The sequence below is a fragment of the Conger conger genome, chromosome 19 (genome assembly GCF_963514075.1).
Source record: "Conger conger chromosome 19, fConCon1.1, whole genome shotgun sequence".
Lineage (NCBI taxonomy): Eukaryota > Metazoa > Chordata > Actinopteri > Anguilliformes > Congridae > Conger > Conger conger.
Genome location: NC_083778.1, coordinates 13,570,687 through 13,642,775, shown reverse-complemented (window position 1 = coordinate 13,642,775; position 72,089 = coordinate 13,570,687). Strand labels below are relative to the sequence as shown.

Here is a 72,089-nt window from a genome sequence, read left to right as displayed (position 1 = left end):
AAAGCAACAACGATAAACTGGTGAAATGCCTTGCGTGCAATATTAAGCAATGAATGAAAATACGTAGCCTGCACTCACATGTCTCCTCACTGGGTAGTCCACATACGAACGTCTCCCAGCCCCGATGGAGTGCTGCCGTTTACTTGTTTTTTCAAACCCAAGTGTTTTGTTCTAAAACATGCATCCTTTGACTAAATTATGCAGTTAAAAAAATTAAAGTAAAATAAGGAACGTTGTTCTTTTTTTGTGAAACAGGAAATCATTTGGATTGAACGTGGAATACCGGTGGAACAAAGCGCCAGGTCCATCGTGGTGTTTGACTGCTTGGTGAAGACGTGACATATCCTCCTATTCAATCACATCCGCACAATGTGGCGCATACTGACCCTGTGGCTGGTGTGGTGGTCAGAGTCCAGTCAGTCAGTTTAGTAAATGGGGGCGACATGGCTTGGGCAGCAAGAGCAGTCGTCTGGCAGTCGGAGGGCTGTCGGTTTGATCCCCCGCCCGGGCTGTGTTGAAGTATCCCTGAGCAAGGCACCTAACCCCAAATGCTCCTGACGAGCTGGTCGGTGCCTTGCATGGCAGCCAATCGCTGTGAGTGTGTGTATGAATGGGTCAATGAGAAGCATCAATTGTACAGCGCTTGGGATAAAGGCGCTATATAAATGCCAACCATTTAGCTCAGTGTTCAATCACGTTCAATCCAAGTCGATGGGCATATTTTTGAGGAATTCCCTACAAAAAATAACAATGTTCCTAATTTTGCTTTTCTTTTTTTAACTGAATGATTTAGCCTGAAAAGTTTCAGAAAACTAGAACGGAATATTTTCGTTTTAAAGGCATCATGCCGAGGTTGACGGTTTGAGCCTCGCTCCTCCTCTTTTCTGGGGTGTTGGAGCACAGGAGGAGAGGGAAGTTGTGGGGGACGGGGGCGTTGGCGTTTGAGGGGAAGGGGCCTCGTCTCCTCCTTATATTTAAAAACATTCATTTTCATTTAAAGAAAATTCATAAAGAAATCCAGTGTGTTTTGCTATTTTATTCAGCCATTAAATGTCATACCTTTAAGGTGTGTAGTCATTGGTCAATAAAAACAATGAACAACAACAACGGGTTCAGCACATCTTTATTATTCCCAGAAGGTAAATGCTGCGCAACATTAAAAATCTACATACATTTGACAACCATACAAAAAATAGTTGACCGGAGAGTGCTGTTATTTTTTAACCCGACTTGCTCTGCTGTAAAGCCATGTTTGTCCAGCAGAGGGAGCGAAATCCCTCACCTGGAGCGCCTCTGCAATTATTGCCCCGATACGCTCCACCGCAAAGAACCAACTCATCTTAATCAAAGATGGTCACGGTTAAAACAAGAATTTAAGTAATTAAACCACGATATGTTAAGTCAGATGTATGAATATTGCATTTAGGTACAATCTGCGTATTAGGATATGTGTAAATTATTTTGCACATATCATACATACAGCAAGCCCAAATCGTGTCAATACGTATATACACAGCAACACCTCGATGATTGGTCAAAACTATTTTTCTACTACCTGGATTTTTCTCCAATAATCGATTTCATGAAGAGTTCCAAGTCTGTCCAAACAACTTCAACAGGTCCTCTGTTAACAGTCCAGTTGCAAACAAAAACTCCCACGTGTTTCCCAAAGATCTTTAAACGCCCAGCCTAAATGATCAATCTTAGGATCGATCATTTACGAAAACAACATCCAGTTCACTGCCTGCTGACTTTTCCAATGCGTACTTTTAAAAGGCCTACCAAATTTACTTGCATCAATTGTAAGACTAAACACCCCAAGAGGACTTGCTTGCAGCCATGTTCTCTGCAGAACTGAGTTTTGCATAGGTGGGGCAAGTGGGACGTATTCTCGGTAACACATCCTGCTTCCGCTTGCGTCAGGTCAAATGTTTACTTGATGACATGCTGACGTGCTTGGCACGGATTGTCATCTCCTACGCGTAGAGTAAGTGATTATTTTAGCTTGCAGTGTTGCAGAGAGAGGTGTGAATTGTATTATTCCATTGCTTTTTGGGAAACACGAGGAATATGCGTTTTTAAATATGAATCAAGTTATGGTGAAGGGACGATGTTTTCGCTTATCGTGGTGAAACTAAACTAAACTAAACTAAACTCTAGTAAGTTACCTAAGCAACGATGTTCTGTCGTTTATATAGACACGTGTGTTCTGGTTTGCGTTCTGATGATTTTGAAGGCTACCGAATTGTAACTTACATGGTCGTTATTTTTGGTTACACTCTGCATTGGCCTTTACGTGTTAGCCCTGCTTGTGTTTTTACATCATTTACATCACGTTATAGTCTTTTGCAGAACTGTTTATGTAAGCGTTGTTTATTTTTAATAGTTGTTGAATTGTCTATTGGCTTCAACACATTTCACATACCCCGCTTCAGTATCTTGTATTGTACATTTTTATTTATATTTTTACATTCCACTTTATTTTATATCCATGTTTCTATTTTTAGTATTATTCTTTATGTTGTCTGCATGCACCCACTAACCACTTCCTTGTATGTGAAAACTACTTGGCGAATAAAGTGATTCTGATTCTGATTCTGATTCTGATATGTTCACATACGGTGGGAACGAAGCCACTTGTAATATATGTCTTTGTGAACCTGAAATGTTTTGATTGATAGATTTAAACATGTTGCTAATATCTATGTTTTCATTTGCTTATGTTGTGCTCATATACAACAACAGTTTTGTTTTATTTCTCTTTATTGCTGGCAGGAAATGAATTTTTATTGAAAAGGTCAGTTTAAAAGCAACAATCACTTCGGTGCTAATAAACACCGTAACGAGTTTGAACGATATAAAAACGAAAAGGTCGCAAACTTCCGTACAACAAAAGTTCAGCTTGTATTTGCATCCCGATGTAAGCCGTGTCCGTTTGCAAAAGGGGTGAAACAATTCAGTCCGGGATATCTGCAGAGGGCACCATGAAAACTTCTATCTGTTCCTGTCCTTCCACTCATTCCTGTCCTTCTTCAAACGACGACCAATTTCCGGAGGGGACACTTATCCCACCCCTGACCCCCTCCTAGTTACTCCTCTCCTGACTAGTGTTATATCTCAATCGTAGACTGTAGATAAACAGATTTCAACAAGTTGAACTGTCACGTGCATGAATTGGAATTAATTGGTTTAAACTGTCCCGTAGTGTGCTCCTGCTGTTGCCCTTGGCCAAGGCGCTGTACTATGGCTGCCCACTGCTCCTAAGCAACTAGGATGGGTCAGATGTAGAGGATGCATTTCATGAAGTTGAATCTAATCTAAATCTCATCTCAGGCACGCCACACTCGCATAACCCATCTTTAAACGTTGGATTAACCGGCAGGGCCCCCGCCTATGCGATCGATCACAAACGATGACATCAAACAAACAGATAATCTCCCTGTGCGCTGACCGTTAGCGTGCATAGTTTTAAAGAGTCAAAAATACATTTATGTACATCAGTCTGGGTAAAATTACCCCTGATCATCCAGGCAGCCCAGGAAAGTATCCTCGAGGGCTCTGTCCGTGCTCCTAATGCAGTACAGACCTTTGACAGGGGCGTGGCCTTTGACAGGGGCGTGGCTTCTGTGTGGCGCGAAGGCACGGATGCTGTCTCGCTTGAGTTTCTGTGGTCATAGCTTCTTCGGTCTGCTGCAGCACTGTCCAATGTGTTAGGAATCTGATGGCACTGTGGTATTGTCTCTGCCTATCAACCAAGGGGACCTGAGTTCAAGTACCACTGTGGTGGATGTGTTTTCCTCCTTTGATGTTTCAGACTGTGTTTCAGACTTTACTATACCGAACGAGAGCTTCAGACTGTGGTCCCTGGAGTGGCGCGACGGGTAAGTGCTAGTGTCTTTGACGCTGTGTTTGTGGGTTCAATCCCCACTTGTGATGTCTGCCTATGTCTAACCTCTGCTTGTCGTTCACAGGTGCTGATGCGGTGGAGGTGGTCCTGGAGAAGAGGATGCAGCACCTGAGAGGTAAGTGGGGAGGGGGATCCCCCTGGAGGGGTTGGGGGTGGGGAGGGTAGATGGGGGGCCCTGGCCCCCCGGAGGTGGGGAGGAGGAAAGGTGGGGGTGTTGGAGCATGGGAGGAGAAAGAAGGGGGGATTGGAGCATGGGCAGAGGAGGACAAGGGGATTGGGGCAGGGTAGGAGGAGTGTGGGGGGGTTGCTGGAGGCCTGGACCCCCCAGGGTGGGAGGTGAACAGGGCAGGTGGCCCTTTTGGTGCCTGCTGGTCACTGGGCCCCTCTGCTGGGGTTTGGCCAGCACCAAAAGGGCCACCTGCCCTGTTCACCTCCCACCCTGGGGGGTCCAGGCCTCCAGCAACCCCCCACGCTCCTCCTACCCTGCCCCAATCCCCTTGTCCTCCTCTGCCCATGCTCCAATCCCCCCCCCCCCCCCCCCCTTCTTTCTCCTCCCATGCTCCAACACCCCCACCTTTCCTCCTCCCCACCTCCGGGGGGCCAGGGCCCCCCATCTACCCTCCCCACCCCCAACCCCCCCAGGGGGATCCCCCTCCCCACTTACCTCTCAGGTGCTGCATCCTCTTCTCCCACTGCACAGGAACCACTCAGGCATCAGCATCTGTGAATGAGAGACAGGGGTTAGACATGTACACAGTGGGAATTGAACTCACAATTTCTGAATTTGCTGGACCAGAACACTTACCCATTCAGCCACTGCCATCCTTGGGGACCACCTCTCCATCACCCTTCAAGACCTTCTCTCCCCCACCCTTGGGGACCACCAACGTTGCTCAGGTGCAGCGCTCAGGGATTCGAACCAGCAACCTCTACCTCCTGAGGTGCGGTCTTATCTCTTACGCCACAGAGTCCATCGCATTTGCACTTAATTTTTCTATGTACTTAAACAGCACAATGCTCAAAAGCAGTGCAAATTGAAAGGCAAACACTGGGTTCAAACCCCAGACCTTGCTGTTGCAAGGCAAGAGCCATTTCTGTGCACCACACTGACTTCTGGTTTTTGGGATGTCTTTTCTGCAGTGAAATGAAGAAGGTGAGACCTCGGAAATTGGGGAAAAACAAGAGGAGGAACTGAGGCTCGACCCCTCAAGATCAGCGTTCGGAGTCCACGATACTGCCTTGACGCCACCGTCGTGTTCGGTGCTCAGGAGCGTAGAAGAAGGTGAGATCACAGAAACCCAGTCAAAAAGTATTAGCCAGTATGAAACCTGGAAGCTTGGGGCCCAAGACAGTGACAGGCCTACATTACACAATTCTCTTTGGGTTTGTTTTGGGGCCACTGCACAGGGAGTGAGGGAGGAAATATAAGTCCACCACATAACAGGTCTTCTACTTTGTGAAAGCTTTTGTTTCAATGCTCTTGTGATTTGAACCGCAGGTTAAGTCCCATCCGATCCTAATTAACGGGGTAATCAGTTTACAGGTGTGCCTGAAGGGGATTAGTTGAACTTTTGGTGCCTTTCAATGTTTACTTTCACAATAACCAAAAATGAGATGGCCAACTTAACCACTTCAGAGAACACTTATCTCCTCTCTTCACTAAAAACATTATTTTCCATTTAAATCTGAAAAAAAAAAATTATAATTGTGTGCTTCGCCATTTTATTCAGTCATTAAATGTCATACCTGAAAGGTGTGTAGTCATTGGTCAATAAAAATAACAGACAACAAGAACGGTTTCAGTTGCAGTACATCTTTATTATTTCCAGAAGGTAAATGCTGCGCAACATTGAAAATCTACAAACATTTGACAACCATACAAAAAATACTTGACCAGAGTGCTGTTATTTTTTAACCCGACTTGCAAAAGCCATTTCTTGTCCAGCAGAGGGAGCGAAATCCCTCACCTGGAGCGCCCCTGCAATGATTCCCCCGATACCCTCCACCGCAAAGAACAGACTCCCCTTAATCAAAGATGGACACCGTTAAAACAAGGATTTAAATAATCTGACATGCAAAGTCAGATGTATGTGTACTATGTTTAGGTAAAATATTAGGTTGCGTGTATTTTATTTTGCATCATACATACAGCGACCCCAAATCGTGTCATTAAGTATATCCAATAGAGTATTAACTTGGTTGTAACAAAACTATTTCTATACGTGTTTTTTTTTTTAAATCCGAATTGACATAAGAACCCACTCTAGAAATGTGATGAAACACGAAGAGTTCCTTTTAGTCTGTCCAAACTGCAACACGCCGTTCTTCTCAGCAGGTCATCCGATAGCTCTGTTCACAGTCCAGTTGCAAACAAAAAATCCCACGTGTTTCCCAAACATCTTTAAACGCGCAGCCTAAACTATCAATCTTTGTATCGATAATTTACGAAAACAACATCCACTTCACTGCCCGCTGACTTTCCCAATGCGTAGTTTCAAAAGGTAAACCAAATTTACTTGCATCAGCTGAAAGACTGAACAACCCAAAAGGACTTGCCTGCAGCCATGTTCTCTGCAGAACTGAGTTTTGCATAGGTGGGGCAGGTGGGACGTATTCTCGGTAACACATCCTGCTTCCGTTTGCGTCAGGTCAACTGTTTACTTCATGACATGCTGACATGTGGTTGGCACAGATTCTCATCTCCTCCGCGTACAGTAAGTGATTATTTTTGCTTGCAGTGTTGCAGAGATAGGTGTGAATTGTATTATTTCATTGCAATTCACTGAAACACGAGGAATATGTTTTTAAATATGAATCAAGTTATGGTGAAGGGACGATGTTTTTGCTTATCGTGGTCAATTTAAACTTAACTCCGGTAAGTTACCGAAGCAACGATGTTCTGTTTACATCATATTTATATTGACACGTCTGTTCTTGTTCGCGTTCTGATGATTTGTTAAAGGCTACCGAAATGTAACTTACATGGTCGCTATTTTTGGTTAAACTCTGCATTGGCCTTTGCGTGTTAGCCCTGCTTGTGTTTTTACATCATTTTTAATCAGTCAGACGTTATAGTCTTTTGCAGAACAGTTTTTTGTAAGCTTTGTTTATTTTTAATAGTTGTTGAATTGTCTATTGACTTTAACATATGTTCATATATGGTAGGCCGAAGCCACTTGTAATATATGTCTTTGTGAACCCAAAATGTTTTGATTGACTGTTTTTCACAAGCAGAAACAAGCAATTGTGGCCCGGGCTATCTGTGCAGAAACCCAGGGCATACGTTCTGAAGTGCGACAGTGTCCCAGGCGCTGGGGTATGTACATTTTACCTCTCAGACTCAGGTACCAGGGCCTCGGTGTCACGACTCTGGGCTGGTGCATGTCCCAAGGCTTAGAATGTCTAGCATGAGAATCCATGTCATATGGACGAGGCCTGCTACAGGTCCCAAGACTTGTGAGGTCCACGGCAGATACAAGTCTTACGCCCTCTGACAGTGCAGCCACCGGCTGCAACAAGTCGTAAGACCGTCTGGAACCTGCCACAGGTGGATCCGAGTCCCAAGACCTCTGCAATGTGCCATGTCCTAAGACCTCTGTGTTTGTCATATGCTAGAGCTAAGTCCAAAGATATGTGACACGCAGCCCAGTGTGTGTACCAGTACCAGGTCCTGAAATCTGATTGGTAGGTATGCTGCCCAGCACCAAGGCGTACGCATGAGGGTAGCACTGTGGCCGTCTGGCAGATGAGCTGACCATGCGGAGGAGAAGCAGGAAGTCCCCAGATGGAGGAGCTATGTAAGTATGAGTTTTTGTTTGTACTATGCACCACATTTGGTGTAGATTAGTGTATTACTACAGACAATCTTACATACTTCTACCTTTATGCAATCAAATCGAGTTTGTTTTCCCAAACAGACTGATTTGATTGTGTAGGAGTATGGGGGACTGTCTGTAGTAATGCACTAATGGAGGGTGGGGCCTGGACCAATTTTCATTTTTATTATAATTTTTTTTTTTACCGCAAAAAATGTTTATCCTCAAAAAAATAGCATAACCCCTAGTTTGTGTTCTCCAGGTTATCGGGGGGGGACTCACCGCTTCCCCTTCACTCACTCCGCACCAACCTTCGCCCTTCGAGGCCACCAACGTTGCTCAGGTGTGACACTCGGAGATTCGAACCAGCAACCTCTACCGCCTGAGGTGCGGTCTTTATCTCTTACGCCACGGTGTCCTTCACATTTACACTTGATTTTTCCTAGTACTTAAATGACACAATGGTCAAAAGCTGTGCAAACTGAAAAGAAGGTGGGTTTGAACCCTAGACCTTGCTGTTGCAAGGCGGGAGTCATTCCTGCACGCCACACTGACTTGTGTTTTTATTGTGTTTTTTCAGCATTGAAGTGAATTTGGTGAGGCATCAGTAATGGAAACACAAAAGGAGGAACTGGGGTTCAAACCCTCAAACTCATCGTTCAGAGCCCATGACACTACCTTCACGCCACCATCATGTTCAGTCTTCGGTTGGACGCAGCAGTAGATAGAATAGGACACTACAGAAATGTAAGAGAAGTAAAAGACAAAGGGATGGATTTGAACCCAGGAGCTTTGGGCCCACAGGTGGGGACTTTATCTTTGTGCCAACATCTCCGGAGTGTTTGGTGTGGCTCTGCAGTGGACTGAAGAAGATGAGACCACAGACACACAAAGTAAAGATGAGGATGCTGGGTTTGAACCCACAGCCTCTTTATCCCGAGTCAATGACAATACCATCGCACCACAGCTGCCTTAACACGTTTTCCTGTGATCTCGTAGACTGATGATGATGAGCTGACAGAACCATAAGAGAGAAGTAAAGAGGAGATTTGAACCCTGTTGCCTTGCATTCGTAGGCAAAGACATTGCCATTGAGCCAACCACACTTTGACGTTTCTGCCTCGAATATGATAGAATATGATAAGAATGTAGAAACACAAGAGAAGTAAAGACAACGGGTGAGGTTTGAACCCTTGACGTCTGGGCCTGTAGACCGACACTATTCCATTACGCCACTGCTGCCTTACTGTTGTGTACTGATGTAGAAGACAGAAGATGATTAGCTGACAGAGACACAAGAGAAAGAAAGAAAGAGAGGGATTCGAACCCTCGACCTCTTGGTCCAGAGACGGTGACTCTGCCATTAGAGCCATGGGAACCTGTATGCCTCAGCAGCTTTAACAGCCTCATAAGCTAGTTGACATAATTCAACTATAAGAGTTATTATTATTATTTTTTTCTCCTTGCATTTCGATATTTTCGAAGTGCCATTCTATTACATCTACATCTCAGGATCCATTCAGAAGCACTACCGGTTATGAATACGAAAGCTGCAGACTATGCGTAAGTAGACCGTGGAGTTGAACCTCCGACCTACTGACTGTAAAGCCAATGCCTTAACCACTACACTACAGACAAAGCACAGTTATTACAGGAGGCGATGATGCTGTTCATCACTGGGCTTAATGCTTATGAGAGTGATGCAGTACTACACTGCTACCACAGTGGGCTAAATGCCTATGAGAGTGATGCAGTGCTACACATTTAACAAGCAAGACACCTAACCCCCAAATGCTCCTGACTAGCTGGTCGGTGCCTTGCAGGGCAGCCAATCGCCGTTGGTGTGTGAGTGTGTGTACGAATGGGTGAATGAGAAGCATCAATTGTACAGCGCTTTGGATAAAGGTGCTATATAAACGCCAACCATTTACCATTTACCATTTAAACATCTTGAGTGATAATGCTTTGGGATGTTTTTGACACAGCTGCAGTTTTCTGAAAAGTCTCTTGTGGACACACAGAGTTATAACGTAAAAAATACAGATTGAGAAGTGACTTGTTGAAATGGCTTACTTGCCTCCTATTGAGTTTGTGAATTGTAACTAGCTTTCTCAATAGTATGCAAGTAAGCTATTTCAACACATGCCTTGTTAATTGGTATTTTGATGTTATTGGTATGTGTGTCCACAGGACACTTTCAAGGTGTATTTTATTCCTCCTGTTTGTAAATGCAGCGCAAATACTTGCCACTGATAGTGATATCTTTGACTATTGCAAGGAATATTTCACCAATGCATGATTGGCTCAGTGGTTGTGGTGACAGACCATGGTAATAGGTATCTTTTATTGGATCACAAATTTCTCAACATTTAAAAACTTTGGCAATACTTAAATTAACGATAATAATTTTAAGGAATATATGCACACTAAAGGAGACAATTCTTGTTTAATGTCTGCCAAGCCTGAACATTCACAAGCATTCTCCCCACAAAAAAGAATAAAATAAATGAAAGAAAATAATAAATAATATAACTGGATCTTTGTGTTAAAGAGTTGGAGGTGGAAGGAATGGAAGGAACGGAATGTTTTTGTTTGGTTGTCGAATGCATGTGGATGTGGACAATAAATATCAACGGAAAATTTTCTTATTGCGTTAATTTTTATTGAGCAATGACAAGGCCAATTCAAACCATTCACGTCCGAAATTTAATGCAGAATAAATCATTGGATCAAGGAAAACACCCAAAGGCATAACAAGGCACACTTGTAAGCAATTACACCTTTAACCCAATAAAGAGGTCATGTGATGGGATAGGAAGTCAGAAGTCGAAATCACAATCACAAGTCGAAATCACAATAGCTTTCACAAGCATTTCCTCATTAGCATGAAGTGGAATATTGCATCACCCTGATAAGCATTATGCCCTCTGTAGCAGCAGTGTAGCACTGCATCATCGCCTCTTGTCGTGACAGCTGTGTCTGTAGTGTTGCGGTTAAGGCGTTGGCTTTGCAGTCAGTAGGTTGGAGGTTTGACTCCACGGTCTACTCACGCTTAGTCTTGTGTTTGTAACCGCTAGTGCTTCTGAATGTATCGTGTGAATTCCAGACGGAATTGAATACCTCTTCAAAAATGTAAAAATGTGAAAAAAATATTTCTTATAGTTGAATTATGTCAATGAAGTAGCTTATGAGGCTGTTAAACCTGCTGTGGTGTACAGGTTCCCATGCCTCTAATGGTAGAGTCACCGACTCTGGACCATAAGGTCGAGGATTCAAACCCCTCTACTTCTCTTGTGTCTCTGTCAGCTCATCATCATGTGTCTACTGCATAACCACGAACTCGTGAGGCAGCTGTGGCGTAATGGAGTGCTACCTGTCTTCGGGCACAGACGTTGTGGGTTCAAACCCCACCCATTGTCTTTACTTCTCTTGTGTTTCTATCTTCTAATCATATTCTATGAACTGCAGGTGGTAATACCAGAGCGTAGTTGGCTCAAAGGTAACATTGTCGTCTGCAAACACAGGGTTCAGGGTTTGAATCTCGTCTTTATTTCTCTTATGTTTCCGTCAGCTCGTCATCTTAAGTCTACTACATCATACAAAGACAAGTGAAGGCGGCTGTGGCATAATGGTATTGTCGTTGACTCCTGGCCCAGAGTTTGTGTTTCTGTAGTCTCATCTTCTTCAGTCCACTGCAGAGCATGCCCTAGCACTAAGGAGATGTTGGCACAAAGATAAAGTGGCCTCTGGACCCAAGGCTCCTAGGTTTAAACCCACCCATTTGTCTTTACTGCTCTTACATTTCTGTAGTGTCATATTTTGTCTGCTGCTGCATCCAGCCAAACACCAAACATATGGTAGCGTAAAGGTAGAGTCATGGACTCCTTTTGTGTTTCCAGTTCTGATGTCTCAACAAATTCACTTCAATGCTGAAATGACAAGACAAGAACAAGACAGTTTGGTGTAAAGGAATGGCTTTTGCTTTGCAACAACAAGGTCTGGGGTTCAAACCCCACTCTCTCCTTTCAGTTTGCACAGCTTTTGGAAGAAAAAAAAAAAAGAAAATTGGTCCAGGCCCCACCCTCCATTAGTGCATTACTACAGACAGTCCCCCATACTCCTACACAATCAAATCAGTCTGTTTGGGAAAACAAACTCGATTTGATTGCATAAAGGTAGAAGTATGAAAGACTGTCTGTTGTAATACTCTAATCTGCACCAAATGTGGTGCATAGTACAAACAAAAACAAAACAAACACTCATACTAACATAGCTCCTCCATCTGGGGACTTCCTGCTTCTCCTCCGCATGATCAGCTCATCAGCCAGACGGCCACAGTGCTACCCTCACGCGTACGCCTTGGTGCTGGGCAGCATACCTACCAATCAGTGGTACTGGTACTGGTGGCTGAGTGTCACATGTCTTACGACTTAGCTCTAGCATAGGTCTTAGGACATGGTACATTGCAGAGGTCTTGGGACTTGGACCCACCGATGGCAGGTTCCAGACGGTCTTACGATTTGTTGCAGCAGGGTGTCACCCTCTCAGAGGTGTTATCTTCAGACTGTATCTGCCGTGGATCACCCATAGCAGGCCCAGTCCATATGACATGGATTCTGATACTTGAGATTCTAAGTCTTGGGACATGCACCAGCCCAGAGTCGTGACACCGAGGCCCTGGTACCTGAGTCTGAGATGTAAAATGTACATACCCCAGTGCCTGGGACACTGTAGCACTTCAGAACGTACGCGCTGGGTTTCTGCACAGATAAGCCGTGGTCGCAACTGCTTGTGGGGCTGCAGACAAGCTGGAGTGAAAAAGAGGGGTGGAAACATTAAATATCACCAACAGTTGTTGCATATGAGCATAGCGTATGCAAATGAAAACATAGATATTAGCAACATGTTTTAATCTATCAATCATATCCCCTGTGCCAAAGAAGACCAACCCGAATAATCCTAATGACTTTCAACCTGTGATCTTAACATCTGTTATAATCAATGATTTATTATTTTAAAATACATGCACGGCTAACACACAAAGGCAAATACATAGTTTAACCAAAAACAGCGGCCAAGTCATTTCGGTAGCCTTTAACAAATCATCTGAACGCAAACAAGAACAGACGTGTCTATATGAACGACAACTTTAGATTGACCACGATAAGCAAACACATCGTCCCTTCACCGTAACTTGATTCATATTTAAAAACGCATATTCTTCGTGTTTCCCAAAAAGCACAAACAGAAGCAGGATGTGTAACCAAGAATACGTCCCACCTACCCCACCTATGCAAAACTCAGTTCTGCAGAGAACATGGCTGCAAGCATGTCCTCTCGGGTTGTTCAGTCTTTAGATTTAGCCTTTTAAAACTATGGATGGGAAAAGTCAGAAGACAGTGGATGGATGTTGTTTTCGAAAATGATCGATGAATCATTTAGGCTGGCGTTTAAGATGTTTGGGATTTTTTGTGTGCAACTTGACTGTGAACAGATCCATCTGATGACGTTCTGAGAAGAACGGCGTGTTGCAGTTTGGACAGACAGGAAGACTTTGGATAAAGGCGCTATATAAATGCCTGCCAGAGAGCGTGGGGCCAGAGTGAGAACCGGAGCTCGTCAGGGCCCTGCGCTCCCTTAACCGACACACAAAGCTCCCGATCCCGATCCAGCCACACCGGTTAAATGTCATACGTGCAACATTAAGCGATAAAGAGAAACGCATAGCTTGGACATCACCTTCATGTGCATGCTAACGAGTCAAGTTGCCACCGTGTACCTGTTTGCTCCCGTTTAGAGCGATGTTCATGAAATCTTTTTTTTTTGACTGAGTAGAGAATTGCTCAAATGGTAACAACCGGCTAAATAGCCTACCTTTCAGTCACACCCGTGGTTACGCAATCCCTACTTACCCGTTCAATCCCAGCTCATCCTACCGTTTTCCCTTGGGTTATTGTGATATCAATTTCCTCTACGCTCTGCAGCCCCGGAGCAGGATTTCCCGAGTGACTCGACAGGTAAGTGTGCTGGTCTTGCAGATTCAGCAAGTGTTCAAATCCTCCCTTGTGTACTTGTGTCTAACACCTGTTCCTAATTCGCAGTTGCTGATACCCGACAGGTGCTGAAGGAGTGATTGGTCGACTGAGTGGGGGGTGGCTGGTTCCCCAGCTGGGGGATCCGAGGTGGAGGGTAGAAGTTGGGGAGGAAGATAGTGTGGGGTGTTGGAGCAGTGCAGGAGAAGGAAGGGGGCCTCTTGCTGATGATAGCAGATAACACAGAGCAACTTTATCTATCTGTCAATCAACAGCCTGCATTAGCCAGAGTACTCGCTGGAGCAGTAGCTTCATTTCAAACCCAACATTACGGTAAAGAGCTGGCCAGCCTGGTCCAGCCACAGGTTCTGCCCTTTTTCTCTTTTGGTTGTTCCTCTGCGCTTAACGCACCAGGAGCATGTGATTACAGAACTTCCCCTGGCTAGTTGGGTCTGAGACGGGTGCTGATCAACAGAGCTTGCAGCTCTCCAAAGTGTTGTAGACCCTGGTCAAGAGTCACAATGTCAAGGCCTAATTTCAGATTTGGATTTTGACCCTCCCTTTTGAGTCAGGTGTGAGGAGAGTCGGGCCAATCAGTAACACTAATTACCCGGGATAAAAGAGAGCTAGGGCTGGATTTGGATTCGAGGGCCAGAGTTGATGATCCCTGTTTTAAAGTATTCAGGAATATTCCTTAAAGGTACAATAGGGAAGACCGTTGTAAATCTGTGTTTCTAGCCCTTAAATTCGGGTTTCAAAATATAAAGTTGACGGCAAGACAATCTGTACAAAAACATTGTATAACTGAACAATAATTCAAGTTCACTGGTTGAAAATTGATTCTAATTGCCACAGCCAATGGCGTTTCAACGTCAGTACGTTCACAGAGAAGGGGGGAGGGATAAACAGTGTTGTGGTTTGAGCGTGTTTGTTGCTGCTATTCCTCTCTTGACCGTTAGAAGTCCGAAATTACCTATTGTACCTTTACATATACATTTGATTTAATGGAAGAGTTCAGACTTTTGAAATAAGACAAACTTAACTCCGGTGGTTTATATTCACATCTTTCAAAGCAGGTTATCGTGATGTATTTTGATGCCCTTCGAATTACCCAGTATTCTAAATCGGAATTTTTATTTTAAGTACTTTCAAATAAAAACAACTTGCTTTTCAAGATCACAGCGAAATGAATACGCATGCAGCCAAACCAGCAACGGTCGCGCCAGCCTGACGTTTACAAAGAAGACCCCAGTGGTTGTCGAACACATTTACTTGCATTTTCCCAGAACTTTTACCTAACACACTTGTCAAAATAATAATCTGCTGGTCCCCCAGGGTGGGGGTGAAGGAGCAACATGCGCTTACAATTTTTATGATACAAGAGGAAGGAAATTTATTCAGAATGGAAGTATCAGGAACGTACTAGATTCTTAGTGTTTTCACTTCAAATCATTCATGTTATTGTTTCAAATAAAGCGACATTCTGCAGACATTTTGTTTTACAATATGATTTAGCAACCCACATTGAAAGATAAAAGAAACACCAGGTTAGCATGACTAGATCATTCAGTCTTTTTTTCCTGGCACTAGCTGCAAAATACTGCACGTACTTCAAAAGCTAGGGTTCATACCACACAACTTATTGCTCATTACAATGGAATTCAAATATATTTACGATTGTGATAAAGTGCAGGTACTGAGTGCATGTTATTGATCGCCATCCATCGATTATCTATGTCATTTTCAGCAGAGTATAAAAGAATGGCAGATTGTCCCACAAAGTCCTGAACAGGTACACATTGTGGAAGACAACAAAATTCCCTGATACAACTTTTAAAAATCCCTTGTCCGGTTAAACACAAACTCTACATACGTAATTTCAACTGGGTGGAATTTGTTTGAATTAACAAGGAGACGTTTTGACTTCTGGATGGCATAATTTCTCCCCAGAATAAGTGGCTGCTTCTCACACAATTTGGCACTTTGTGACACAATTTGACTCGCCTCCATTCCGGATAGACCATTGTCAATAACACAGAAATGAGTTTTCACTCTGTGGAGGAAAATGTCTCACCCATTTTGCTCAATGCTAGTCGCACAACAAGTAGCAAAGGCAACGCTCTTTCGAAAGGGAATGCCATTTTAAACATTTAGATGTTGTTCCTCAGCTTGTGCATGAATTGCATACGAGGAGAAGGGACGTATATATGACAGATCATGTCATCCGTTCTTCAAGGCACAAAATTGTTTTGAGTTCCTCAGGCTGTCATTATTAGTCAAGGTCAGGTTTACACTTGTTTTTACACTTGTTTTTTTTTTTTTTTTTTCAAACCAAGTGATGCATTCCTCCAGGCTCCAAACTTGACAAGGCAGCACACGGCTGGAATTGCCGAAAAACCGGATACCCAACCGCCATGGAAATATGTCCTTCAGAACAGAGGCAGTGAGAAAAGCAATGCAAAAGAGGCACATACAGGGCAGGAAAAAAAAAATGCACAGTGTCAAGTTATTTTCATAATTTTTCCTCCCATTATCTGAAGCCGGAAGCCCATCGGATGTATTTTGAATATAAGGCTGACCCCCCCCACGGGATCAACTCATTCCATCAAGCCAACTACATCAGAGAATGAATGTGCAAAAGCGAAATCAGGCCCTGCCCGTACCATGACATAGTGGTACCCCAGGAACACAGCATGAGGTGAAATACAACTGGGAGCTTATGTTCACTTCAGTTCCCTCACAGATCCCACTGTAGTCTTCATCTTCATCGCATTCCTATATTTCTGGTTCACATAAAATTATGTGAACATTAAAATGACAAGCATAGTTTCCCTCAGTCACAATACCCACCATGGTCTTTGTCGAAAGTCAGCTGAGGCGAGTTTGATAAAACAGGTTTTTTTTTTTTCTTTTTTTTTTTTCCCAAACCTCATATCTATCTTTCTATACTGCAGATTTACACCTAAAGTTTCATTTCAATGAAAAGCAAGGGGTCACAGAAACATTCCCCTCAGTAGTGAAGGAGCAGGGAAAGTTGTAAGAACTGAATATTTTTTTGTGTAAACCATTTTTGTAGGCAACATTTTTGAATCAAAAATAAAATACTACATTGAGACCTACACTCCAGGTGAGCGGTATGTAAAAAGCTCCTATATTTTTAGACATTGTATGAAACCCTGTCTGAACATATATCTTTGATAAATATATTCATGTTGTTCTTATGAAACACTGACCTACCCTGGACCTGGTGTGGCACATTCTCTAGTTAACATTCATAATCAAAATGGTTTACACAAAAAAAAAAAAAAATTCTGAATAGCTTTGTTCACGTGTGCAAATACTTGAGTCACAGACATAAAGCAGACCAACGGACAGACAACATCCCAGTTCCGGCGATTCGGTTCGATTCGGCTTGCTGTCGGGCAGGTGAAGGAGCGGCTTCCGTCTTCTGCGACGTGTGTGTGTGTGGAGACGGCTGAAACACAGAGGTGTGATGTGTTTGTGTATGATGACCTGAATAAATCACACATGTTCACCGCCTCCTTTTTTTTTTACTCGGAGGTGTACTGTGTGTGCATTTTGTTGTGCATGTGTGTATGATCTGTGCATTTGTACCAAGCTTGTGTTTGCTTGTGTATGTGTGTGTGTGTGTGTGTAAGTATCTAAAATGTGTGTGTGTGTGTTTATGTCCATAATGTGCATATTTGTGACGTGTGCGTGCATGCACGCATGTGTGTGTGTGTGTGTGTGTGTGTGTGTGTAGCACAAGTCCACTGTCTTTGCTCGAGAGAAGAACACAGATGAGCTACAGCATCCGGAAGCGAAAGTTGGGTCACTGTACACACCACTTTCCCTGAAAGTGGGACACATTACGGGGTGGAATCCACCCCTTTAGTAGGTTTTATTTGTCCTGGGATTGTTCACTGCCTCAAAAGGCATAAGGCACAGCACCAAAGACAAGATCCAAAAACTTCTTGGACGCTCCTGGCAGCTAGGAGGACGGAGCACAAACGTGCGTCGGGTAACGGGGGGGACCTGCGCGTCTACACGTCAGTGCGCGTATCGGTTCGTGGGCGACCCTGTTCGGGGTTACGCCTCAGTACATGTCCCTGTATATCTCCTGCAGGAGCGGGTGCAGGGAGGTGTCCTCGGTCTTCTTGATCTCCTGCACGAGCTGGGCGTGCTCGGTCACCAGCTGCCTGAGGTCCACCAGCTTCTGCAGCAGCCGCGGGAACAGGAAGGCGTCATCCGGGTGGTTGGCCAGCAGGTGGAGCTGCAGGACCTGCACGATGGCCTCCTGCATCCGCTCGATGTACGGCACGTTCGACAGGCCCGGCCGGTCTGAGAGGGGTGGGGGGAGGGGGAACACAGAGGAGGAGCATGGATTAGACACCTGGAGGAGGAGGGGAGGCTACGGAAGCAGCACGGGGGGAATAATCTGGGGTGAGGATGGGAAGGTCCCGCCGATCTAAAGCAGTGCTTGTATCACGGGCAGTCCAGGCCAGGACCAAAAAAACGACAATTTTAGAGTCATACCAAAAAGAGTAACTTATGGGTGACACAAGGAATTTATTCTAAAAATGATATTTCTAAAACAGCACATTGGCCTATTCTGTTGGAGATAATTGTCCTCCAGTTGACATTCCATGTTACTATTTAACCTTCAGGCAAACTAGACAGTAGGTACACTTAGAGGTAGGAAAAAGCGAGCATTGCTGGGCCGAATGGCCTGTTCTCGCCAATTACATTATGTTATGAATGCATCTTGTACATTCTCTGGGAAAAAGGTAATTCTTTAGCATTTTCAGCGACCACTTTCCCCGTCGGACTGGCAGGCCGAGCGTGAACAACAAGATGATGTATTTCCATCGCACATCACATCACATTACATTACATTACATTAATGGCATTTGGCAGACGCTCTTATCCAGAGCGACGTACAGTCGATTAGACTAAGCAGGAGACAATCCTCCCCTGGAGCAATGCAGGGTTAAGGGGCCTTGCTCAAGGGCCCAACGGCTGTGCGGATCTTATTGTGGCTACACCGGGGATCGAGCCACCGACCTTGCGTGTCCCAGACATGCACCTTAACCGCTACGCTACAGGCCACCCTTATAGCACCTCACACACACATACAGCGCTGCTCAAGGTGCTTAACCCCCGTCCCCCCCGCCCCGCCCCGCCCCGTACCTCCGCAGCAGATGATGGCGGCGACGAAGAGCGCCAGGTCCGAGTCGTCGAGCTCCAGGGCGTTGAACTTCATGGCGAACTGGAACTTCGGCTCCATCATGTCGCTGAAGGGCCGGCGCAGGCTCTTGAGGAACTCGCGGGTGATGAAGCCGCCGCCGTACGCCACCAGCAGCCCGTCCTTGTTCATGCTGGAGGCCAGCAGGGCGAACAGCGCCTCGTACACGCCGTACTTCAGCAGCGTCACCTGGGGCGTGGACCAATCACCGCTCGTGTTATTGGTTTCACGCCCCCCACCCCCCGCCAAAATGTTTTGCTTGTGCTTAAAGGTCTTGGGGAAAAATGAGGCCCTTCATGCTTTTCAAGGTATGGTTTGGTCAGTCATATTAATTATCTCGCACTTTCTTTAAAGCAATAAGGCTTATCCATTTTCCCTCGGCAAAATAAAATGAATTAAAAAAAAGAAAAGAAAAAAGATTTTTTTAGATGTATGGTTTGCTGCATTGCGTTTCATGAACTAAAAACCCAGCATTACTTCAGTTCTTTTAAGGCGTACTGTCACCTGGTCGTTGAGGTCCAGGCCGCAGAAGCCCGGCACGGACTTGGCGAACTCGGTGAGCTCGGTCACCGTCTCCACGGAGGTGCACTGGCAGCAGTGGAAGAGCCGCACCTCCGCCTCCTTGTCGCGCAGGCCTGCCGCGTTGCTGCCCACCAGCTTGGCCACCAGGGTGCGCTCTGCCAGCCGCAGCGTGTCCATGTCGTGGATGACAAAGGGCTGCCAAAAACAAAACAAAACGAGGAGGGGTGGGGGGTGGGGGGGGCACAGGGGGACGGATTCAGGGTCGGTACACAGCGTGCTGCCCCCTCCCCCCCCCCCACAGCACTGACTGCTCTGCCAGGGCAGTTGGCAGGAGGAGCAGAATGAGGGAGGACATGTTGAAGGGGTGGGGGGGGTGAGGGGTAGTGCAGAGGTCGGAAAAAAGCAACAGGTCTGCTTCAGCTTAAGATTCGAGGACGTTTAATGAGGGAGGACGTGGGGTGTGACTTACACCTCTTTATGCTGTGCCTTGACTCCTCTGCGAGAGTCCCCCCCCAATCAACTGTCACTTGTTTTTTACCCTGTCTCTATCTTTAGCCCCTTAAGTTGTATTGTGTACTTTAATCTAAGACTGCAGAATATGTATTTGCTGTGGGACTGTAGTTCCTGACCTGATTACTTGCAGACTTGATCTACCTGGTGTACTACACCTAATGTTCATGGCTGTACAACCGATCCTATGTGAATCGTACCTTATCCGATCTGTTCTATAGTTCTGTTCTATAATAATAATAATACATTTTATTTCAAGCGCCTTTCACGTCACCCAGGGACACTGTACAGTAGTGGCAAGTGGCAGTCATAAAACAACATATCGGGACAGACACTGTACACTTATTAAAAGACACTATACAAAAATGTAGACAATAAAGTAAAATAAAGTATATAAAACAACAAACAACAATAGGATGGGACATGGCGAGAGTGAGATGGAGGGGTCAGTCAGGAGTAGGGAGGAAAAGCAAGAGTGAAAAGGTGAGTTTTGCGCTTGGATTTGAAGGTGGACAGTGAGGTGATTTTCCGTAGTGCAAGTTGGAGGGAGTTCCAGAGTTTGGGGCCAGCTACACTAAACGCCCTGTCACCCATAGAACGGAGATGTGCAGTGGGGGTGAGCAGGAGGTGGGTATTGGTGGAGCGCAGGGTGCGGGTTGGTTGGTATGGGGTCAGGAGGTTTGAAAGATAAGAGGGTGCAAGATTATGTTGGGCTTTGAAAACAAGTAGAATGATTTTGAATTGAATACGGTATTGCACAGGGAGCCAGTGTAGTTGATGGAGGATGGGAGTGATGTGTTGCCAGGGCCTAGTGCGGGTGAGAACTCTTGCAGCGGAATTTTGAATGTATTGGAGTCTGTTTAATCTCTTTGCTGAGATACCAAAGAGAAGGGCGTTACAGTAATCAAATATGGAGCTTATGAATGCATGGATGAGAGTCTCAGCAGCGGTGGGGTTAAGTGAGGGGCGGAGTTTGGAAATGTTTTTGAGGTGGAAGAAAGCTGTTTTGGTGATGTTTTTTATGTGAGTGTCAAATGAGAGGGTAGAATCAATAATGACACCAAGGTTTTTAACTTCAGAGGTAGTGGTAGTGAAATAGCCGGGGATGGATAAATGTGATAGTTTGAGTTTTTTCAATACAGCTGGTGTGGCAATGAGTATGGCTTCTTTTTTTTCATGGTTAAGTTTGAGAAAATTCTGTGTCATCCAGGTGCTAATGGCATTGAGTGTGTCGTCAGCATAGCAGTGAAAGTTTAAACCATACTGACGTAAGATGTCACCAAGGGGGAGGATGCAAATGACGAAGAGCAGGGGACCTAGGACAGAACCCTGGGGAACACCATGTGAGAGGGGTGAACTGGGGGACCTGAAATTACCTATGGAGACAAACTGTTCCCTCGCTGTGAGATATGACCTAAACCAGGAGAGTGGAGTGCCAGTGATACCCAAGAGTGTTTCCAACCGGGTGAGCAGTGTGTTGTGACAGACCGTGTCAAAGGGAGCAGTGAGGTCCAGCGACAGGAGAATGCTGACATGGCCTGTGTCAGCAGCAATGAGCAGGTCATTTACGACCTTGACCAGGGCTGTCTCAGTGCTGTGCTTAGCCCTAAAACCGGACTGAAACACTTCCCATAGGCTGTGATGTGTCAGGTGTTCTTGGAGTTGGGAAGAAACAGTGCGCTCCAGGAGTTTGGCTATGAATGGGAGATTGGAGATGGGTCGATAGTTTTTCAGATCATCAACAGCTGCTCCAGATTTCTTAAGGACAGGGGTGATAGCTGCAGTTTTGAGTGAGCAAGGAACAAAACCAGTTAAAAGAGAAAAATGTATAATATGAACGAGGAGGGGGCATAGGGTCCAAGAGGCAGGTAGTGCTCCTAGCCTTAGTGGCAAGGTCATGGACAAAGTGCTCGTCGACAGGTGTGAAGGCAGAGAACAGCTGAGCTGGTAAGGTATGGGAAATGGGAGCGCCACTGATAGCAGTAGGGAGTGATTGAAACTGACTGTAGATGGCGCTGATTTTGTTTTGGAAAAACTCACAGCAGATATCAGTTGAAGGGGTGAGAGGAAAGGGTTTGGTAGGCTGGAGTATCTTGTTGACTGTGGAGAAGAGGGCTCTAGGGTTACTCTAGGCAATAATGTTGGTGTAATGCACAGATTTAGCCTCATTAAGAGCCTCCTTGTAGGCCGGGACATGGTCTTTATATGCCTGCATGTGCACCGTTAGTCCAGTGTTTTTTCTAAGCCGCTCCAGTTGGCGGCCAGCAGCCTTAATTTTCCGCAGCTCAGGTGTATACCATGGAGCAGATCGTAGGAAGGAGACGCTGTGTGTTTTCAACGGGGCAATCTGATTTAACATGTTAGATAGATGAGAATTGTAGAATATACCTGGTATGCACCCGGTATTTTTTGGAACATCACTTTGGATAAAAGCGTTGTGTCTAAATGAAATGCAGTGTAATGTTATGCCTGCATGCATGTGTGTGTATGAGTGTGGCTCTGAAGTTTTTACACACGTGTCAAGGACACAAAAATCATTTTTTTTCCCCATCATGAGATACTACCAAAAGCATATCATTGTCCAAGATATCATGGCACTACAGTAATTACACACATCACAGACCTGTGTTGCGAGGCGGAACTTAAGACAAAAACATTGTAAAAACACTCCCTCCACTCACTGCTCAGAGGTTAATCAGTTATTTACCCCCGTAGACTGAAGCAAGCACTTTTTTAACGTTCAGAGCCCCCCTTATCTAATCTTATCAGCTGCTTGGCTTTAAACATGGCAGGCACCGTCTTGCTAAACACAAAGGTTCCCCTCGCTCTCAGAAAGGGACACATGGCTCTGATGAAATGGCTTTCTTCCCCGGAGCACAAAACACGCGGGGGTTTGATTTCAGCAGCGCATTACGAGGGCTGTGAGACTCTGCTTCGGATCAGACGCCGCGTCATCTGAGGAGCAGACCCATTCATAACTAAACTGTAAACTATAATATATATATATATAATATATATGTAAACTAAACTATAGCTAAACCTGCCTTAAACCTGGGTCCGTCGGGAGAAACTAAACACACTTGCTGTTATATGGACCAGAGTTCTGTGGATATATCTATCCAAGTTCTTCACTTCCAAGAACGATTCTGGAGAACCTCGTGGTTACACAACACGACTGTACGAGTCTGTGTTTCCATTTTGCCTGTTATTTATGCTGATTATCTGGAGGTAAAAAAATAATTTAAAAAATAGAAGAAAAGAGCCCACTGGTGGACATTTGAGATACAGAACAGGAAATGTTGAGTTGATAAGCTACCCTTCTCCTCCCCCCCAGCACTTAAACCTGTCAAGATAAGCTGCGCTAATTTTAAAAGCCTGTTCGGACTGAACAGCTCGATCAGCCTTTTCTGGATGACTCCTCGAGTTTGGGACATCCCCAGACACATGACCCTGGTCACTGATGAGAACCCAGGAGTGGGGACAGAAATAGCATTTGTGTTCCCAAAAAAAGATCGCAAGTTTAACCTTCCCAACACTCACACCCACTGAATTACTATAACTCACTTCTGCACTCTGACCTGGTCTCTAATAATAGCTGGGGGGTGGAGTTGGCAACTCACTTGAGAACTTATTTTGGAATGTCATACTTGTGAGTGGTTGATTTCTTACTAGAATTCACTCGATGAGACGTTGGTACAGAATGTAGCGACATTCGATGACATAACAAATAACTGATCATATGCGTGAATGCGTTCCACTGTTTTCTTGAACGTACATTGGATTCACACATTTAGCAGATTTTTGATTAGGATGTTTGGGGGAAAATGTAATCAAATGTCTTCAAGGTTAAAAATTCTGATATGTTAACGTGTACCATTACTTTTTGGGGGGGCAGTGGAAAAGTCATGCAATCTAGTGACAAAGTCGATAAGATGGCAACGCTGGAAAAGTCTTGGCCTGAAGTGGATGGGAGATGACAACATTCCACATAAAGTGAAGATTCATCCATCGTGCGGTATGAGTGGGTAGCATTTAAAAGATCCAGAAGATTAGTCTTACTCTGTGCAGTGACTGATGGTGATTTGTGTTACTCTGTATGGTGAATTGTGGAGATTAATCTTACCCTATGCAGGGACTTCTGGTCATTAGTGTCACCCTGTGCAGTGAATTATGGTGGCTAGCATTACCACGCGTAGCCAGCGATGGCAATTGACGTAACCTTGCATGATGACTGATGATGATTAGCGTCATCCCCGTACACTATGTCGTAAAACACATTCCCGGGAGGTTGGTTGTCTCTGGAGAACATACCGGTGTGCTGGTCTTGCCGGTCAGTATGACCCGGGCCTTGGACTTGTTCATGTTGAAGTTCTTCAGGTAGGCCTCATAGATCTGCTTGGCCAGGGTCTTCTGGTCAGCCAGCAAGGGGCCCTCCTCCTCCCACTCCCCCGTCAGGATCTCTGCCTTCAGCTTCATCTTCTCCGACTGGGGCATCCGTCCAAAGCGGATAGCTGCAGGAAGGACAGGAACACAGTGATTCAGGGACACATTGATTCAGGGCCACAGTGAATCAAGGCCACGGTGATTCAGGGCCACATCGATTCAGGGACACAGTGAATCAAGGCCACAGTAATTCAGGGCCACATTGATTCAGGGCCATTGTTAATCAAGGCCACAGTGATTCAGGGACACATCGATTCAGGGCCATAGTGAATCAAGGCCACGTTGATTCAGGGCCACATCGATTCAGGGCCACATCGATTCAGGGACACATTGATTCAGGGCCATAGTGAATCAAGGCCACAGTAATTCAGGGCCACATTGATTCAGGGCCATTGTTAATCAAGGCCACAGTGATTCAGGGACACATCGATTCAGGGCCATAGTGAATCAAGGCCACAGTAATTCAGGGCCACATTGATTCAGGGCCATTGTTAATCAAGGCCACAGTGATTCAGGGTCATAGCGATTCAGAGACACATGACTCACAGCCACAGTTATTCAGAGCCAAACTGAATAAAGGCCTCAGTAATTCAGGGCTAACGTGAATCATAGCCAAAGTGATTCAGGGCCATAGTGATTCAGGGCTGTACAGTAATGAATCAAGGCCACAGTGATTCAGGGACAAATGATTCAGGGCTGCAGTGATTCAGGGCCAGATAGATCATTGGAAATTCATGGACTCATTCACCCCCTGTGGGAGCTGGAATGGAAAGCCATTCTCTGCTGCTTATTACTGTAAGAAACAGGCATGCCACCAGAGAAACCAGGGAAGATCCCTCCAATTGTGAAACCTGTACTATTCGCCAAATTGAAATAACTACCATTCCCCCCGGAACCTCTAGTCTAGACAGTATGTGGACAGCTGGAAATGGGGGCATGGATTTCACAAGTTTGTCTCATTCTTACCATCAAATAATGCATCTCTTGTCTACACTGTCCAGCAATGGTCATTCATATATATATATATATATATATATATATATATATATATATATATATATATATATACACAAATTACTGCTATAAAAGTAAAATCTATGTTCGAATGAAGTATGAACCTGTAGAGGTGTTAAATCTATGGAACAGATTTCAGTCTTAGTTTACAATGCAATTAAGCCTTCATGATTAAATCACTGAAGCTTTAATTGTTTTGTAAAACACACTGGAAAAAGTTCCTGCAACAAACAAATGACGAAAATGACCCTGTTGACAACATACCAGTACGTGAGGCAGGGCACCAATGAAACTGGTTGTTTTGTACATCTGAAACACATCTCTAAAATCCCTCTCAGACTGTGCTAAGACCCCAAAGCTACCTAATCTAATCTTATTAGACCTGCACCTACAAAACCACCCCCCCCCCCCCCCGGACAAACACACACACACACACACACACACACACACACAGGCCCTATGCCATTACACCACACACTTACTTTACTCCAGTAATACACAACAGCTTTAAACTACTCCAGCATTGCACGGATCCACGTGGCTTTACATTCTCCAATAGTAATGATTACTTCCAATGAACTCGACTCACGAGCGGCCACACACACACACACACACACACACACACACACACACACACACACACACACACACACACACACTGAAGACCCTTTTTGAGACGGGCGGGCGATCATCTCATGCGAGCTCAGCGTGACAGAATCTGCTGAAGGTCAGTGAGCGACAGAGAGGAATCGAGGCCCGCTGGCAGACAGCCACAGAACAGCATGCAAACGGCCCCGGCGCGGCATTTCAGGACGTTACCCAAGCTGAACCGACGGGCCTGAGGACGTCGGGCATAGGCGAAGTGTTGAGTGTCACGTTTCCCAATCTGCCCCTCTCACGGGAGGGGCTTCGGACGGAGGCGATGCCAGTCTGGGCCACGCCCCCCCTTCCTACTGTACACACGTGGCACAAACCCCCGGCTCAGCCGACCCACTTCACAACTCCTTACCGCAGAAAGGCCGCTGTTCAAACAATAACCTCCCTCCAAAAAAAAAAAAAAAAAAAAAAAAAACACCGCCGCCATCATCTACTTGGTATTTCTCCTCTTCCCCACGCAGGGGACGTTGACCCAGACCGGCGGTCACCGAGCGATGCCGTACGTTTACACAACGAGCGGATTGGCGAACACGCCGGCGCTGCTGGACGGGCGAGTCGCGCACCTAACGCGCTCCTTATCAGAGGGAATAACGTGGACGACGACGGTGCGGGAGAAACCCGACCCGCTGCCAGAAAAAAGGACAGAAGACATTAAAACCAACATTAACGATAAGATCTTTATTTTCATTGATAAATTTAAAAATTATGAATAAAAATGTGTGTGGCTGTATTGTACCGTGCAAATATATATCTATATATATAAGTCTAGGGTGCCTAAGACCTCTGCACAGTACTGTATGTAAAAATGTGCTTACCCCTGCCTGGATCGAGCAGCGTGAGGGAACCGGTTTTTGGAGGAGGGGCGATATCGGACCCTTTCCCCCTCCAGTGTGCTTGTGCGCAGAGCTGCGGTTCATTCCTCGGTGATGAGCTAACCGTGCTGGCGCCGCCCCGGGCTCCACCCGCACTCAGGGCACACAGCACGCCCCCCGGGGGCAAAAGCAGCAGGTTCACTGGGTTCACCTCAGTGCCTGACCTCGGCGCCCGCACTCTGTCACCGCGTGAGTGCCCCGTCGCCGCGGCTACGACCTCGGATGCCCGTACAGGCGGTCATGTGACCTGGCGCGTGCCCCCCCCCCCCACACCCCCGCCCCCCACAAGGTCGTGCGTTAAGTCTGTTGCTGTCCCTCCACGTCGACAGGGTGAGCGGGTTTGCCAGGTGTAGGCTCAAAAAAAAAAAAAATTGTCCAAACAATCGTCAAGTACAGAGGCAATAACAACAACAGGCTGTCCGCTTAAAGCAAACGGACACAAATGGATGATGGGAATGTATTATTTGGCAAGAGGGACGGATTAATCTTTATCTATGTTTTTGGTCATCCTTGCGGAATTCTCAGTTTAATCTGAAAACATTTAATTCCTCCATGAAACACTAAAAGGCAAGTTTGTTGTTGTTCTTTTCCACTCGCCGCATCACTTAATGTTGTACTATTTCCACCTTTGCCAACACTGCTTCAAGACCAGACCCGACAGAAAGAACAGCATGTCAGGTTCTGTGTCCTTCTGCACTGAACCGTGGCTGAACACTGCTCCTAAGGAACTGGAATTAAATTGCCCTATGAGGTTCAATAAAGTATGTCTTATGTTCCACAGCGAAAATGACAAATAATCTAATGAGACCTAAAATCTTATTTAAATTTTCATAGGCTGTATTAGTGCGAATATTCCTATATCCTATATCATAAATACATTACAACAGGGATCATTGACTCTGGCCCTCGAATCCAAATCCAGCCCTGGCTCGCTCTTATCCCGGGTAATTAGTGTTACTGATTGGCCAGACGGTCCTCACACCTGACTCCCATGAAAAGGGAGGGTCAAATACCTGAAATTAGGCCTTGACATTGTCGCTCTTGGCCACCCCAAAAATCTTACCTATAGTTACATTTACATTTTAGTCATTTGGCAGACGCTTTAAATCCAAAGCGACTTACAAGTTACATAGGTTCTTCCACAAGTTAAAGTCACAAGTTAAAGTATTGTACCTTTTAAGTCTCAATATAAGTAAACTAAAGTAGTTGTTAAGATGGACTTGCGTTTCTGTTTTGGTTGGCATTTTTTTTTATATAGCGCCTTTTCCAAAGCGCTGTACCATTGATGCTTCTCATTCACCCATTCATACACACACTCACACACTGACGGCGATTGGCTGCCATGCAAGGCACCGACCAGCTCATCAGGAGAATTTGGGGGTTAGGTGTCTTGCTCAGGGACACTTCGACACAGCCCGGGCGGGGGATCGAACCGGCAACCCTCCGACTGCCAGACGACTGCTCTTACTGCCTGAGCCATGTCGCCCGTGTTTTTGCAGCGTTCCCCTCCTAGCTCGGCCACACAGGCCCCTTTAGACCATCGTTGGCGCGGCGCTCACCGTTGTGGGACATGCCCACGGAGAGGCACTTCTGGAAGCGGCAGAACTGGCACTTGTTGCGGTTCTTCTTCTGGATCTTGCAGCTACGCTCACAGCGCTCGTACTCCAACTTCAGCCGGATGGTCCTCCTGAAGAAGCCCTGGGGGGGGGGGGGGGGGGGGTTTGTCGGTCAGTGGGGCACCAATTCAGGTACAAAATAGGATGGACTAAACATAGAGACAGTTGAAATACAAGTGACTATAGGTTAGGGGACTGTCAGTGAGAGACCTGCACACCAGTTGTTACTGAGAGAGGTCAGAGGAGAAGGGCCAGACTGGTCAAAGCTGACAGGAAGGTGACAGCAACGCCAATAATCACACATTGCAACAGTGGTATGCAGAAGAGCATCTCTGAGCACACAACGCGTCAAACCTCTCAGTGGATAGGCTACGGCAGCAGAAGACCAATAAGTCTAAAAAAAGAAGGCTAATAAATACCTAATAAAGTGCTCACTGGGTGTATGTGTGCACACTGAGTGGCTCGACAGCAGGGCGGTGAGCTTCATGTATGTAATGTGTGGAATGTTCCTGAGGTTGTCACAGTAACATATGGGTGGGGGTCCCTGGCTGGCTGGGTTACAGAGCTCTGTGACATAACTCGAACACATGTGTTGCATCTCGGCGTACACACAGACATGTTTATGATGAGTCACTGACAGCCAGAGCACTGTCCCACTGCAAACTCACCACTCAACGCCTCCAACAAGACCTCAGCACTCAGACCTGTACAATAATACCAAATGGTAAATGGTTGGTATTTATATAACGCCTTTATCCTAAGCGCTGTACAATTGATGCTTCTCATTCACCCATTCATACACACATTCACCCACCAACAGAAAGGCACCGACCAGCTCGTCAGGAGCATTTAGGCGTTCAACACACCCAGGGCGGGATTGAACTGGCAACCCCTCCGACTGCCAGACTGCTCTTACCTCCTGGGCCAGTGTTATAAACAAACACTCTGCAGGAAGATGGAGAGGGGAAAGAACTACCCGTGTTGTTTTACAAAGTGATGGTCGCATCATGTAAAATGCACTAAATGAAAGGAGTGATGTTATATCCAAAAGGAAACGGCCACTGCACACACGCTCGCCGAGAACACGTTGCGACTCCGGCTGCGTCAACAAGCTTCGTTAACGCCCTTTCCTGGCAGAGACAATAGCAACCTGATATTATATTCATGGTATATCCCAGCAATTAGGCAACTAAATAAGGACAGATTCCTCTATGGAACATCTGTTTCCAACAGCCATTGAGCTGTGCATTTTCAACAGCTTTGGGTTCATTTTTAAGCTGACCGACATGCTGCAAAATGTACTCGAAATGTAGTACATTGTACCTGCGCATGCTAAAGAAATCCTTTGCCAATACCTACGGCATTGCACCTACGTATAGCACAGGGGAGCGTACTAACATACCCAAATCAGCCAGCGGCTGTGGACAGTATATGACAGCGGAACCACGTGAAATACAGCATCTGCCAAACCCCATGTTCGCTGTTGTCCGTCAACACTCGTCTTCAACGGCATGAAGCAAAACTTCCAGATTGCATTTATCCTATTTGGATTTTTGTTTTTCTTCAAAATTTTGTTTTTCTTCAAAGTCAGTGTTCTAGAACACAATTCCTTCCACCCGCTAGTAGTGATCGTCCCCATCAGCATTCGAATGTTCAGTTTGGAACATTACAATCACATATTTGTGATCTCACACTGTAAAGGGTCATGACCGCCTGTCTCCAGTGTTTCCCTGAGGTTACAAAACACCCATTGGCACAACCAAAGCAGCTGGGCTCCAAGTGCCACATTCTGCTCGCCGGGAACAGAGCTGATTTATTGACATTGTTCTCTCAATGCAGAAAGCCTGCGTCCTTGCAGGTTGAAATATTAACCACTCTCTGTATTCAGCAATGCGGGTGTCAGGCCAGGGGCTCTGCGGTTGAAATAAGGTCACTGTCTTGTGTGCAGAGGACAGCTCAAGTTAGCACACGGAGTAAGAAATAAAGACATGACTATTGTTCGTAACGTCCCAGTGTTTCTCCACCTGTGTGGGTCATTTCTGTCTCCTACAGCTGGAGATGACGTCACGGTCACGGTCCCGCTCCTGAGCCTGGGAGACGCGCTCCAGACGTGCCGTTGCATGACGACCGTTCCCGGGAGACGCACGCTGTCAGGGAAAATTTCAGCGATCCCGGTTTTGAGGATGCGGGGAGCATTGGGGAGCACTATACTGTAAACACCAATGTGCATCTTTTCACAGAAGTCCAGTCTGACTTCTGCCCAGAGAACACTTCTTACAGTCCACCTGTCCGCTGATCTGTGTACCTGACTGACGCTGCTTAGGCCTACTACCTCGTTTCCGATAAAGTGCTCATTAGCCGTAGCCTACGTGTTACTCGCAGGCCTCAAAGGGCAGTAAAAGGTCACCCCGATCCCAGACAGATTTTTAAACGTCTGCTTGCTTCATAAAGACGTCGCTTTCGGTTGTGGTTATTGCTGGAGTGGTTTTTGTGTACACCTGGTCATTGTAATGCAGGTGGATTTTGGGTCATAACACCACGTGTAAGACTGATGTGAGGACACAACTACAGTATGTGTGTAAAGACAGTGGGTCTGCTCATAACAACCCTCACTGCCCCAGGACTGCACAATACTGAGCTCGTCATGAAGAGGGAGAGACGGTGAATACGGCACATGCACTGCCTGCCTAGACCTGCAGGGGGCGTGTCAGTGTGTGTATATAAAAAGGTACATCAAGTGTGGACTTGAGCAAGGCCCTTAACCCTGCGTTGCTCCAGGGGAGGATCGTCTCCTGCTTAGTTTAATCAACAATACGTTGCTCTGGATAAGAGCGTCTACAAAATGGCATTAACGTAAAGTAATGTAAAGTAATGTAATGTAATGCACATCACACTCGTGTGCTGACCTGCTGCTGGGCTGCTCTCGTAGACACAAAGACAGACGAGCACAACGTTCACGCCTCTGCTTCTCCAGGCTGATGCTGATGAAGCTGGGGAAGACCAGGTCAAATATGTCATACCCCACTGACCTGGTGGCGGGAGTATGTAAAATTGGGACGAGGACGGGTGCGTGTCTGTGTGTGCATGTGTGTGTGGGTGTGTGTGTGCATGTGTGTGGGTGTGTGTGTGCACGTACTGCACGTAGAGTCAGCAAAGCAGCACATCTGTTCCAGGAATGCTACCCCTCTGGTAATTTGTACATCTTGTTCCGCGCGTGTCCAGGAAAATTTGCTCAAACAACGGTCACGGAGCCCGTGCACCTGCTATTGGCTTATAACCCGCGCCAGGTGGCTCCGTATCCTCCACCGCCGTGTGGATCCAACATGTTACAGTGGAAACAAAAGCGCAAGTACATATGCCGAATGCCACCTTCAAACATTGTACACGTGCCTCCGCTTTTTAACCGAACGTACTCTCCCGTACTGAGTGTGAAGCGGCCAGAGGCGGTCAGAAACGCGCAACCTTTGCGCGATTCAACGCTCGGACGTCACAGCAATGTCGGTCAAGGTTCAGTCCCCTTTGGAGCAAAGAACTTTCACCGCGAACACCTTTTTTTTTTTTACGGTCTCTGGCAGAGCCGCCGACCGCTGGCATAAACACGCAGTTGTTTAGGACCGCAAGCATCCCGGTACATACATATGCAGCGACACAAATAGAGTTTCCTCCTGCCAAAGCATGGAAGCAATGTCATCTTTGCTTTTTCGGTGGACTGATATAACTAAACAATTTAGCGAATTAATTCATTAAAGTGTTGTTTGTGATTCATGTCGGAGCACTTTTGGGCAACAACAAATTCTTGTTGAAAAACCCTTGGCTTCCAAGCACTTCAGTTGCACTCGGACTGTATGAACAATGACTACATTACATTACATTATTGGCATTTGGCAGACGCTCTTATCCAGAGCGACGTACAGTTGATTAGACTAAGCAGGAAACAATTCTCCCCTGGAGCAATGCAGGGTTAAGGGCCTTGCTCAAGGGCCCAACGGCTGTGCGGATCTTATTGTGGCTATACCGGGATTAGAACCACCGACCTTGCCTGTCCCAGTCATTGATCTTAACCACTACGCCACAGGCCGACTAGATCAATTGTAGATCCCAAGTGCTCCACACAGCCCTCTGAAGCACCTCTCGAGTTGCTTGTACTTCAGGTTGAAAACTTCTGGTAGTTTCAGACACCACAGAGCTTTTGGGGGGGGGGGTTTAATGTAATCCCTAACTCTAACCCTAATGAGACGATTTGTAATCCCAGACCACGTATGACATATTCCTCACTGAGGCTTGTATGTAGACGTGAAGGTCTTGCATGCAAAAGTGCATCGGGCGGGTGGTCACATTCAGAACACCTGGCTGGGATTTCTCCCTGACATGTACACAGGAAGTGACATGATTGCCCATGTGCAGCATAGAGGCCTGATAATGATAGGATATAGGACAAGAACATTGTCTAAAAAAATAAATAACAGGATTGTATTAATTAGTTAGAGATGTGTCTACACTCTCGTAGCCATGGGCTGGTCTAAGCAAGAAGAGAGCCTGGTTGACCAGAGAGAATGGTTGGTAGACAGGACAGCAGATTGTTTGTGCAATCTGTGGAGCCCTCCCTAGAACTGCTTGGTATTGGTTTTTGAGGACCAAAGTTGAAGCATCACCTCATTCCCTATGCGTTAATGGTCCTGGGCAGAGAGATAGAAAAGATTATGGTACCTTCACTAAACAGGGAGGAAGACAAAAGCTACAGTGACAGGTGATGAACCGGTCCTTTCAGTAATAATGCTTGGTACCGTGACAGTTTAAATATAGGCAGGATCACAGATGCTGAGCTGTTGAGATGTCTGACCTCGAATGAGAAGCTTCGGCATTTGGAAGAAATCGAAAAAAGCTTGAAGGTCAACGACGTACCTCGATACAAGGAGACGGTCGTATGAAGGATGACTTTGGAAAATGACTGTTGCCAAGGGCATTAATGCAGAACACAATGTGGCTGGTTCATCTGAGCACCCCCGGAGGACACAGCAATGAGACCGCCACAGTGTTTCCAGGGTGCTTCAGAGCTGCTGTTGGCTGTTAACGGCGCCAAGTCACCGGGTTCATCACCGTTTCACTACAAGTCAGGCCTCCCTCCACAGAACAAAACAGTCACGGAGTCAGGATCGGGCCTCCCCATTGGCTAATAAGGATTCTGGCGTGAGTCCACTGGGACACTGACCATCCCAAGCCCACATAGCTAGCTGGTACATGGTGATCTCTCTCTCTTTCTCTCTCCCCCCTCCCTCTCTCTCTCCATCTCCAGCTCCCCAATCGGACTCCGGTGCAGCCGGTGGTGACCTCGGAAGACTGGGAAGCACCGTGACGGGTGTGCGGAGACAGAGGAGTAAAGTATTAAGCGTGTGTGATGTTGATGCTCGGACTTGAAACAGGCGCCAACATCGGAGATGCTCGTCCAGGAGAAGCCACCTCTCCATTACATTACATGTGATTTGGCTGATGCTTTTATCCAAAGCGACTTACAGTTGATTAGATTTAGCAGGAGACAATCCCCCCCCCCCCCCGGAGCACAGCAGGGTTAAGGGCCTTGCTCAAGGGCCTAACGGTTGTGGATCGTAACGTGGCAACACCGGGGCTCGAACCACCGACCTTGCGGGCCCTGAACAGGTACCGTAACCACTAAGCGTGCCAGGCTCCCACCTCAACCATCACCATCACCACAGAGGACAACAACACAAAAAAAACAAGAATGAGACATCACCACTCACAGCTTTACTAAGGTCAAAAATCTTGCTTGACTTTCGTGTCTGAAGTGCATTTTCCACCGTGACTCCATTACAGGCACAGACGCGCACCACCCACGGAAGGCTGGTCTGCGGTCGGTCAGAGTGGATGGGACGGATCAGGGCGAGGGCAGCGGCAGGAGAGCGGAAAGGGGCCAGTTAAACTACTGCGGCACTCCCCTTTCTGGCACCGTCCGACATCGGCCTCCCGTTGTTGCCTAATCCAAAATCTGTCTTTCATAACCGGGAATCCGATCAGATTTAACCGCCGTAAAACAATCAAAACATTGTACTGAGCAATAAATCCTGTCCCTTTTAACTGTATATTCGGCCTCCAGCGTATTCCAAACACGCGTTTTATTCTCAGCCCGCACTTCATATTACAGTTAGGTCCGATATCAAATCCACTTTGTACTGTGTTATACAGCGGCATTACTGCTGCGTCAGATCCAATTTGAACATTGTGGGAAAACAACACGCAGATTTTCCGTAACACACAGTGGAATGACGTCCACCTGGTTCACGGCAAGCCAATGGTTATCATTTGCTTGGCAGTTGGCACCACGTGCAATTCATCATAAGACTGGAGTCTGGCAAAGGCTTGGGGCCCATCCTCTTGTAAGCCCTGCACTAACCCAATGACAAGGGCGAAAGTATCTGCGTGCCTGTCCTTCTGATGTTGCTGAAAAAAAGTTAGGATGGCTAAATAATTATGACCGCTATGTGGAGAGACTAGGTCAGCCCAAAAATAACTCTGACTTCCGCTTCATTCGGGTACAGGCTGACCAAGAATCTCCAAAATACTGCCTATATATTACCCTCAGCCACTTGAGATTTAGAGACCTAACTCCACAGGTGGTGGGTGTTGGTCAAGGGGGAAGTGACAACTGGCTTCACGGGGGCAGGTTTCTACAGTTTTCCCTAGGTTCTTGGAAAGTCACCAAGTCCTAGGTATACTGCCGCAGAAATGAGACCACTGCACCAGCCGCACTGAGACAAGCAAAATGACACTAAACATGAATAGGATCTGAACCTGCTTTGTCATGAAACATCCCGTGCTTTAGGCATTTCAGTGACTGAGCCCTGAGAGAAATGTGACAAGGAGGGGGAGATTTAGAGTTAAGAGAACAGATGTCTTGTCAACCCTTCCCGCACCCTCAGTAAGAAGGGACTGTGGGCCCACGGGTATTGGGAACATGTGTTGTTGTTGGAGGTTGTAAACCACTACCAGAGAAAGACCCCTTCACCAGCTCACTGATAGTTTATGAAAGTGCAATTATTAAAGGTTATTACAGTCGGTCTGCCTTAAACTCTGTTCTCCACACCCCAAAGAGACCTGCCAGATTGGATGAGTTTTGGATAAACACTGGATTTTATTAGCAATTGTAGAAGAGCAACAGAAGAATATGCCTAAGAAAAACAAACAGGCCAAAGAACCATCTTGTATGAGCTGGGGGAGGGAACTGTTCACTCGGGACAATAAAGTCAAGGCAAAGAGTATTCTTTGGGAATGTTTTCTCATACTTTTGACCTCACACCTTACAGGGTCAGTGGAAGCCAAAACCTGGGATTCAAACCTGCAACCTACCGGCTATAAGACAAGGTGCTCCAAACAGGCAGCCAAATCCCACCAACAAACACAAAAAGTGTAATAAAAGATAAAAATTACCAATGAACTCTTGCAGTACAGAACACAACAACAACAACGTTCAATATGAAAAACCGCTGCTGATTACTCCCGAGTACAATGCCTCCCTTTCAACCCCACACCGAAGGAAGTATTATAACTGCCATTCATGCACGAAAAAAGAAAAACGGCAAGAGAAGCCATCATAAAAATAGCAGAAGAGAAACTGAGGAATGCGTGTCACACCCCCCCCTCACTGTGGTTTAAATCAGGACAGAATCAATGTGGTAAATGTTTAGTTCTTAAACCCCCCCCCCCTTCCCCACCCCCACACTCCTCATAGTTACATCTTTGTTTTGGAAAATCCTTCACGCATGTAGCACTGGTTGTATATAAAACTCCGGCTGGATTATGTGGGAGGCTAAAATAGCCCCAGCGTCAGACGCGTCAGGTGACCGCTGGTATAATTTACATCATTACCCAGAAGCTTCCAGGAGGCACAGACCTACCATACACAGCCTCTCGCTGATCCCACTCAGGTTCTAACCCACAATGCACTGCAGCCCCACAGGCCTCAGGCATGTGTTCCTACCCAGAATGATTTGCAAGGCTTACTTTTTGTTTTTGCAACAAAAAAAAAAAAACAGTGGTTCCCAACCCTATTCCGGGAGATCTGATGTCCGGGTTTTCACTCCTGAAAACCTAGAGGATGGTAGATCTCCGGGAACAATCCTCCCCTGGAGCAATGCAGGGTTAAGGGCCTTGCTCAAGGGCCCAACGGCTGTGCGGATCTTATTGTGGCTACACCAGGGATCGAACCACCGACCAGTCAGTCAGGTACCTTAACCACTACGCTCTGCATCAGTTATAGAGCCGAATGTGTGTGGAGTTGCCTTGCTGAAGGGTGTTAGGGCAGAGCCCGGCTGGATGTGCGTGCAGTTGCCTTGCTGAAGGGTGTTAGGGCAGAGCCCGGCTGGATGTGTGTGCAGGTGCCTTGCTGAAGGGTGTTAGGGCAGAGCCCGGCTGGATGTGTGTGCAGTTGCCTTGCTGAAGGGTGTTAGGGCAGAGCCTGGCTGGATGTGTGTGCAGTTGCCTTGCTGAAGGGTGTTAGGGCAGAGCCCGGCTGGATGTGTGTGCAGGTGCCTTGCTGAAGGGTGTTAGGGCAGAGCCCGGCTGGATGTGTGTGCAGGTGCCTTGCTGAAGGGTATTAGGGCAGAGCCCGGCTGGATGTGTGTGCAGGTGCCTTGCTGAAGGGTATTAGGGCAGAGCCCGGCTCACCTTGCAGCCCTCACAGGCGTGCACCCCGTAGTGGTACCCCGACGCTCGGTCTGCACACACACGGCACTCCAGGCTGAGGGAGGGGGACCCCAACTCTTCCTGGGGGCCGACAGCTCCAAATATCCCAGAGGACGGGCTCGAGGCTGGGGTCAGGGCATCTTCACAAAACGCACACACAAACAAATACATGTCCACATACATACACACAAATAATTGCATACACAGATTCACACACACACACACACACACACCTGTGCATTAATAACTGAGTACAGACATAACATTGCATTCATAGTCAAAAAAAACTATCTTGGACATAAATTATGTCTTGTGGCAGAGTAATTTATCACATGTGTTTCTCAGGGTATGGGGGAGGGAGTTTTTTCTATATTCGGATTTTTCCATGCCGTGTAATTCTGCCTACTGCTGTCGTGGTGAAATGAAGGGGGAGGGCCATTAGCGCAAACCCAAGGATATCAATGACTCTGAAAAATTCTGCATGTAGGAAGTGTCAAAAATCCCTCCAAATGTATTCTCCAGCCTTATCACAAATTATAGGAACAGACCCACGCCTGTCATCATTGCGCAAGGCATTAAACCAGGGATGCCAATAATTGTGAAACCAATTTATTTATTTATTTATTTATTTTTTTTGTAGACTTTGGCTGATTCCATTGAATCAATAATAAAGCCCACTACTTTACACATGTTGGAAAGGAAAGTTTGTTTCAATTACGGTTTTGTTCCTTGAGTGTACAGTATTTTCTGTGCATGATTATCAAGGGTGCCACTAATTCTAGAGCCCACCGTATACATTCTGTATTAATTTTAAAGTATGTGTCCCATAGCATCTTTACTGGGGCCACATGTAGCAGTGTGCTCTCTCATAGCTGTGCAGTCATACCACTTTATCCCCCCAATCCTGCTATGTGATCCTCTGCCATTTTATCAGCCATCTCACTGCCTTCTGTCAGAACAGGTCCTCACTGGGTCTGGGCTGAGCCTTAAAGCCGTGACTTACTGCATGCTAAAACAACACCGACTTAATGCATCAGCTTGGAATTGCATAACAACAGGGTTAACACATTTTTGTTATTCTTGCCGTTGCGCATATTTGACGTATTTTCATGTCCAGAATTGCAACGGCTGTGAATTGACATTTTTTCCACCACTAAGACAGACAAGCCCCCAGGTGTAAAGAAGTGGGTTAGGTATTTCTACCGAAGGCTCAATACCAGCTTGGTTACAGCCCTGTAGCCGGAGGGTACCGCTTAATGATGAAGTGGGGCCCGTTTGTCAACGGCTGGAAAGACAGGAATGGAAGTTACTCCCAAGAGCTGAGGTCAAGAAACCCGCCATTTTGCAACAAGCAGAAACCTCCTTCAACAGCCTGACCAGGCATGGTATGGCATGCCAGTTTATCCTCAGACACCATCTACACACAGGACATGAGCTCTCACGCAGACTTGCCATAGTGTCATAGTGTGTGAATGAGCAAAGTGTGTGTGTGTGTGTGCGCGCGTGTGTGCGCGTGTGTGCGTGTGTGTGTGTGCGTGTGTGTGTGTGTGTGTGCGCCCGTGTCTGTATGTGTGTGTGTGTGTGTTTGTGTGTGCGTGTGTGTGCGTGTGTGTGCGCGCGCGCGTGCGCGTGTGTGTGTGTGTGTGTGTGTGTGTGTATGTCTGTATGTCTGTGTGCGTGTGTGTGTGTGTATGTGTGTGTGTGCGCGTGCGAGGGGGGGGAGGAAGTACCGAAGATGTGGGAGCTGTCGGAGCCGGTGCTGGAGGACTGATACCCCGGCAGGTCGAAGGAGCAGAGGGCGTCCTCCTCCATGGACTGAGAGATGTCCTGCAGGTCGTCCATGCCCCCGATGAAGTCTCCGCAGAGCGGACTGCCCAGGACCGAGTCCTCCAGAGGGGACGGGGGTCCGTACTGACTCTGCATGTCTACCATGGCACTTCACACGAGCTCCTGAATCAGTCATATGACTGCAGAGAGAGGGAGAGAGAGAGGGAGAGTGAGAGAGAGTAGAGAGGAGAGTCCCGTTTATCATATTGACTCTAAATAAATATTAGACACGGTCAAATTATGACAAATACTGAGTGCGAGCCAAATCACAGATGCCGATCAAAGGTGGTTTTAAACGGTCTGATATTAACTTCATCTTCTTTAATATATAACGGGTTTACGGGACTGGGTCATTTCTGGTCAGGACAGCGGTAACTTCCTGAACACTGATTTAACAGGAGCTGCGTCTAGTGCTGCTGCTCAACCCCCCCCTCTTTCCCCCTGACCGTCTGCTCCCAACAACCACACAACCGGACACCTGAAGCATCTGAAGACACCAGCCAAGGACGAGTGTTACAGAGGGCGGTTATTTGTTGTATTTTGGGGCTAAGGGCGATTATTTCCCCCGTTTTGTTACTCTGGAAAGCCTCATTGGGATAGTTTCTTGATTAAAATTGACTAGGTCTGCTTCATATGGCTTAAGGTCCTACGGTGACGGCCCGTTACTGCGATCCTGTGTAGTTTTTGGTAGTTTAGCAAACAAACACACCACACGTGCATGCTGGGATAGCGGGGGTTTCCGTGTGTGTGGTAATAACGGCAGCGTTTGTGGTTCTGCCACCAGATGAGTGCGTAGCCAGGGCCTGTATCTGATGGCAAAATACAAGCCCCTCTCTCTCTCTCTCTCTGAAACCTGAGCCCAGGACCCGCCCCTCAAACAGGGAGCGGGAAGTGGGGGCTGGGACAGCATGATTATTGGGTGGGTGGGAAGGCTGGCTGAAGGCGTCACACACCCACACACCCACACCCACACCGATACACACACACACACACACACACACACACACACACACACACACACACACACACACACACACACACACACTCACACACACACATTAGGCTAACAGAAACAAGCTGGCGCAGGCTAGAGGACTTGCTAAGGGACAGACAGGAGGAGGCCGTACCAGTACATTTTCCACTAATATTATGTACACATAATCTGCTACTCTCAAAAACCCAATTTCAATTAACTGAACCCTGTCACCTAAACACCCCCCCTGCCCCCACACACAGACACACACCACTCAAGTCAGCTCTGGTTCATTGCGAATTCACTCACTCTTTCAGGCCGGAATGAATAGTATACACAAGCAATAACAGGGCTCTTAGTTGTCACCCAAGAATACCGAATACTACTCCTAATTTTTAGATAATAAAACATTTATTTGAGTACTGATAAATGTATAATCAATCAGTCGTTTGTTGCTGAAGCTGAGAAGAAAAAGAGGCTTTGAAACAGACGTTTCCTCAATGCGCTCCATCATAGTCGGCATGCTGCACTTAATGTTCCTGCTCCACACACAATTTGCTCAATACATTTGGCAAACAGCAGAACCTCACCTCGAATGACCAACTTCCTGTCCCGGCAGATATTTCTTTAATTATTAATCCAAAAGAGGCAGAGGTAACAGTGTCCAGTGAGGCTGAAGCGTTTGGACTTGCTGGAACGCTCCAGACGCACGCTTCACAGTGTGGACCTGGTCCCAGGGTAGTGTGGGGGCACACCGTCACATCATGACAACAACACTGACCGTGAGCTAGGCCGGTACCACCCACAATAAAGCCACACAATAACACACGCTATTACACAATGAACAAGGAAGCATTTTACCGGACAAGGTAACACATTACATTACATTACATTACATTACATAACGTGGCATTTACCAGACGCTCTTATCCAGATTGTGGTGAGGTACATACACTGCGTAGCTTAGTTATACAGCTGAGAATCAAGTATTTGAGGTTTTTGGCATATTCATACAAAGAGTCTGAAAATACTCATGACCGCAGAGCAGCAACGGCGAGACACGTGATCATAACTTCAGGTTCGGGACCAAGCGGTACGCGCAAGAAAAACGCGAAAAGCAAAAACACACACAACACGCATCGCTGCACGCGGCACAAAAACACACAGTAGGGCAGTAGTGTACACTAAACCCTTTAAGAAGAACTCATCGGCGGGGTAAAGAAAACAAACAGCCCCCTTTCCCTCATTGGGCTCCTCCAGAGCCCGGAGGCCAGCAGGTTTTCAGGACAGGGGGGAGAGGCTCCAGAGAGAGAGGGCAAACAGGTTCGTCTCCAAGGCTGTTCAGTTCCTCACTCTCACAAATAAAGGCACAGAAAGTGCCTCAAAATGCACAAATGCTAGTCGCTGGGGTGGTAACCCAACAGGTGCATAAAATTGCACCCCTAGCCAGCAGTATATCATTAATTTGTACCTCTTTTGCTTGGAGAATGCACTCATGTGTACCCAACGAGAACATGTTATGTACTTTGCGGGTACAGGTGGGAAATTCGATCCTCGAAGAACAAAAAAAAATGTAACTTCACTTGGCACTTTATATCTGAGAGAGTGTGTGTGTGATTGGTTATGGTCTCTGTGCAGACGCACCAAATGAAGGGGGGCTCAATGTCACTGGGGGCCTTGTGCTTCTGTTTCCCAAATCCACGCAGCCCAACTAAACGTTCCCCAGAACGACCCGCAGGCATTGCCATGCGCAGAATTCTATACTAGATTATTCTAGAATAATAGATTATTATTCTACTAATTCTATTCTAGAATGCTGAATCCTACTTTTTCACCAGACACGGTGTGTGCCTGCCACTGCCTTCACTCGCTCCCCCTGGTGAAAAGTCACGCGTCAGCGCACTGTCGCCACCGAGATGTCAGGGAGGTAGCCTTTTTTTCGGCGAGGTGTTTTTGACGGTGTGTTCCACTGACTGCCAAACCACGTCGGCTCTGGGTTTTCCGACAGAGTCCCCACAGACCCCTGAGTGTCCTTGAAGGGACAGGGGTCAGACCCGCCAAGACTTGATATGCAATGGCTATACTGTACATACATATGTGAAACTATTTTAATTATTTTATAAACCCCTGGATGCCGTTCAGCCTGGGATGAGATCAGGAGAGGCTGAAAAAACAAGCAAACACAGCAAACGGTTCAACAGAGTTCTCAAGCTCGAGTCCTGAAGGGCCACAGCATCTATCACAGCAGTGGCCAACCCTAAATGCAACAACCAAGACACAGACCCAAGAAACCAAGTGAGGTGAGTCGACTGCTTTCGTCGATCAAGTACCGAACGACAAAAAATACCAGCAGGTCCTATGGCTCTCCAGGACCTGGGTTGCCTACCTCTAGTCCACTACTTCTGAGTGGGGAAGTTTTTTTGGCTCGTAAACGGTGCGCCGCAAAGCACGTACTCACAGCATGTGAAGCCGGCCTCCACCTCCGCCCTGTTTGTTTTAGGGGCTTCTTTCACCACGCCGTGTTTACAGTGCCTGCCATACAAACAGCGGAGTGGGGCTTATCGCCATCCGCCAATACACAGCGGCCACCAATACACCTTTAACTGCCGTGTTTACAGACCAAAGGGCACACTGGGGATTAGCTTCAGCGTGGCAGAGAGAGAGAGAGAGAGAGAGAGAGAGAGAGAGAGAGAAGGCCTCTGCCTTCATCTGAACACTGTACTTTGTCTCAAGCTGTATTTAATGTGCACTGTGCCTTTCCATCAGCATTCAATTCAGAATGAAAATGTCTGTATGTCTATATGAAAGGATGACGGCAGTTGATCAGGTGAAGACATTTGAGCAACTGCCAACTGCCAAAGGGTAATACTTTGGCAGTGAAGGACATGAACCATACCTGGACTGCAGCAGTGCTTTTCCCGTTTTTCGACCAATGGGAGCCACTCTTGTGCGTGCCGTTGACCACTTGCTGAAACCTGGCTGGGATCACCGGCCCATTTCCAAACCAAATTCGCAAGCAAAAAAAAACTGTACGTTGCAGAAGGCTGAAACAATCGGAGTCACGTCCAGCGCCTTTGCGTCACGTTACTGCCGAGAACTCAAAACAGAGTTTAAACAGCTGCGCTCAGACAGTCGCCTTTGTCCAATGAGCTGCTCTCCCCTTTATCCAGAACAGTCCTGACAGAGATTTCCAGCCCCTGGATTTTCATATCCTGGTTTACAGTAATCGGGCACTTTCTTTGAAGCTTCTTTTTTTCCCGCTTTCACTTCCTGAAAAGTGCCAAGCTTTCCACAGCTTCTTAGTTACGGTTTGTTCAATGGACTTGTCCCTGGTTACGGGTATGCACCATCGACGTCACTCTATCGCCAAGTGCCGATACTGTAATGTAATCTTAAAGGTACAACAGGTAAGGTATTTGGTTTTTGACCCTCCCTTTTCCTGGGAGTCAGGTGTGAGGACAGTCGGGCCAATCAGTAACACTAATTACCCGGGATAAAGGAGAGCCAGGGCTGGATTTGGATTTGAGGGCCACAGTTGATGATCCCTTTTGGAAAGTATTTATGAATATTCCTTAAAGGTACAATTCAATCAGTAAGATTTTTGTTACAAGACCATTATAAATCCCTTCCTATTGTTGAAAAGGCTCACTGCGTTTATGGTCCTTAAATTCGGGTTACAAAATATGCAATTGACGGGCTGGCACTCTGTACCAAAACATCGTATAGCTGTACAATAGTTCAAGTTCATTGGTTGAAAATTGGTCGTAATTGCCACAGCCAATGGCGTTCGGTCAGTGCGTTCACAGAGAAGGGGTGGGATAAACCGTGTTGCAGTTTGAAGGTGTTTGTTGCTGCTATTCCTCTTTTGACTGTTAGAAGTCCGAAATGACCTATTGTACCTTTCGAATATCCACATTCCAGTTCAGAATCGCTATGGCGATAGAGTCCAGTTTGTTGAGTTGAGGAATTACGTTTTTTCTCACAAGTGAATAATCCCTGCAGACTCCCGTTTTGGATTCAAGTGTATGAGCAACGGCCTATAGCCCGGAGGCCCGAGATTACATTACATTACATTACATTATTGGCATTTGGACAATCCTCCCCTGGAGCAGTGCAGGGTTAAGGGCCTTGCTCAAGGGCCCAACGGCTGTGTGGATCCTATTGTGGCTACACTGGGATTAGAACCACCGACCACCGACCACTACGCTACACTACAGGCTGCCCCGGATCACGACGATCGGGAGGGGACGACCCAAACGGTCACATTTACCGGTGGGGGGAAGGAGAAGGGGCATGAACAGCTGGTGCCGGCCCGTGCCAGGAGGTGAGGCATGTACACATGGCACCTCTCACAGTGGGTCATCTGGCAGGAGCGGGCTGCCAATGTCCTCAGGAGTAAAACTACGCCCCACGGAATGAGCCGTGCGCTCGACTCAAACATCCGACCGACGCACGGCTCTTTTCCGTCCACGCTTTCCTGCTGCCTTTCCTGAGCTCTGAGGCGATGCCGTCATGCCTTCTGTGAAATATGGCTTTTTTCTTTGAACTAATCAGTGATTAGCCCGAGCGCATTACCCTGCTGAGGAAAAAAACAAAAAAAACTGCTTAAGCTGTTTAAGTTTTGAAACAGCTGGTTGGCCAGTTCACACCAGCTCCAAAGCTGGACATGGTTTGACCATGACATAGCTCAAGTTATGCTTTGAACCAGCTGGTATCTGGTTGACCAGCTATCAGCACAGACAAGATACCAACACTATCTGTTTGACCCTAGCTCATAACCCAGCTTAACCAGCTTTATGACCAGCTTGGTCATGCTGGTTGACCAGCTCATACCCAGCTAGACCAGCTTATGACCTGGTTGACCAGCTCATACCCAGCTAGACCAGCTTATGACCTGGTTGACCAGCTCATACCCAGCGAGACCAGCTTATGACCTGGTTGACCAGCTCATACCCAGCGAGACCAGCTTATGACCTGGTTGACCAGCTCAATGTTCAAGCTGGCCAAGATGCCATAGCTGGATTTCACAGCAGGGTACAGAGATGCACATTTGTTTGGAGCCGAATGAACACTCTGTGACGTCATGGAACACTGTCACCTCGAGGCTCTCCAGGACTCACGGGAACACTAGGACGAGGCCACAGGTCACGGTGCCGCCAATGTGACCTTGCAACACCGTGCTTGCCCCAGATAACACCGGCTAAACCCCTCCGTAATAATGCGATCCACAAGTGGCTTGTTTGCTCGTGAGGGAAATTTAGATCCAAATATTCCACACCTCGCCTCGGGCCAAAGGGGTCACATCGGAGGGCTGTAGGTTTGCAACCGAACACCCGGCGTAAAACACATGCCTTCTAACTGGCTCAGAGGTGACATCATATGAAATCATTTAACAGCATCTTTGTCTTAATGAGTCGCACTCGATCGGGCCATCTGCTAAATGCTACGGCAAAGTAATGTCGGCCCTCGTGGGAAGCATGTCGCACATTGTTTTACCAGGATCCCCGTTATCTAACGCCTTGGCAACTGAAACTGTTCCCCGGGTCCTCACGTAAAACCACTCGTCACAACAATTAACGCCAAATAGACAAACGACTAAGCAAAGATAATACAACATAAGCATATTCATTTGCAACCAACCAAAAATCACATTAAGCAAGGAAATATACTTCCACTCAACATTATTGCGAGTGCAAATCACAACAAGCACGTTGTCCAACAGTAGGAGCACAGAAGGTGTCAGTGGGGGCGGTTTCTGCACTGTTCTGGCACCAGACCAGCTGCTCTGTTTCACATTTATTTGGTGTCCAACTACAGATGATGAAAAAAAATAAATAAATAAAAATTTTAAACTCAAAACTTCAAAAGCTTGAAATGTCTCTTCTTCTGCTTTCAGCATTACACCAGAACAAGCCCGTGGGTCTACAACAAGGACACGTTGAACTGCAACCAGTGCATCCTACTGTTAAACAGCTGTGAGAGTCTGGTTACATTTTCCGGTGTGACACTGGCCAGGAACTCCCCCAAATTCTCTGCCAAGCCGGCCTACGTGTCTGCTGGGGTGGGGGTGGGGAGGGGGAGGGGGTGGGGAGGTGGGGGTACGTACCGTATGGGTCAGGCTGGAGGACAGCGCTTCCCTGTACCCCGGGGCATTGTGGGAGGCGAACAAAAGCGCGACTGAGAAAGTGCTCGGTGCGGTCATGTGACTCGCCTCCTCCTGTACTCAAGTTTTCCTTTCCTCTTCGCTTCCTGGCCCTCGTACTTTACAGTGCAGAATGCTGTTCATCAGAACATTCTAATGCTGATGTAACAATAACTACCAGTAATGGAATGAAAGCAATGGGGTTCTAGAACACCGACCGAAAATACATTCCAAAAAGCCTGCTCTTAAAGACTGTTAACTGACAGGCAGCCAGAAAAACAAAACAAAAAAAAAAACACTAAAAGAATTGAAGTGAAGTAAACAAAGGGGGAAGTGAGTGATGGTTTCTAAATATTATATAAATACACATACCCACATTCTAGTTGTTGAAGGTACTGTCACTCTATTTGTTGCTAGGGCGTTTTAAGTGATTTACCGACACCTGAAATCGATCCTCTCCTGGGGACTCTTGATTGTTTTGTAAACTCAGAGGGGCTGTGTGTGACGGAGCCTCCCTGCGCAGGCACTGACCTCGATCACAGCCTCCCCGAAAAACACAGACAAAACGCACCGGCACTGGCTGCACTGCACCCAGCCAAACACAAATTATTCTCACAGCGTTACTGGAGCATTTAAGTCAATGTTATAACATTGCCAGGACATGGCAGCAACAGAAAACACTGTATGTTCTGTGAAGAGGGTCGTGGTCTGTTTCAGGGGACAATTCCAGCAGCTTCAGAAGACCCCTGTTTTTCTTCCTGTCCTCAATCATCTCCCGCCGCAGAGGCGGAACCGGAAACTGAAACCACTTCTCGTTTCATTTGGGATATCAATATTTTTAGAAATCGGTGACAGGCCTAGATGAGAGGAAGCTGATGGGGAAGGTTTTTTTAAGGGCTGTTCTCATGGGGGGTGGGGGGGGGGTGCGTGAGCACAACAGCGGTGCAATCAGAACAGTTCCAAAGGCCAGATCGGGAGAGCCAGTGAAAAAAAAGCTCTGCCTTATTTACCGTTTTACAGACTTTCAACCTGCCGGAGATTTCCCTGAAGCAGCCCTTCGACAAACTGTCACTGGCCTTATCTTTATTGATCCGATTCAGCTCGTAAACATCGTCCTGACAAAGGGAGAGGCCATAAGCCGGCAGCCAATCAATCGGAGAGCAGACGTTCGGCGGCCATCTCAGAAACACGGGCCCAGCCGAGACCGATTCAGTCCACGATGGCGACGTGCAGAAGGCCTTTTACGATGCGTCTGGCTCGTTCTCACCCGGTTTAACGTACTGTACAGCACTGGTGTCCAACTGCTGCAAAAAAAAAACACCAGCTTCCTGAACCATAGGACCTGTCTGTGTTTTCCATTCACATTGACAGTAAATGGGTCTTGGGAAAGACCGAGGACAAACACAATATAAAGACAATATTTGTTTGCTATAAAATCGGTTAAGAGTGATATTTTCACAGATGCAGATCAGCGATGTTAAAGCAGTGTTGAAAACCTGAGAGAACCAAGCCAAACTCAAGTTAGACAGAAAACAGAAAGGAAAAAAAAAAAAAACGAGTAAAAAAAAAAATCAATGCCAGCCTTCAGATTCTAGCTGAAATCACAGCCACAGAGCAGAAAGAGATGAGACATAGGTGGGCAAGAAAAACAAACAGAACAGTCCTCCTATGCTTCCCAAAACAGAGCCATGTGGCCTGAAATGCCGTAAATACACTGGCATTTCTGCGGGACAAAGTCCAAAAGGACACAGGGGGAAAGAGCTGGAGGACGTACAGGAATCCGTGATCGCCAGAACAGCCGCGCTACGGTCGGCAGAACGTCCCGTTTGAGCCGAACGATGCTGAACATCTCCACACCGCCAGTGATGTAAACATCTCTGTCTCCTCTGCTCCAGCTGTCACCAGGTGGGGAGAAAGAGTGCTGATCTAGAATCAATTGTCCCTGCCCCATAGCCTCACTCATTACATTACATTATTGGTATTTGGCAGACGCTCTTATCCAGAGCGACATACAGTTGATTAGACTAAGCAGGAGACAATCCTCCCCTGGAGCAATGCAGGGTTAAGGGCCTTGCTCAAGGGCCCAACGGCTGTGCAGATCTTATTGTGGCTACACCGGGGATCGAACCACCAACCTTGTGGGTCCCAGTCACATACCTTAACCACTACACTACACTATCCATGACGAGCTAAACAACACGACTGACCCCAGATCAGTGCTGCACTGCTTCATTAATATGGGCCCGGGACGATGGGGGAAGCAGAGCTGCCACCAGGGATGTCGGACCCCGTGAGATCACATTGGGCCACCCCCCATCCCTGCACAATTACAGCACAATTATTTGAATGATCATGTAGGAGAAAATTCACAGAACAAGGTGTTCTTCCTGTTTTATGACAATCAATCACAAGTCAAAATCAGACTAAACCGTCAAACCATTAGAGTTGAGCAAGCTGGTTCCTCCAAAACCCTCTAAGCTTCATGTCAAAAGTATACCAATATGTATGCGGCTTATTACTCAAGTAATCAATATTAAAGTATGATATGTAACCTGTACAGTTTGAAACTGACCCATATGTAACCTGAGTTGAATAAATTTTATTTTGTTAGAAAACAGCTGGCAGGGGCAGAGCGAGATGTCTGGTATGCCTGTACAGCTGGTTTCTCCAAAACTCTTAATGATTCATGCCAGAAGTGTATCTATATGTAAGTGGCTTATAATCAATATATTACATGTACGCTGCTTGTTATCAAATCAAATGAACCTAGAACATTAATTACAGCTGAGCTTATGAAAACGCAAGAAACCACAGTGAAAACTGTTGAAATGAGAGCAAAGAATGCAAAGAATGCAACAGGCTAAAGAAGTACATTTACTCACTTAGAAGAGAATGTTAATCAAATGTTTAGTATGTCTGTATATTTTCAATGATTTACTGCTGATAAAAGTTTGTGTTACAAGTGCATAAGTGACCCATGTGTAATCCGAAGTACCAAACATGATTTTTATGCTGTGGAAAGTACCGAAAAGCACCATATATTAGAAAGTACCGAAAAGCACCATATATTAGAAAGTACCGAAAAGCACCATATACTGGAAAATATAAAATAGAACCATGTTTTGCATGGTATCGTATGATGCTCTTTATGATTCCTCTTTGTTAAACACAGATTACATATGTAAAATGGCTTGTATGCTTGTGTAATGTACTAAAAGCATTTTTTTTTTTTAAAGTAAATAGGGTGATTTTCCACCATGGTTTCAGAACCGAGAAGGTAGCGCTGCCAAGTCAGCCGATGTTTTAGGAGGAGTTTTAGGAGGAGTTAAGATAAGAACAGTGTATAAAATGGGTGTAAAAATGGCATTCGAGGTCCACTTCAGCAGAACTGGTCCAGCTTCATGCACTTAAATAAAGTCTGATTTTCCTGAAGAGCTTGCTGCCAGTGGTGTCTTTTCCCCTCGTGAAGTTGTTTTTCAACAAATTGGAGATTGGACTAAGAATTCTGTAGTTTCCTAGACACGACAATCATCCTAAATTACCCCCCTCCACAGCGCCCCTGGCAGCATTTACATTACATTACATTTTAGTCATTTGGCAGACGCTTTTAATCCAAAGCGACTTACAAGTGCATAGGTTCTTCCACAAGTTAAAGCATCACATCCATAACTAGGGAAATGCATAGGAAGTGTTGTTCTAAACATATAGTCATCATAAGTGCAATTCTATTTTTTTTTTTTTTTTTTTTGGGGGGGGGGGTTAGACAAGAGGGATTGGGATATCAGAAAGGGGGGCGGGGAAAATCAGGAGGGAGGACTAAGGTACAGTTTGAAAAGGTGTGTTTTTAGTCTGCATTGAAATAGGGGGAGGGATTCTGCTGTCCAGACAGTGGTAGGCAAGTCATTCCACCACTGAGGAACCAGAACGGAAAATGTGCAGCTCGACCGCCAGGTGCTCGTAGTGAGGGAACCATAAGGCGACCAGAGCTGGCAGACCGGAGTGGTCTTGCTGGGGAGTAGGGTGAGATCAAGGATTGTATGTAAGGTGGGGCAGTCCCCTTAGCAGCCTGAAATGCCAACACTTGAATCTGAAAGCAGCAGCAGCAGCAGCCCCTGGGACATGACTGACTCGGCAGTCCCGTCCATCACACACTGACATCACATAAAGTTGGGTCTGATTTTGCTTCCTTCCTTCAGACTATCAGTTTTTTTGGGGGGTATTTAAGGCCAGGGACAATGGGGCTCAATTTTTTTTTTTTCCGTAAACACACACAGTCGTAGCTGTAGTGGGACTCCACACGTGGACAACACAACCGGACTTTCCGTAACAATGAAGGTCACGTCTCCAGTTGCTTCGTCAAAGACAGCACACACAAACACACACATACACACTCACAAACACACACACACATACATACATACATACACACACACAAACACTCACACACACTCACACACACACACACACATACATACATACATACACACACACAAACACTCACACACACTCACACACACACACACACATACATACATACATACGTACACACACACACACACACACACATACACACACACACACACACATACATACATACATACATACGTACACACACACACACACACATACACACATTCCATTGTGTTCAGCACAAAATCACACCCTAAACAAACAGCAAAGTCATTCCTTGTCCACACAGAAAAGGCCCCATGTGATATAACATAGGCAGAGCGCTGGTCAGACCTTGAACTCATGGCAAACGCCACGTCTGCAGAATCAGGACAGTATGGAGAATCAATTAGCACGGTGCACATAGGAAGAGATTACGTAAGGCCCCAAAGTCAATGCAATATGCATCTGTGGAGGCTAACTTTAGTCTATTCAATACCTGAGATTAGTGTCTCTGGTTTTATCAGGTCTCTTCATCGTGCAGCAAAAAAACAAACAAACGACCTGACTCAAAACAGACAAAGGACAACCTAGATAACATTTTTTTTTTTACTAAAGTTCACAGGCCTGTAGCTTCCAGCAAAAAAAAAAATTAAACAAAGTAAGACAGCATTCAAGAATTGAAGAGATGAGACAATGCAAAAGCCATACCTTTGATAAGAATGCACATTTTCTGAAGAGTTAAAAGAAGCAGTGGCTGGTCACATGACTCTCCAAAACAGAGGGCAGGGCAACACGGGATGGGGTATCCCATTGTCCAGAGCATCCTATAGGACAGGGCATCCCATTGGACACTGCATCCTCAAGGACAGGGCATCCCATTGGACACTGCATCCTCAAGGACAGGGCATCCCATTGGACACTGCATCCTCAAGGACAGGGCATCCCATTGGACACTGCATACTATAGGACAGGGCATCTCAGAGGACAGGGCATCTCATTGGACATAAAAGACTTGAGGGGAGGGAGGAGAAAAAAAAAAAAGAAAAAAAAAAAGAGTGCAATTGGCAATGAAGCTAGCGTCCTGGCCATGCGCAAGTCGCTATGCAGCACGGTGTCCCAGCGGACCCTGTTGTGTAAGGGAGGATCAGGCCTGGCCGTCCACCCCCCTGCAGAGCCCTGGAGCCCTGCTGAATGCCAGCGCACACAAACCTCATGACCTCCTCCACACTGCACCGGCCAGAGAGGAGAAGATAAGATTACCACCGCTGGGGCACGGACACCACGGTCCGACACTTACTACCGACCGGTCAACAGCTTGGGCTCAGTGTAAATAAACCACACAATCAAAACAGCCCCGAAGCCAGAGAAAAGGCTCTTCTACAGGGACACGCAGTAAAATGTGTCAGATCACCGGGTTAAATCAACTCTGACAGAGTTTATATGGGTCCAATATGGGCAGAGTAGACACATACAAATTCTGTCAGAGGTGAATTAACACTGGACATTTTTCTGTACACCTTCATGATAAAATTAAAAATGTAAAACTTGCTTTAACTCCAAACGATGTGATTGGCGCAAATCCAGCAATCGACAGACTGACTGATGCAGTTATTTTCATTCTGAAACACGCCGTCATCTGAAAGGACTGAGGGTGCCACTCAGTATGCTTCAAACTTACAGCGCGTCACACAACGATAAAAGTCCTTTCAGATAGCCAATTCCGCGGGGACCACAGGATTATGCCGCTTTCTGTTGCTGTTCAACATTCACCCGGGCAATTGAAGCAGTTTACAGTGCAGGTAACTCACCTGGTCAGCAATGGTCACTGATTTTAAGGTAACTAGAAAAGCCAGTGCAAGTGTTGTGGTTCCCCAAAAACCAAGGAGTGGTTTGCAAGTTCTTCCCACCCACTGTCACCCTCAGGTCTGTCTGGGGTCATTGGAGAAGAGCGTTCTGAGCATGCGCAGATCACGTTCCAGCACTGAGAGTGACACAGCTTTCAACGTGCTGGTCATCGAGAAGTCGATGGAATGCCCTGCCATGCAACAATACACTGGCCAGTTCTGTGACAATATTTTAATGACTTTTTAAAAACCTGCTGTTACACTTTATTTTTTTATAATGTATCATCTGTATGACATCATCTGGAATATTATTGTGAAATGCTGAACGCGCTACTTGACATGTGCTCTGTAAGTTGATCATTTACAGTGCATTACATAAATCTGAAAGATTTGACTTATTGCAGAAGCAACACATAATCTTGTGTTTATCAGAAAGATACGTTTTAGCAACAAAAAAAGGCAATTGATTCACAAAGGGGAAGCCTTTATATAATACGCATGTGAAAATAATATTTAAAAATTAATACCTCAACAGTTAAAAACACATTTTCTCAAAATCTATAGGCTCGGGGATTGAGCGGAGGCTGCAACGTAAAGATATCCTCATACTTTACTCAATGGATCGATAACACAAGCAAACACTGGCGACAGACTGACTTGTTTACTTTTACAACACACTATCGTTTTAATTGTCTTTGTTCATAACGCAAGATAACGAACTTAATAAATTGTGTCATGTTCGACGTTGATCAGGCAATAGTGGTCACTGACTCATTGCATTTTCATCAAGGGTTCTCACCCAACTTCAACCCTGCCCTCAAAACTCTCATACACTGGCGGGTTACGCATGTTGTGTGTGTACAGTGGGCTGCCTCCGGCTGTGCAAAACCGCACAATGCTAATCCAATGGTCCAGGCTGCATACGGTACAAATAAGCATACTTACGAATGTAATTACTTAATATATAATACGTGTGCGTACAACTTAGCAACTCGTTAAACACCGGTCAGTGGAGTCTATAAACATCATTGTTTCGTGTGCCTACGCGTAAGAATTTGCAAAGTTGCATGAACAAAAAAAAAAAAAAAACCTCTCTAGCAGCTAGTACAGCGATTAAATTAGTAGACGGTTTTCGGCATTAATGTCTGGTTAAGAAGAGTACGAGGGAAATACGGAGTCACTTTTAATGGAGGAAAAAAAGTAGAAGCGCAACCTTCAAAATAATAAATCAGAACTTTCCGCGACTTGCCGAGTTTCAGTCAACACTGAAATGCTCCGCCAGATGCAAAGCTGAGATTTAAGCGAAATATGTCAGCAATAACAACCCGAAAGTGGATGTCCTGCCTGGAAACTGTTGCACATTGACATCGAACACTGGCAAACGACAAGATTACAGGCTGCATAAATTCCGTGAAATGCAAGTTTACTCGTTAATCTCAAAGTGCTTTCATTTGCCATAAATTAATTAACGCAATCATGAGTAATCTTGGCAACAGTTTTTATTCACAGTCGGGATACTGACCTTACAGCGGGCTTCCCAGTCCGAAGCCGCCATATCCTCAGGAGTAGCACTTGGCTGAGAGACTGTCAACGCTCTAATCGGCAGCAACGAGAAAATATAGCCCCCTTACCCACGGCCTTGTTCTTGTCCCGCCGAGCGCACTGCTGCTGTCAAAATCCGACACTGTGCGGCCAGCGAGCGATCATTGCACCAAGGAAATGACGACATGAGTGACAGTTTGAAAAACGAGCGCACACACCTACTGACACACCTATGGTTTCAGCGAATAAAAAGCCACTTCCACTTCAGCGGGACACACTGACACGCAACTGTACTTCCAGCACTTGCCTGTACTTTTCACCGCGAAGTCAGGGTGATTCACGACCCCAAAATGCTTGTAAGTGATTATAAGCAAGCCAATCTTACTCTGTTTAAGTAATGACTATCAGCCCTTTCCACAAACAGTGGGATAGTCGAGGCATTCATCACGTTTTATCGACAGTCTGAGAGATGGATGGTTTATTAATAGTATTATTGTTGTTGCTGTTATTATTTATATTATTATAACTCCTGTGTGCACATCCACGGTTAGTACACAAAGATACATACCAGTTACCTAATCATTCTAACCCAGGAGCCTCATCAAATTGCAGGTCACTGAAAAACTGGGGGCTATGTTGTGATTTAACCTTATCAAATGGGACAACAGGCATCGGATGCCCAGAGCAGCGAGCATCTACTACACCATGCAAAACATGCAAAAGCCAAAATGTTAAAACTGTAGCTGTATATTTCATTAGAATCTATCCAAAAAAACCATTTGTAAAAACAACAATAGCAGCATTTTAGAATGAGTCCCTGACAGTATAGAATTCTTTATGTGTGACTGTAGTATCTAACCCTTGATACCAGTGTCATTATATTTGGTCCATTTATCCATTTATAAGGTTCCTCATTATGGGGATTTTGTGTTGGCTGGGAGATAATTAGATGTTTTCCTTAAACACACTGATTTACTTCACAGTTAAAATATAAAATGGCTCCCGTCTGGGGTATTCAGGTGCTGCATGGCTGGTTTGATGGCCGACCGTAGGATAGGATTGTAGACAATAAGATAATACGCATCTGTCTAAGATAAAGGACCTGTGATAATATTGTATCACTGAACGCGAGACACAATGATCTGATACACAGGAGCAACCAATAGGGAAAAAAGCCTGTAACAACATTATTTTCAAATCTGCACATAGTTAGAAGCATCAGACTCCAGTCCTGTGGAAGGAATACTGTCTGCTGGTTGTTGGTGACTTATAGCACTTGAGCGACAAATACAATTTGCTGATTGGCTAAAGAGTCACCGAAAACATTAAATCCAAACAAACATCTCCTTTTATAAAGGTTTTGTTCATTTTACCCCAACGAACGAGTTAAGGCCATTCATTGGGAACGGACATTCTTGGTGGGTTTGGTATTTTTGTGATTTACTGGAAAATGATTGATAAAAAAAATGATAACATGAAAAATCAATAATTGTGTTCCCCATAACTGAAGAACACATCTTGGTGGAAGAGCCAGAGTTCGTACGTGAAATATCCCGTTCGTATTAGCAGACGCTGCAGCTGCTTTTGATCGAACCGGTCGGATCCGGACGGATTAATTAAGCGCACGGTTAGCGCTTGTGTATTATTGCTGGCGCTGTCGCCGATCTGTGAGGAAATATCGAGAATTAACGAGAGCGAGTCCCCGATCAGTCCTCATTTTGCAAGAGTTATGACTCTCAACTGCCATTTTGCAACGCACAAGAATGTTTTCGAAAAGATGGATCGGTCATTGCTGTTCGGTTTCTGCAACCAATTCACACAGGGCCGGGATTGTAAAACTTATTTTCCACACATCCAGGGTTATATACAGAGACAGGCTGATGCAGACGTGATATTACTGTTGTAATATTGGGCTCAGAGTGTCCTCACCAGGGACCGGTCAGCCATTGCTTCAGCTTTACACGGCCTCCGTTAATACCCACGATTCCCTTGCTCCGGGTTCAGTCACGCTGCTCCAGAGCACGGTACGGGGCCCCTGGAGGGCCCCTCCGCGGCCCTCGATCCGCACCCGGTGACAAGGGGCCACGCGGCCCGCGGCTCTTGCCGTTCCCGTGGCCCCGCTCCAAACTCACGCTCACAAGACTCGCAAAAGCTCCGGAAACTTTAGGCCACAGAAAGTAAAACTGAAAAATAAAAAAAACACAACCTTTGTTGCACAACGTCCCCGGAGGAGATCACGGGCTGAGCACTCCCTGCACAACTGGGCAGCTGCGTGTCCAAGAACACGTTTCACAATGCGCTCCAACAACTGCACGTCCTCCTGAACGCGTGTTCAATCTGCCGTATGCGTGTTCAATCTGCCGTTTTCACTGAGGTTAAAAAAAAAAAAGGTGATGCCATTGTGCCAAAAGGGGACATGCGATGCCAACTCGACGCTTGCTTCGCAACAGGTCAACGAGACAACTGCTTCCCAGCAATCACTGAGTCAATACATTAATAAATAAACAAAAACAAGCTTGTTAACATAAAATGAATGTTCTCAAGAATTATGATGACTCTCACCTACTGGATAATCCCGTCTGATCTCTGATTAGAGTTGAACAGGCAGCCCTCCACAGCTTAACGTTGCAAAAAAAGCCTTTAGCAGATGTTTTTATCCAAATGGACTTACAGCATGTTAAACTAACCGAAGACAGGCAAACTCGCAATCAATTCAGGGCTTTTCAACAAGTCGCATACTCCTAGGCCTGAAAAAGTAGGAGTTAAGGTACATGACTGGGACCTGCAAGGTCGGTGGTTCGATCCCCGGTGTAACCAATAAGATCCGCACAGCCGTTGGGCCCTTGAGCAAGGCCCTTAACCCTGCATTGCTCCCAGGGAGGAATGTCTCCTGCTTAGTCTAATCAACTGTACATCGCTTTGGATAAGAGCGTCTGCCAAATGCCATTAATGTGAGACAGATGGCAATAGAAACCAATGGGGAAAAATACCGCAACACAGGGCAGCAGGTTTGCTCACACTGAAGACGCAAGAGTCAATTCCGTTCCTCAATGGATGAACCAATGAAAAAAACATTTGGGAATTTGCCAAATTAGGGGGCAAATATTTGACGTCAGAGCATTTTTGGGGGAAATAAAACCCATCTATATCGAGGGGACTTCTGGAAAAAAATAAAATATAAATATATATGTTCCAAATATATATACATATATATATATATGTATATATATATATATATATATATATATATATATATATATATATATATATATATATATATATATATATATGTAGCATGGATTGACCATCAGTATATGAGCGGAAATATTTTTTATTTGCTGTCAAACATGAATGGAGTCGAATGGGAAATTAGGAACATTTGGGGTGAAAACAGAGGTATCACTAGGGGGCGACTTCATATCAATAAGTGAAACTAACAGCCGGAAAGCCGGCCCCTGCCTCCACCACTGGTCAGCTGGGTAAGCGCAGACCCCCGGAAGCTGAATGCAGACTGTGTTCCAGCAACCCATCTGTGTGCTGTTGAATTCACGCTGCTCATGGAGCTCAGCTTAAGCACCCCGCAAAAATTACAATGAAAAAGTCCAGCCCTCAGCGATTAAAATCTGTACACTAACAATTTAGCTGTTCGGTACCATTGTGTCCAAAGACAGTGTGTGGGGAAAATCTGAAAAAACAACAGTGTTACAGCTCGGCTGCCCGTGTCGTAGCCCAACGCATTCACTTAAGCGTTAAACTAATTTCTGTAATTCTTACGAAAATCATTCACCTGGATATTTAAAATTATTAAAATTATGAAAATTATTAAAAAGGCATTTTGGTGTTAATTGATTTTTAAAAAGCCTCTAGCACCACCTGCTGGTGGAAGCATGCACCACACTAGATTTTATGGTCAAATTCAATCTATTGAGGATCGAAAGATAGATAGATAGAGAGATAGATAGATAGATAGATAGATAGATAGATCTAGTTTTTCTCATGCTCTCATACACTTTACAGTGATGAGGGGGAAACTCGACCTCAACCACCACCAATGTGCAGCACCCACCTGGGTGATGCAACGGCAGCCATTTTGTGCCAGAATGTTCACCACACACCAGCTGAGGTAGAGAGGGAGAGATCATTGCCTGCCTAATGCAATGTCTTAACCGGCTGGCAATACCCAAAATAACTCTTTCACAGTTTAGTATCCAAAGTCTTTCCCTTGAACTCACGCTAAAATCCATACCGCCTGTAATTTATACAGGCTTCACAATGTTAACGAGTCTCTTGTGTGGTTCTTTAAGAAGTTCAAAATAATATCGTAAGCCTGGTCTGAGTCAAAATATTTAGCAACTTCCTCAAAGAATTTCAGGGCATTTGTTAGACATGGCTAATCAATATGATTCCATTTTATTCCAAATGAGATTCCTACATTTTAATTGAAATGCTAATTTAACACACTGTTGCATTATATGGGCCCCCCTATCTTTTACCTGAATGAAACTATCTTTCTTTTCGCTCAGTGGTATATACAGGTTTCTTTCTTATATTTTTAGAATTATTTATTTATTTTATTACCTCTCACCAACAGAAGACTCTCCTGACACAATGAGCTGACACAATCAGCAGGTTTCAACCTGGAAATGACAGGGTAATTGTAACTTGACACACACACCCACCCCCTCACACACACCCACAGGCATACACCACACACAAACCTGCCCACACACACACACACCAACCTGCCCACACACACACACACAACCACACAAATTTGCCATTCCTACAGTTCAGTTCAGAGTCCTTGTCAGTTGGACTGGAATTATATCCAGCATGTATTTGACAAACATTTCTCTAAGAACCCAGCAATTCTCTCATCACAACATACCTTGAAATCCAAAATTACTGTATTTTTTAGTAAATGGTAAATGGACTAGTGCTTAATATAGTGCTTTTATCCAAAGCATTTTATAAGTAATGCCTCTCATTCACCTATTCACACACACACACACACACACACACACACACACACACACACACACACACACACACACACACTCACATTTAATGTAGAATCTTTGTTTAGATGGTTGGTCAAAATTTTAACATAAATTAAATAACATCAACATTATTTTATTAAAAAATAAATGGTTACATTTAATAATATTAAATCTAACCTATGTTATTTAATCTAACAGTTTGTTAATGACGATACAGTACTTGAAGTCCAGAATTCACTGGATGAACTTTAATAAAATTCACACTAGGTGGCGATCAAGCCTCCTTTATGAATTAAAATAATCTTGCTTATTGTATTGGGAAGTTTGCCCCATTAATCGGTTAAAACCAGACGTTCAGTATTTACGCACTTAAATATGCAAGTAAATGGAAAAGCGTCAAACGAACGATGCAAAGTGAGACTTCAATGACCTTTCTAAGCTCCACTAACTTCTGTTTTAAGTGGATGTGCTGGTTTTACACAAAGCAAACGGTGCACACGCATGTGTGCATGGTGCTCAGTGGTGAAAGGGCGATATCGGGGCGTCAGTGTGCCGTACAGTGTGTGAGTCAGTGAGTATGAGTCTACAGCCTCGTCCGTGTAGCCCGCGCGTACGCGCATGTGTTCGTCGCGGTGTAGTTTTACAGCCGACGACGTCTCATCTCCGGGACACACTTTCACAAAACAAACAAAAACAAAACAGCCGAAAGGGAACATACTTCGGCGGGCGGACAAAGCCCGTATTGTGCCGTGACCCTCAGACAGAGGGCGAAGTCTGTATCTCACGGAGGGGCTTGGATCTCTCCGCACACTGGCCGATTGTTTCCTCCCCAATTAATATTCAGCCGGGCCGCTTCTCGCATCGGGGCCAGGGCTCGTACCGGTTCAATACGGCGACTGGCAGGGACTCCTGAGGACTGGGGGGGGGGGCGTTCTGGCCCGGCGCGACCGTACGCTTCCAGGGGGGAGCCGTAAATCTCACGCCCAGTTTCTGCTCCGCAGGATTTACACCTTTCCGCGCGGGCCCGGTCCAACTCCGCGTATAAACTCCGGCTGTATTGAGAGGTGTTTTGGGGTGCGGGGGGGGGGGGGGGGGAGGTTCATTGATACGCAGTGGGGAAAGGAAAGGCTGCTGATCCCATCACCATTAACATTCACAGAGCGGACACGGACGAGGGGGATCCCTGAGAATGAGGAGGAGTGTGTGTGTGTGTGTGTGTGAGTGTGTGAGTGTGTGTGGGGAGAGTTCTGCTGGCAGGGCTGCTCTGGTGCGGGTCTGGGACAGGCGTGACGCTGCCAGGACGGCCTGTCAGGAGCGGGCGGGGCGCGGGCAGAAGGAAGGCCGGGACGGAGGAGACCGAGGGGGAAATCCACATCCGTGAAACTGACCTGAATGGAGGAGTAAATGCTGTGCGTTTAAACTGGGCCCTTTTGTCTGTGAGTGCGGTGCAGAGATGATGTCCTGGCAAACATGGACATGCACACACACACACTCACACACACTCACATACACACACACACACACATAAACACACACACACACACACACACTCACATGAACACACACACACACACACACACACACTCACTCACACTCACATACACACACACACACACACACTCACATACACACACACATAAACACACACACACACACACTCACTCACACTCACATACACACACACTCACACAAACGCACACACACCCACACACACACACACATACAGGAACACATACGAACACATACAAACACCACACACCCACCAGCACACACACGCACGCACACACACTCACATACAGACAAGCACACACACACACACACACACACACACACAGACAGGCATACACCACACACCCACCCACATGTACGCACACACAGACTCAGACACAGACACGCACACACAGAAGCAGCCCTCAGAATCCCCACACTGGACTGAGCTGCACGGGCCAGCCTGCACGTTGCTCCAGCCAGCCTCCAGCCTGCAGGCGGTGCCCCATGTGCCACACGCTGTGTGCCAGCCAGCGGTCATAAATACTGCAGCAGGGGGGGAAGAGGAGCCCGTGAAAGCTCACTCTCTCCAGCGGGCGTGTAGCGCTGAAGTGAACATCGCTTAATGGCCGTCTGAAGTGATGCGCATGTTTTATTCAAGCCACACTTTATCCACACCGTCCTGTCCAACGGGCCGGCTGGGATCCCCCGCACCCCCGCACCTCTGCCATACTGACTACAGTACTGCGATGATGCACTTAGACACAGAGCATATATTACACACACGCATACGCAAACGCACACACACATATACACACACACAGAGCATAGATTACACACACATACACACACGCACATATACACACACATATATATACACATATATACACACACAGAGCATATATTACACACACACACACACACACACAGAGCATATATTACAGAAACACACACACACACATATACATACACACACACACACACACACACAGAACACAGACATACATGAATTCAGAACACACACACACACTTGCTTGTTCACCAGGTGGGGGGGATCTCCAGTACGCACCGTAGCTAGCTAGCTACTTCGGGTAAAAGTGGTCTTTTCGATATTTTGGATATCGTTCTTAAAATTTCTATGCAGTGTGACAGCAGACTAAAATATCAACCTTTCGCTGTCCATAACTAGTTATCAGTTCCAGATTATAGATTCTCAATTTAGGACCACAAAATCATCCTGCTGTTTCTACTGGCGATGGTTTTCTTCCCAGGTGTATCAATCTACCATAATTTTTACACTGAAAGCGATTAAATCCAGTTTTACGCTGCGTCATATAATTATTGGAGAAATAATGAAAACACCACCGACAGTACAGTATTGTTTTAAAGTGAAGACAACAGACAATAATAAGTCAACACAACACCAATCAAAAAAAACGTTTTTTATTGAGCTATAATTTCCACAATGTATGATGCATTTACAAAGGTAATTCAAAAAAAAGCTCACCGAACTGAAGCAGTTGAAGGAACGTAAAGACAAACACACCGCTCCATTCCTCCCATAACCCCCGACTGGCACTACTGACGGTGTGAGTGTATCCCAAGGCGCACCTCTGCAGGTATTAAAAGCTCTTCTTCTGGTAAACTGCTCCCCCCTGCTCCTCAGGGAACGGGACTGCGGTCACGGGGCCCCCTGCTACGGGGTGCGGAGCGCTGCTTTGTTGCCCCACAGGGAAGGCAGTAGGTTGTATAGTTAACTCCTGATGGGGCAAAATCACTACCCTGAAACCACACAACCTACTACCTCAACCTGTGCGAGCATCAACAGAGGGAGGAGGGAGGAGGGCTACAGAACTCGAGGACGGTACCCTTTCGTCCCACCCTGTCCGACACAACCGACCGGAGAGTAAAGAAACGGAGAGAGAAGACCGCCCTGGGCCACGAGCGTGGAGAAGCAGAGGCCAGACGAGATCACCGGCGACGACGTTACAGCCACTTCAGGAAAGACAGTAAGTTGTATAGTTATCTGACGGGAAGGGCGTGACCCTAAAACTATACAACCTACTACCTCACCCCAAAGGACAGTCTTTTTTTTTTCCACCCACCACCGTTCTGCTTCCTGTGGTCAGCCGCGGGTCTCCGGTTCTGGCAGGGGAAAAGAGAAATAGACACAAATGCACACACACACACTCACACACACACACATTCACACACACACACACACACACACACACACACTCACACACACACTCACACACACACACACTCCACACACACTCCACACACACAAACACACACTCACACTCACACACACACACACTCACTCACTCACGCACACACACACACAAAGCACACTGCAAGGGTGTGAGTCACAGAGGAGAGGCCAGGGACTGACTCCCCCTCTTTCACATTCTTACCAGGTAAAGGGGTTTACCTCGAAACCATGACTACAGACAGGTAAAGGGGTTTACCCCGAAACCATGACTACAGACAGGTAAAGGGGTTTACCCCGAAACCATGACTACAGACAGGTGAAGGGGTTTACCTCTAAACCATGACTACAGACAGGTGAAGGGGTTTACCTCTAAACCATGACAGGATACCGGTAACAGGCCAGCAGGGCACACCCACTGGGTGTCACCTCACAGGTAACCTCACACCTGAAAGAGGGAAAGGGAACAACAACAACAACAAGCATGAACACACGGCACTGCCCGACACTGCAGACAACAAGGTACGTATCACTGAACAATGTCACAGATGTCACAGATGTCATGTGACCCCCCCCTCCATTTTGTATGCCCCTGCGGGGACACAGTGAGAGGGGGCAGGAGGCTTGGCTGACCTGTGCAGTCTCTGGGACAGGAGTGTTGGCAGCGGGACCGCTCCAGAGCAGGCCTGCAGGGAGGGGAGCTGGGCCGGCCCTCCACCCCGCCAGCGCGACCCTGCGTGGAAACATCCATCACAGCTGGTTAACGCCACCGTCCCTGCCCAACACCCCCAATTCTCTCCAAACGGGGTCCCCCTGGTCTCCAGCTTGGCTGCCCGGTCAATGTGGGGATGGGATACCCCACGCACCCCAACCTGCACGCCCGTGTTTACACAGGGCACCTCAGCACACCCCCATTACTGTGACCCTCCCCCCCTCACATGCAGCCAGTTAAGACCTTACTTTCCTCCTCTCAAGGAAGGCCACAGAAAACAACACCTTTCCTTCAAATGCACGGCACGAGGAATCTCCTCAAGACGAGAGGCCAACAGCAATATCTGTGACTGATGCGGCCGCCGATGGAAAATCAGCACTCAAGAGCAGAAAAGAAATCAATCCGCTCCGATATTTACTTTGCGATTAATTGGAAGACAGAAATGTATAATTAACTGCGTTGTGCCAAGAGCAGTAGGCTGTGTGTAAAATGTCATGGATGCATTCATCACACAGACGAGAGAGAGAAAGAGGGAAAGAAAGAAAGAAAGAAAGAAAGGTGGCGATGTGAGTATTCTGTTCACACAGGCATGTGCACACACACACACACACACACACACACACACACACACACACATACACACACACACACACACACACACACACACACACACACATACACACACACACACACACACACACACACACACAAACAAAGACACACACACACACACACAAACAAACACACACACACACACACACACACACACACACACAAACACACACACACACACACACAGAAGCCATACTAGGCTGTGGTTATGATTCACTGACTCTTTGTAGAGGGGTTGGTGTGTGGCTCACCTCAGACTGAACTGAGGTGAGGTGACCTCATCCCACAAAGGTGACTAATGCAAAGTTGTCTTCTGAAGAAAGTACAACTCTCTCAAAATATCTAACCGCTCCAACTGTGATCTCATCGCAGGGTCACATAGACTGTAAATAGCGCTTCACATGAATGCACAATTACAACATACACACACAGACAGGATAAACACTGTATGTGACAACACTACTTGTGTCCTCAATTCACATTTATGAACATGCATACAGAATATCTTCTGGATATTTTCACATCTTACTCAGGCAACGTGAGCCAAAACAGATCGAATTATGCAACACAAAAATGTGCTGTGCCGATTAGCACTTTGCACAAACACACAGTGTTTAGCATGAATAAGCAGTAACTGGTATCGACATTGCTTTACCCTGCTGCATAATGGTGTTTCCCTGGGGCCTCTAGGATTTGTAGCAATGACTCAGTATGAGGAACGAGAGCTGTGTTGCCTAGGTTCAGTGGGGTTTGAGTGACAGCACAATGGGCTACTGTGGCTGTCACTTAACTCACGGGCACAGTCTGCATACAGATGCACAGTCTGTTTAATCTCTGGCCAGCCTGGCGGCCATTTTGTGTGAGCTCCTCTGATCTTACACATGCCACTCTACGCCAGGAGGCGTGACTTCACACACATTCGAGAGAGAGAGAGAGAGAGAGAGAGAGAGAGAGAGAAAGAGTGAGAGAGAGCGCTGACACATCAGGCAACACCCTAAATTAACAACATATAAATTTGCCCTGTTAAACAGCAGATAAACACTCAGCCTAAAACTGTGTAAATGGTGTTAGCTTTAGAAAATGAGTCCCCCCTGCTGTTGCTCCACCCACATCTCCTGAGTCACCTCTTGCTCACCTCAACTCCACGCAAAACGACGGTGGAGATCGACTCGTTCCTTAACCACCTCCGAATGACAACAACGAGCAGTCCAGTCCAAACACCCATTCAGCTCCTGGGTGGAGAGAGAAAGAATAAATCAACAGGGATAAAGTCGGTGGGATACCTCTCGCAATTACAATACGACACACGGTCATGTGTTGTTAGCAAATTACATTTAATCACATCAAATTAGTGTTGGTGTCGGCTTCTTTACCTGTGCTATAACTGTACAGCCGACCGACTGATCTGATCTCTGTCGCAATAACGATGTTAATGTGGACGTGAGCCTACGTGAAGCTAAAGGCTGAGCACATTTTGGGAGTGCGGAGGTCTGCTGTCGAGGGGGGGTATGGGGCGGCCACCCCGCCCGTCTACCCTTCCCCACCCCTGTCATCGACACCGGCCCCAGAGCCCAGAGCATGCCGGAGGAGCGCAGACAGACAGAGGCACGCTTTAAAAAGGGACTCCCAGACTGCAGCCCCAGGTTAATGGAGCAGAGGCATGAGGGGCTATTTATAGGAGGGGCAGCCGATAAGATCCGGTTACGGGCTGGAGGTCAGGGGTATTCAGGGAGCAGGCAGACGTGGTAACCTCCCGGTAACCTACACGCTCGGGGCGAGACGCTCAGAGGAGCATTCCCCTGTTCTGAGGTGCCACACACCGACACACAGCAAAAAAAAAAAAAAAGGGTTTTAATCTCGCAATGAGACAACAAGTTTTTTTGTTTTTTTTCCTCAAGTTGAAAATATTAGCTTGTTTTAAGTTAGCATTTGTCTGACACATGAACACACACACACACACACATGCACACACACGCACACACACACACACACACACACACACACAGGTGGGCTGAAACCAGGCAGGAGAACAGTGAGCCGTGCTGACAGTAGCACTGCGGTTCAGGTCAGACACTTTCAGTGTGCAGCCGCTGCCTCCGTCCTTCCCCCCGTGATCTGAACTCTTCTCCCCGAGGAGGAGGCCAAACGTTTTGATGGTTCGACTGCCGTTCGCTGGCTCGACAGGCAAGTGCCTGCCCTTGCTAAAATAAACACGTCAAACTGAATTGGGTTTGAGGGCGGGTTTAAGACAACATCGCACAGGAACACGAAACGGAATCCGTCCCAGAAGTCCCGGGTTAACACGAACTGCATTCCGCAGAGCGCCGCCAGACGAGACGCGGCTCACTTTCCGCCGTTCACAGCGCATGAGAGCAGCCCGATTACGAGCTCAGCTAATTAAAACCTCTGAGAGATTACTAAAAAAAAAATCTACATGCATCTGTATCCAGCATGGATCTTTCAGAGGCCCATCAAAACTGCAGGTAAACTGCAGAGACTGAAACACTCGGGTAAGTGAAGCTTAAGGGAATTAGAATGTACCTGGGAAAAAAACCGCAAGCTTTGTAACGGAATTGGGTACGAGCTCCTTTAGCAGGGTTCAGAAAATCACGGCCCTCGAGGGCCACAAACCGCTGGTTTTCCGCCCTCCCTTTACCTGGGAGTCAGGTGTGAAAACAGTCCGGCCAACCCGTCAAAAGCTTTACCCAGGAGAAAAGAGAACCAGGTCTGGATCCGGATCCTACTCCCTTAGTAACAGCACAACTTCGTACGTGACCCGACTCACTGTTCCTAACGACGCGGATGAAAAAGGACCTTCCCCTAGGAGCCGCCATTTTAGCGATGTCGACTCGTCTCTGAAGAACAAACAAATGTTCTAAAACAGAGGGAAAGCATTATCATTTCAAAAGACGGCCCAGGAAACTTAACAGAGCCGTCTGGCAGGAAAGACACAACGGCTCCTCTCTGTTCTCTGTTCCCTGATGTCGTTCTGGTCCAGCATCTCGCAGGCATCCATTTTGAAACGGGGGTCCAGTACCGTACACGACAAACGCTCAAAGGTCGGAGCGAGGAACAGTCTGACCACTCCAAGGCTGCCAGCGAACATGGGCGCCACAAAACAGAGTCGCGTAAGCCGAAGAGTTCGGACCGGAACATCCAGTGCAAGCCTTCGGGTTCAAGTGAAGGCCGGGCCGCCCGTTCTTTCAGCTCCAGAGGCAACAGCTGGCGGAAGATGATCTATTGACAAAACAGTGTAACCACAGATTATAAACTTTCAAAGAGAAAAAAAAAAAACTACAAAGTAAAACGAATACTTTATGAATTTATGAATGTTTTATATTCTCGCTGCTCTCCTTTTGCTTAAAAATCGTCTCTACTTACCACCGACCCACCCCGCCCTAACGCCCCCCCGCTTCTCTCCCTGTCCTGGGACTGGTGGCAGAGGTCGGAGCGGTCAGGGGACCGGCCTAATTTCGGCTACAGGGCTGCTGATAAAAGCACAGGCGGCACCCTGCTGTCCTGGAGGGAACTGTGGACGTTGAAAGAGCTGGTGCCCGTTCCCTCGTGTCTGTCTGGACATGCCCCTGCGCTCCGCTGCTTACGCAAGCATGTGCTGAGCATGCCACACGCCTATCGCCACACGCCTATCGCCAGCACCGCGCTGCTTCCACACAGCGTGTTAGACACTCACTGAGTACCGAGCTGCTTCCACACAGCGTGTTACACACTCACTGAGTACCGAGCTGCTTCCACACACTCACTGAGCCCTACTGCTCTCACACAGCGTGTTACACATTCACTGAGCACCGAGCTGCTTCCACACAGCGTGTTAGACACTCACTGAGCACCGAGCTGCTTCCACACAGCGTGTTAGACACTCACTGAGCACCGAGCTGCTTCCACACAGCGTGTTAGACACTCACTGAGCTTCCACACAGCGCGTTACACATTCACTGAGTACCGAGCTGCTTCCACACAGCGTGTTAGACACTCACTGAGCACCGAGCTGCTTCCACACAGCGTGTTAGACACGTACTGAGCTTCCACACAGCGTGTTACACACTCACTGAGCACCGAGCTGCTTCCACACAGCGTGTTACACACTCACTGAGCACTTCATTAGGGAGACATTATCGGCATTGTATAGACCTGTATATCAGCATGTACCCACAAACACTTAAATCAGCCAATCGTGTGACAGCATGCAAGAGTCAAGAGGTTCAGTCCCGTCTGAGGCTTCTCTTGAACTGTGTGCGTGTGTGTGTGTGTGTGTGGGGTGTGTGTGTGTGGGTACGTCTGTGTGGGAAGTGCGTGTGTGTGTGTGTGTGTGTGTGTGTGTGTGTGTGTGGGGTGTGTGTGTGGGTACGTCTGCATGGGAAGTGCATGTGTGTGGGGTGTCTGTACATGTGTGTGGGAAGTGTGTGAGTGTGTGTGTGTGTGTGTGTGGACATGCGCGTGGGAAGTGCGTGTGCATGTGTGTGTGTGTGTGTGTGTACATATATGTGGGAAGTGCGTGTGTGTGTGTGTGTGTGTGGGTACAAGCGTGTGCGTGTGTACTGACGTGTGCCAGTGTGTCTGTGCGAGAGACATATTACCATGCTGTGCTGCCATCTGTTCTGTATAACCATAAGCAAAGGCAGGCCTGAGGGACCGCCGTCCCGCGGCACGGAGAGGAGCCCGTGTCGGAAACGTGTCCCTTACAGGAGCCTCCCGGTCGGCGGCGGGGAGCGGCGCGTGCAACAGGACCCGGGCCGCCGCGTCCCGTTCACAGCGCGGCCGCAATACGGCGGCCATATTGCGGGCGGGGCGGCGGTGGGCGCGGGCAGACGGCGGGGTTAAAGAGGAGCGGCGCCTCGAGCAGAAAGCGGGGGGGGGGGGGGGAGAGAGGAGCAGCTTTAGCATCCCGGAGACCGGCCCTGCTGGAGAGCTGTGCGCCTGGCAGCCCCCGGACCGGCGCGCCATATGCCCCGCGTAACCCAAGCCCTGGTGGGGGCCTCCCCGGCTGGGCCCGAGGGGGGCCGAGCGCCTCGCTACGGGGCTCTCCTGCACCGTCAGCCGCTTCGGGGGCCGAGGGGGGGGGCGGGGGGGCGTCGTGGCCCTCCGTCGCCGCGGAACTTGCCAGAAGGTTTTTTTTCGAGCCAATGGAAAAGAACTGTTCGTGGCGCCCGACCAAGGTCAGCTCTTTGAGAAGGAGGATGTGGAGACGGTCCAGGGGCGCTGCAGAGCCGCTTGTTTGTATGCAGTCAGTCGGCAACAATTAAGCCTGTAAATAAGAAAGGGCAGATTCGGTATTCCTATCACTATCCATTACCCCACCCGCCCCCCTCCTCCCTCCAGTCAAGCCCCTTCTCTCCTCCTCCTACACGTCCATCCCCTCTCTCTCTCTCTCTCTCTCTCTCCTCCTGCTACCTGCCAGCTCTGGCAAAGGCAAACAAAATGGACGCAGGGGGAGTGGAGAAGCAAGGAGCGGGAGCCATTTTGTGGACGGGCTCCCCGGAGGAGAGGCGGCAGCGGCCGACCAGAGGAGCCGGAGCGGATTCGCCGGTTCCAGCGCTTTCTCCGGAGTCCGCATGAAAAAAAAAAGAATAAAAAAAAAAAGAAAAGTGTGTTTGCCCGCGCGAAACGGGCGTGCGAGTGTGTGTCGGTTGTGTTCGGGAGGGAGGGAGGGAGGGAGGGGGGGGGGGGGGTAATGTCTTGGGTTAGCATTGCGTTTTAAGGCCCCAGCATTTCACATTGCAAATGAGCTGAAAGGCACTGAAAAGTGAGCATTTATCAGTGCTCGTACTTTCACCACAAGGACCGGGACTTAACCCCTTCAAGACAAGACAAAAAAAATCAGACCCGGCAATTTGCGCCAGAATTAATTCACTCCAGCACGACCTGACACCCGTATTTTCACATTCATAAAAGATTGCCTGTCAAATAAAACTACTTAAACACATTAAAATGACGGTAAGTAACAAGCTTACCGTAATGAGCGTGTAAGCACCTGCCGCGTGCTGCACTCTCAGAAATAAAGCGACGGTGGAGGAACAGTTTTATTCCTCAAAAAAAGGATCAAATTTCCCGAATGTCCCCTGAAAGTACAGCATGTTCTCTCTGGGTACAAATGAGTATGTTTTCCAAGCAAAAAAAAAAAAAAAAAAAAAGCCACAAATTAATTATATATTGCTGGCTAGGGGTGCAATTTTATGTACCTATCGGGTTCCACCCCAGCGACAAGCGTTTGTATCTTTTCAGGCACTTTTAATATCTTTATCTTTGATAGTGCGCCTGGCAAGACTTCACAGTCCAAAGGTCTCTGAGCTGACCTCCGTGACACACTTTCAGTGTCTGTCTCAACATACGGTCCACGTTTGGCTTCCAACGCCACCCTACACATAGTGTGGATAACTTCAGCTAGAATACTCTTTTGTGGAAGGAGTACAAAACTCGACCCGTAAGACGTTCCTCTCCTGTGTAAGTGTGTGTGTGTGTGTGTGTGTCTGAATGTTTGGGGCTTTTAGTTCACATGGTGTGTCTAATATGCGTGCGTGGATGCCGGGGAGAGTGCAACTCGCTGTTAAAACATGCTTTGATTGTTTAGGAAAGCACACTGTTGTTACATTAGGGGACCTGAAGTACTCCCCTCTTGTCGTGGAGAGGAGCACAAATTAACATCTTCCACTTAGCCACGAAACACGAAGGGTGTTCACTTCACACAACGATGCTAATCGCAGTCAAGACTGTGCCCTTGTGGCCCTGGACCTTTCATATATTGTTTTTGACAATAGCTTTGTAATCACAGCGCCACAATCCAGGCGGACAAGAGTACATTCGAACAGGCTACGAGCAGCTCTCTCAAAAAGCAGAAGGAATAACCCGAAATCATCGTGTGGGCGGTACGGGTTATTGGACTCAGAACATGCAACAGTATAAACATTTGCAACGGTAAAATGGGAGCCTATCGTTATTGTTCTCTGGCTGGAAAGAATAAATGGTTTCTTGAATATATACTCGGGCGAGAATTAGTCATCAATCTGCAAACGATGTTAGGAGTTGAACTCGCCTAATGGGTTCCTGACAGTGTGTTGAGCGGGGCCTGGCATAATGGGACAGAGGAGTGCATTTTATTCCATTTGCAAAATAACACGGAATTAAGCGACAATGCACCACAAAAAACCGCCACACAACGAGGCCTGCCCGAGCAGAGACCGAGTTCAGCGCGCCAGACACGGCACAAGGAGCAGGGGGTTTTCCTAACCGGAGAAAAAAAAACGCATTGTAAAACACAGTTCCGTTTTTTTTTTTTTTTTAAACGAAGGAAACTACCAGTCTGCCATCGCTCGACTTCGTTTAATCACAGACAACACTTTGATTTCTCTGGGAGGCGTGACTGGTTTATCATCGGGGTCCTATGACTGATGAAAGGTGGTGAGGATGGATATCTTTCTAAAAGACTGGCTTTGGTATGTTTTCAGAAGGCATTTGCCCTGTGGTTGTCTCTATACTTTTTCGTCCTTAAGTTGTGAGGCTTTTGAAACAAAAAGTGCCACTTAAAGTTTGTGGACCGCCTGTGATCGCAAAGGGCACTGCACAAGCTTCCTGAAAAAACACCGGGAAGCTCGTGTACTGCAAGGAAGCCTGTGTCCGTCTAGTTCAGCAGTTTTGCCCTTTGAAGAGTAGACTTTTTGTAATGCTTTTTTTTTTCCCCACAATATTCAGTCAGGCTATGAGGCCAAATTGCCCTCTGCAGTGTGTCCTTGTGTCCTAAATCTAGGACTTCTGAATTTGTATTTGTCTCGGGACTGTATTTCCTCAAGTTGTAGTTGTCTTGGTTAGGTAGTTACAGACTTGGCCTATCTGCCTTGTGTACTTTGTGTATACCTTGCGTATATATAAATCATATATGAACTGTGCCATATCTGGTGTGTTCGGTTGTTTGCTGCATGACCTTGATATGCACTGTTATGCACGCTGCTTTGCATAAAGGCGTCTGGCTAAATGAAATGTACTGTAAAGTCATATTTGTGATCTTA

The 72,089-nt window shown here is 46.7% G+C and overlaps 1 protein-coding gene and 1 long non-coding RNA gene across 3 annotated transcripts; both read right to left on the bottom strand.

Annotated features, from left to right (window-relative positions):
* Positions 1 to 15,121: 15,121 nt before the first annotated feature.
* Positions 15,122 to 54,182, bottom strand: LOC133119412 (peroxisome proliferator-activated receptor alpha-like). Its single transcript, XM_061230003.1, has 8 exons — positions 54,028 to 54,182; positions 39,058 to 39,294; positions 37,310 to 37,467; positions 28,577 to 28,715; positions 24,343 to 24,542; positions 19,504 to 19,716; positions 18,945 to 19,188; positions 15,122 to 18,095 (listed from the first exon to the last, which is right to left on the bottom strand). Exons 2-8 carry the CDS (start codon positions 39,257 to 39,259, stop codon positions 17,851 to 17,853), a joined length of 1,401 nt encoding a protein of 466 aa, XP_061085987.1. The 5' UTR covers positions 39,260 to 39,294; positions 54,028 to 54,182; the 3' UTR covers positions 15,122 to 17,850.
* A 7,780-nt stretch (positions 54,183 to 61,962) lies between these two features.
* Positions 61,963 to 67,420, bottom strand: LOC133119131 (uncharacterized). Of its 2 annotated transcripts, XR_009706491.1 has the most exons (3): positions 65,207 to 67,420; positions 63,381 to 63,480; positions 61,963 to 63,195 (listed from the first exon to the last, which is right to left on the bottom strand). It is a non-coding gene; the product is annotated as an uncharacterized LOC133119131 (long non-coding RNA). The 2 variants fall into 2 exon arrangements; XR_009706490.1 differs by having other exon boundaries at positions 61,963 to 63,480.
* Between the last annotated feature and the right edge of the window lie 4,669 nt (positions 67,421 to 72,089).

Excerpts from the sequence above, each read along its gene's own strand:
- LOC133119412 (XM_061230003.1), bottom strand. The coding sequence starts at position 39,259 with ATGGTAGACATGCAGAGTCAGTACGGACCCCCGTCCCCTCTGGAGGAC. Across the intron at positions 19,189-19,503 it reads GCCTGGACCTCAACGACCAG|GTGACGCTGCTGAAGTACGG; the intron begins GTGACAGTACGC and ends TCCACGCCCCAG. Across the intron at positions 18,096-18,944 it reads CGCCATCATCTGCTGCGGAG|ACCGGCCGGGCCTGTCGAAC; the intron begins GTACGGGGCGGG and ends CACCCCTCTCAG.